The following is a 57,207-nucleotide window of genomic DNA, read 5'->3' on the forward strand; positions in this document are numbered from 1 at the left end:
CTGTATTTGTTTTTTTTTAAAGTTCTTTTAATGAATCTCCTTGAAGATGAAACTCATTTTGCAAATTACAAATGACTATAATGCACTTGACAAGAAAATTCAGTTACTTCTGTGACACAGAACACTTCAATAATCAGAATATCAAGTGATGACCTTATTATCAAATCATATTAAAACTTCCGGAAATATATATATATATATATATATATATATATATATATATATACACACATATATATACATATATATATATATACACACATATATATACATATATATATATGTGTATATATATATACACATATATATACATATATATATGTATGTATATATATATGTATGTATGTATATATATATTTATATATATATGTATATATATACATATATATGTATGTATGTACACATATATATACACATATATATACACATATATATATGTGTATATATATATATATATATAAACACAGCATTTGCCCAAGCAATACAACCTAAGGTTTATCATTATTTGTTTGAGAGTTCTTTCCAAGTAATTTAACATACCAAATAAAAAAGCCTAATTAGTCAAAAAGACTTTATTTACTATTCACATCTTGAGGAAGTTTGTTAAAACCCTCAGAGAGTTTTACGTTTATTTATTTTTGAGAGAGAGAGACAGAGCACAAGTGGGGAAGGGGAAGGAAGAGAAGGAGACAGAGAATCCAAAGCAGGCTCCAGGCTCTGAGCTGTCAGCACAGAGCCTGACGCAGAGCTCAAACTCACAAACCATGAGATCATGAACTAAGGTGAAGGTGGATGCTTAACCGACTGAGTCACCCAGGCACCCCAACCCTCAGAAAGTTTTAAAGTACATGTCTAAATAGGATTATGGATCATTATAAAACTTAAAACTTAATTATTTATTTAACCAAGGTGACAATAAGATTTTAAAGACAAATATGTAGGGTTATATAGCTGTCAGTAAAACTTAGCTCCTTAAATATTGAGAAGTTTTAACTTTTTTGAAGTAACCAAAGACCTAATAAAGACAAAACATAGAAATTTTGGTTATCTGGGGAGACAAAAGAGAAGAAAAAAAACAACTTTGTTTGCATTTTTTTTCATCAAGAGCCAACCAATAATCCAAGAAACCTTTGTCTTTTTTAACAGAGAGAAAAGCAGAATTTCAATCTTATACCAGTGTACTTGTTAAAATCCATTTATTTCGACCTTGTCCCAACAGCACATAAAATTCCTTTCCAAAGATTTCCCTTCATAAAACTTTTACAAACATTTATTTTATTTTATTTTTTATTTTTTTAACGTTTTATTTATTTTTGAGACAGGGAGAGACAGACCATGAACGGGGGAGGGTCAGAGAGAGAGGGAGACACAGAATTGGAAGCAGGCTCCGGGCTCTGAGCTGTCAGCACAGAGCCCGACGCGGGGCTCGAACTCATGGACCGTGAGATCGTGACCTGAGCCGAAGTCAGACGCTCAACCGACTGAGCCACCCGGGCGCCCCAATACAAACATTTTTTTAAATTCAGATTTGCTTTTCTTATTTCCATCAAACTTAATTACATTTAGCAGAAGAATTTTAACTCTTAGAAACCTTAGTCTCCAGTGAAAATTAAGTAGTGACCAATTGTGAACTGTTACATCAGAATTTTTCTAGATCTGAATTTTAAAACAGAGGTTTTTCCCTAGTACAATCTTTCAATAAAGCACACAGCATATTTACCAACAAACCCAAGTATCCTCAGGTTCTGTGCAATAAGAAGCTGAAAGCACAAAACTACGTTCAGTAAACACTGCTTTAGTATTTTATCTCATTTGGAAAATACTTAGATACCAATGAATTCAACCCAATTTATCATTTAACTTATCAAAAATTCAAAGTTTCAGGTTACCAAAGCTCTTGATAGCTATCTTAATAATTACTCATGAAAACTTTGAGACAGGCGAAATTAACCATCATTTCAAGTCATCCCTTTGCTAACAAATGGCCACAGAGATAACAGGAGCTTATTTGACCTTTAGCAAATGTTGGTAGAGTAAAGTTTCACATTTCATGCTGACAACTCCAAAGATATGTCTATCTTAATTAAACCAACAAACAAATTAGTTTAAATATTCAGTATGTTCCACCTGTGTCCACTTAAAAGTCAACCAATTTGTTCCGCATTGTCAATTTGTACCTGGGACACTGGTGAGGAATCTGAAGTGAACATTTAAAGTCCAAGGGGGTGCTCTTTGCTCTTTGACAGTGAAGGGATCGGGAGGAGCCAATGGTACCAGAGTCACCCAGGATGGTATAGGAACCAGTTATGCAGGCAGTACCCAAGGTGGTGCAGAAACAGGAGGAGGGGGAGGGGAAGGCAGGGATGGGAGACCATCTTCCTGCTTCCAGGAAGGCTGGAGGCAAGTCAAAGCCCAGAAGGCAGAGAAAGAGCTTTTCTGGTCCTAAAGCCTGTCATCTCAGACAGATGACCAGATGCAGATGTTTTCCCCCACCAACAAGGGGAAACAGGCAGTCCATATCTGTCCAGACAGGGAATTTTCCTGAAACAGAAGAGTTTTGGAAGCTGCTTGAGAATATTCCTTAAACTCCCTGTCCCAAGGTAGACTCACCAGAGACAATTGGGTCCAATTATAGCCATTAACCTGGGAAATGAATGAAGGAGATGCTCCCACTTACAGCTAGAGGAACCTAAGACTGTAAGGAGGAACAAAGAATGTCAGCATCCTCTTTGTTAGGGATGGCCTGTGTTTCCTCCAGCAAGCTGGGTTTATTCAGAGGAGGCCTGTTTAGACAATCATCAGCCTGCTTACTGTCCAAACACATTCTTCAAGAGGTACTTAGATCGGGGTCCTGATTTATGGCTATTCAGGCCTGGACATATGGTACCTCAGTCCATGTGCCCTGTTTCCTGCAGAAGAGATCTAAGGGAAAGATTATGCTGAAGCTTAATGTCCCATTAATGGGCCATTTTTGCTCACATTCTAAGGAATAATGAGGCCTTGCAGTGTTACAGAAGACCAGTCCTTTTTTAAACCTTGCAATCCTAACTGGCTCCAGTGGGCTGAAAGGCCAAAGGAGAGTCCTTGGGAACCAACGAAACAGCCTAGAGAAGGTCCATTACCAAAAATCCACACCATCCGTGCCCCTGCTCCTGCCACCCCCCTCCCCCCACAACTCCTGGGTGGAATCCCACAGAGGATATGTCTTTGACACTAGGAACCTATGTATGACATACCATAGTTTTCATTTGGGTTCACTCTTGGATTGTGCATTCTGTTGGATTGGACAATTTTTGATGACATGTATCCACCACTATAGTCTCATACCCACTAGTTTCACTTCCCTAAACATTCTCTGTGCTGCACCTATTCATCCCTCCCCCTTCCTCTGCACTAAGCCCTGACAGTCACTGAACTTTTTACTATCTCCATCATCATTCCTTTTCTAGAATGTCATATAGTTGGACTCATAGTGTATGTAGCCTTTTCAGATTGGCTTCTTCCGCCTAATAACATATGTTTAGGTTTTCCTCCATGCCTTTTCATAACTTGATACCTTATTTCTTTATAGCCCTAAATAATATTCCATTGTCTGGATGTACCACGTTTTTCTTTCTTTCTTTTTTTAAATTTTTTATGTTTATTTATTTTTGAGAGAGAGAGAGAGAGAGAGAGAGAGAGAGAGAGAGAGAGAGAGAGCGCATGAGAGAGGGAGACACAGAATCCGAAGCAGGCCTCAGGCTCCGAGCTGTCAGCACAGAGTCCGACACAGGGCTCAAACTCACAAACCATGAGATGACCACCTGAGCTGAAGTCAGATGCTTAACTGAATGAGCCTCCCAGGCACCCACTTTAAGGAAATTTTACATGACACGGTTCAAAGTGCACTTGCTACCTTGCAAACTCAGAGAGAGAGAAAGAAATGTGAAGAATCAGGAAGTGGTTAAGAGTTGGCTGCTGAGTTGTACCGAAATTTGGCTTTGGAGGGTTTTTGTTCATTGGGTGAAGTGAGCACAGCATATTTGCCTGCCATTTACCACAGTAGACAGTGGGCCTCTGGGAGCCAAAACTCTTTCTGACCAATGAGCTGGAATTTTACTAGGACTGCCAAGATGAGATTTGCTATTTCAAGGACTAGGAGTTATCTTTTATTTTCACAACTAGGTAATTATCACATCATTCAACTCTGCCCTCCAAGATATGTAGAAAATACCCAAATATAGTTGAGAGAGAAAGGGTGACAGCCAAAGTGTATAATCCTTTCCCTTTAAAAATTATGTTTAAATTATGCTTTATGATTTTTTTTTTTAATTTTAGTGAGGGGGCATGCAAGTGAGGGAGAGGGAAAGAGAGAGAATCTTAAGCAGGATTCACACTCAGTGTGGAGCCCAACACAGGTCTGGGTCACATGATCCTACAATCATGACCTGACCCAAAATCAAGAATCTGATGCTCAACTAACTGAGCCACCCAGGTGCTCAATAGTCTCCTTCTCTCTGAATGCTGAATAGTAAATTTTCAACGTGAATGGGGGATAAACAGGCATACATACATACATACATACATACATACACACACACACACCACTAAGAAAGCCATGAGTTGTTAGACATGAACTATTTTCCATCATCTTTGTCTTCTAGTTATATTCATGCCTCAAGGTGTTTGTTGATTGCAATGCACGATCTTGCTGTGTGAGGTACAAATTGTTGTGTGATCAGTTTTCCATGAAAGTCTTTCCTCATATCTGTCTTAACCACAAGATGCAAATGTTGAATTCAAGGATGTAGAGCTAACAGCCTTGAGGTCCAATAACTGTCAACTAGAAGTTATATTTTCTGTTGGGGAGAAATCCCCATATGATGGCAGTGACTTTGCATTGGTAAGGGAAAGAATACTTTCATGCTTTCATGGTTCTTGTGCTTTTTCTGCCTCACCAAAATCAAGACTCAGGTCATGTGCACGTTTATCAAGAAAACACCTTTTTTTTTTCCAGAAAATAAAAACGCCCTGGAAGATAAGTGTAATGCATTGAGGTCTGTGAAAGCCACAAAGGAAGCAAAAGTCAAACATCTGAAGGAGAAAGCACATAACCTGGAAGAATTCTATGAACAAAGAAAAGTGCCTACAAAAAAGTAAGATGGGGGCCCTTGGGTGGCTCAGTCGGTTGAACGTCCAAATTCGGCTCAGGTCATGATCTCATGGTCCATGAGTTCAAGCCCCATGTTGGGCTCTGTGTTGACAGTTCAGAGCCTGGAGCTTGCTTTGGATTCTATATCTTCCTCTGGCCCTACCCAATTCGCACTGTGTCTCTATCAAAAAATGAATAAATGTTTAAAAAAAATTAGAAAAGTAAGATGTTCATGTGAGAACTGTCACAAGGACCAGGTTGTATGGGAGAACATGGCAGCCAGTAGAGATAATTGTATTTCTTTTGGAACTGGGTCCAGAGTATTTTTGCCCAACGCATTCAGTAGAATTGGACCTACCCTTCCTACCTTGCTTTCTGTAACGTAGCCTGCATTTTTTCTTTCTCCTAAGTGCTTGCCACACATTATGTCATGTTTTGGGGGCGGAAGAGGGAAGGTACCATCATTAATAACTTTAATACCTGGATCCACCTACACTGTCCTATAGGTTTCAATCGCATCACACTGTTTTGTCACCCAGCAATTAGGTCATTTTTGTTCAGGACCAGACATGGGTCAAAAATGTGTGGGGAAAAAATGAATTATCTTGCTGCAGAAACAATGGAAGTTGCTTTCTGGAAAGTGGGTAGAGGTACCAGCAGTACTGGATCCCTGAATCCATTCTGCCAGTGAGATTTCTCACTGCAGGCCCAATCCCTAAGAAAGTCAAGTTGTTTCCTGTCCCCTGATTTTTTAAGTGTAACTCTTCTGAGTCTTGGCCAAAGCCCGCAGCTTCACTAGGGCTCATCTTTGCTGGCCGCCCCTGAACTACACTTGTTTACTTCTAAGTCTGTGCCCATAAAGTTGTTCAGCTTCTTTGCCATTCAAATGTATGCCCCCCACATCAATGATGAGTCCTAGGGAGTTTGGGTCCAACCGCCAGGCTGGCTTTGTCCTGGGCTTCCTTCTCCATCTTGGTCTTGTGTATCTTTGTGGGGTTGTCAGATACTTGGTGCATTCAGTCACATGTTTCCTCCTTTGTACAGTATTTCCTTTTGTTCTCAGGAGTAGATGGGGGACTTTATGGTCCCTCACTCATGTTGGAAAGTGAAGTCTTCTCTTCCCTGGAGACTCACCTTTATGTTCGTCCTTCCCACAGCTGGGGTTAGGGCTTGCTCTGTCTCACTGGCATCTTGTTTTTGTTAACTCGTAAGCTCTTTCTGTGAGTGGGCACAGCACCCTGACCACCTCTCTATCTTCAACCCCTTACAACAGAGCCACTACATTACAACCACTCCAGCAAGCATTTGCCGAAGTACTGCCTGAGGCCAGAAGGAAATGCATGTGCCTTTCTCTGTCTAGTGCTTTTATGTCATTTTCTAAGAGATTTTCAATTTTGCGTGTGATTCTTGAGTACATCAGGTGTCAAGTTGAAACCATCTCAATCAACACCACAAAGAAAATAGTCTGAGGGAAACACAGCAACCCAGCCTTGCCAAGCATTGCCTTTTGCTGCCTTCACTATCAATGTAATGAGTCTTGTTAAAGTACATTTGGCTCCATGAAGTTGAGAGTTTTCCACCTGAAATCTCTTTCCTGGAAGTAAACCCAGACTGTGTGACAGTTCATATCAGGTTGTACGTCAGGAGATGATGTTGTTCTAAGATTGGCCTTTTGAAGGTGGAGGCAGGGGTTGCAGTCCTGAACTCTAGCAATATCTGGGAGTGAGCTGCAATGTTAGTGAAACCATATTCTGGAAGGTCGCCTTTCAGGTGATTGCCTGCGTCATGGTACAACTTTTGGACTGAGAATCAGGGCTCCCCATGGAGGTGTAAGACTAGTGATGATCCCGATTCATCCTAATGGGTACAGTTGGTCAGATATGGTTTTTCACTCACTGATGAAATGAGTCTTCACCATATCAAACAAAAGACCAACTCTGGGAAGGCACAAAGTACAATGTTATTTGATGACTTTATGATAAAGGAGAGGAAACAAGAGAACTAGAAAGACAGTTCCAATAGTAGAGACGTGGCAGGAGACAGAAGTTGAATTTTCTTGCACTTAAATGGGGTGTTCACTTCATTTCTCTGATTGGGGTGTCAGTCTGTGCATTTATGGGAGAAGTGGGGGAAGGGATATTTGCATAGGCCTTCAAGAGTGCTGGGAGGTAAAAAGGGAGAACTTCTGGACCTTGTTCCTGACTGTGACACTGAAAATGACACTGTGAACTGGAGGCAAAGAAGAATCAGCTGGCAGCTGCAGGTAAAATTTGAAAATAGCTACATAAGGGGCGCCTGGGTGGCGCAGTCGGTTAAGCGTCCGACTTCAGCCAGGTCACGATCTCGCGGTCCGGGAGTTCGAGCCCCGCGTCAGGCTCTGGGCTGATGGCTCAGAGCCTGGAGCCTGTTTCTGATTCTGTGTCTCCCTCTCTCTCTGCCCCTCCCCCGTTCATGCTCTGTCTCTCTCTGTCCCAAAAATAAATAAACGTTGAAAAAAAAATAAAAAAAAAATAGCTACATAAGGGGCAACTGGGTGGCTCAGTCGTTTAAGCGTCTGACTTCAGCTCAGGTCATAATTTCACAGTCTGGGAGTTCAAGCCCCGTGTCAGACTCTGTGCTGACAGGTCAGAGCCTGGAGCCTGTTTCAGATTCTGTTACATCTCTCTCTGTCCCTCCCCCGCTCATGCATGTGCTCACTCTCTCTCTGTCTCAAAAATAAATAAACATTAGGGAAAAAAAAGAAAATAGCTACAGAAGAAATAAACAAGTACAAGTGAGTTCAGCTAGTAATTACCAGCAGCTCATGAAACCACTGTTCATTTTTTGGTTTTTAATCTTTTTGTAATGTTTAAAGTCAACATATGCATAGAGTATTAGATAAAAAAAAAGGTAAGTTTAGAAAGAATAAAACAATTAAGTTTCTAAACATTTGCAGATCTCAAGTAGTGGCCAGACTGTGTGGAAACTTTGTCCATGTAACATTCCTCGGGGGTGGTGTCAATTGTCATCATCTGTAGGAAAGCAGTGTGTCATACAATGACTAATACCCATCAATGTGGTAGTGCCATTTCATGGCCCTCGTCTTTGCAACCCTGGGAAACATGGTGAGGATATAAGTTATAGAAGAATAGATCTTTATGATAAAAGACACTTGTCACATGATGAGTTAGAGAAAGATTGAAAATGGGAAGGAATTCTATGAACTCTGAACCCTACAGGCATGGAATAATGAGTAAGGAAAGGATGTAACAATAGCTTTGATCCTACTGTACATTGATAATCATGGGCAAAGTGTTTCATGTGTAAGAATAAATTGTATCAGGGGACAGATATGAGGTTCTTGGGAACGTGGGCAGCTTATTTAAAATCATACCCAATATTGGGCCTTACCTGACAAGAGCAATTGTAACTCACAGGCAACAAATTGAACAAACATGGGAACGGCTGCAGCAGGCAGAGTTCACCTTTAGATACCAGGTAACCTGAGTTCTGCCTGACATACTGAACCCTTAGCACCTCACGCGGGTGAGTGTAGTGGCCCTTGGAATCCCTAACCATGGGATTTTCATTGTTGGCTTTTTCAGCTTGCAGTTCATGAGAAGAATGCTCAGGACAACTAGGTAAGTGTCTTCTTGTTTCCTCCTCTTTGTTTGGTGCACAGTCTGGCACCACCTTCTGACTGAAAGTGGATGTGTTTTTTCTCGCCCAGATCAAGACTCAGATTTGGGACAGGGAGATGGTGGAGCAGGGCAGGGAGGTCGCTTACTTGAAATACAGGTGTGGTCATTTGACTTGCGTTTTTATGGGTGTTTCCAGGGATGACGCCTGCCCTGTTTGTTGTCTAGTAGACGACGTGGTGTTGCAACTCTTATAGAAGTCCATTATTTTTCTGTATCCAAGACTGGATGGGATGGAAGCAAAGAGGCTGCCTGAGGGATACACGAGGCAGAAACCAATCACTGCAAGAACCCTCCAAGGAGAGGTAAGGAGCACGTTGTGATGTGCTGCAGTCTAATTTCTGCTGTGCAGCCTGTTCCTGTGTGTGATCATCGTGTGGTCTGGAAAGAATCACAAGCACTAAGGACGGCAGGTGGTCCAAAGGGGTGACAGAAGGGTGTTCTCCTCTGGTGCCACAGACAGTGAGGCACTTGTCCCTGTGACTGGTGGAGCTCATGCCCCTCCTCTGACGGTGACCCTCCCACCTTCTCTAGCATCCCCCTGTCTGAAGAGCCTGGAAACCTTCTTCCCACCCGGACACAATGTGAAGACTTTAGTTTATTTGAGGAGAAGATCATTTATTCACTAGTTTTAACAGTCTTTCTTTTTGTTTGTTTTGGGAACTGTAGCCATACATCCCTCAATTTAAGTTCCATAAAGCTTAGCTTAGTACTCTGTTGGTATCAGTGCAACTCTGCAGCAGCTTCACTGATAACTTCTGACAGTTTTCCTTTTCTCGATAGTGTCAAATTAGTCTTTCCTTATATACTAACTGCTCTCATGCGGAAGGCAGCTTGTAGATAAGCTGGGAGATTGAACAATTTGCCTGAAGCCTGAAGAAATGCACCCTTCTTGAGGACTCATTGAGGATATACACCAAACCAGTATTCTCAATGTTATTCTTTTTTTGTTAAGTTTATTCATTTTGAGAGACGCATAGACAGAATGCCAAGCAGGTGCCACACTGTCAGTGAGGAACCCAACGCTGGGCTTGAATTCACAAGCTGTGAGATCGTGACCTGAGCCAAAATTAAGAGTCGGATGCTGAATCCAAGCATCCTCAGATTAATTCTTGATCTGTAATGGAATCCGTGATTTCCCATGATGTATACTGAGAAAACTGTTTTACTGGTGAATTCTAAATTGCTAGTTGTGCCTGAGCTGTCCACAGTTATGTGATTATGAAACAACATGAACTAGGGCACCATGAGGTCTTTATCAAGGTGAGGGGACGGTTCTCCCCCTTATCCTTGGGGGTCACCTGAGGCATTTGGGATACCCTCTGCCTCTGGTCAGGGACCTGACTGTAGGGAAAAGTTTAAGATATTTGAGGAATGAGTTGAGGGATTGTTTTCATTCCACACAGTCCTCTAAAAGCAGAATAAACCTCTGTCCCTTCTAGGGTCTTTAGTAGATCGAGAAACTGCTGAAACCTCTGTGGGTTACAGCAGTTCTGACTGTACCAAGAATGCAGACAAGGACAAGGTAAATGCCAGGGCAATTCTCAGTTGTAACTCTGTTGGGAAACCCTCATCTTTATGTACAGCACGCTCTCCCGGACTTGTCTCGTTTTGCGTGTTGTGTGATATATCTGTTTGTTCTTTGTTTTCTAAATGCACACTCATAACCCAGGAGCCCACAGGCTTCTCAATTTTTAGTCTGTCAGCTTTCTGTGGTAAGTTTAGAAGCCAAAAGCGCTTATAGACTGAGTACCTTAAGGTTTTTCCGTGAGTTTCAGGAAATAATGAGAGGAGGATGACTGCACACTCCAAACAGAGGTCTCCCTGCCTGGGTGATCCCTTCCAGACCTCACCTCTGTGGGAACAGTGTGGCTGCTGTGTCTTCCTTTCTTGATTCTGGCTAGGAGATGAACCTGTTAGAAACGACATCATGACTCCAACTTTTTATTATGTGCCCTGTGCCATTTAGAGTGGTCATAGAGAAAGCCAATGTCATCACTCATCACCTTTCTGTCTTTGTTGGTAAATGACTTGTCTGGAATCCTCCAGCTATACCTTAGGTAAAAACAATTTGAACACTGTGTCCTTCAATTGTGTTTCTATGAGCAGTTTCTGGTTGTGTCCCCAGTCACTGTTAGAGCTGATATAGTCTCATGACACATACCAGTTTTATACCAAAACACTTGCATGAAATCTGTTATGTGAATTTCTCCCTCTTTTTTTCCATTGCACATAATGACTCTGTGTCCTGTAGTATGCTTAAAGTCAGAATTCCCTATGAATTAAGATGAACACATCTGAGCTTTGTAGACATTCACCACAAGTAACTCATTCTTCACAGAAGACTCTCCTTCCCCTGCAAGATTCCAGGCATCCTCCACTGCCCAGAGGTCTCCGAGGCCTTTGACAACACTTCAAGAGGGAAGACTCCTTTCTCAGGGAGAAGAGCAGAGGAGGCACAGTGAGGGTCTGGCTGCAGAATATTTTGCCAGGAGTGGCTGTGATTCCATGAGCAGAATATGAGCCGTGTATTCCCACTCATTTTTTTGTGTTCTTAATATAGCAAAAGCAGAGCATCTGGAGTCGCTGTAGAGGAGGGATGCAGGGTGAACCTGGACATCGATGGCTGCCTGTCTGGAGAATGCTACTTCATTAATCTGTAATTACTTCTGTTAACCCTCTAGGACAGGACCCTTGCCATTTTCTTCCACAGACGTGGGCAGTGATGTGTGGTGGCAGTAGGTTAACCTCTTGTATCTACTACCCCAAGCTGTAGGTGGTATCCAGTGGCACGGACAGAGTTTTCAGGTACTGATGCTATTCTCTTGGATCCTGGTGGCAGAGAAGGTGGCAGGTGCTGACACCTTCTTCTCTGGGTTACAGCTGCTTTTGGTATTGGTTCTCTTGTCTGGCATATGGATGTAGCTGTCACTTCTGTTCTGCAGGGCAGTCTGGATCCTGGGGACCTCCTCCGTTAACTGGACGATTCTGCATGCCTTACCCTGGAGACACCCCGCCCCCATGGACTATTAGGCACGTCCACCTCCTGAACCTTAGTGGCCCTGAGGCCACCCGGAACCCCTCCACCTGCAACACTTGGTAAGATGATCCGAGCACTAGGAGTTGACTTGTAAAACACACTCACCTTATTTTGTGGCTGTTAGGTCTTGGGCCAAGGTGCAGAGGCGGTACCACAGACCATTGTGATGCAAGGGGAATGTGTCTGCTGCCATTACCATATTCCTCAAGTTGCTCAGGATCTCATCTTTGTCCTTTCCCCCACCATGGGTTGGTACAGGCATCTCTTGTGGAAAAGGAATGGGGCCGTATGCAGAAAATCAGACATAGCGCTTCAGCAGAAATGCCCTGTACACAGTCCACGTGCTGGGATCTGTGAGGCATGAGGCACAATGTAACGTACGTCCATCTAGTTGTGCCCCCAGCCATCCATAGTTGTTCAATGAGTGATGAATACATCTGAATCAGGGCTTTTAGGAGTCTTCATCAAGTTATAAGGGATGGTTCTTCAAGTTCTTCTTGGGTATCACCAGAGGCATGTGGGACACCCTGTGCATGTAATTTGGGATCTCACTGGGGCAAAGAGTTTAAGTTGTCAGAAGTATGAGGGGAGGGTTTTTTGTTTTGTTTTTGACCTCCAAACAGTCTACTCAAGTCAGAATAAACCTCCATCCCTTCTAGGGCTTTTTGCAGGACCAGAAGTAGGTGTCACAACCAAGAGTGACATCGACACTGGCTCTGCCAAAACTGCCAAGAAGCACAAAGTAAATGCTGTGGCCGTTTTCAGTTCTAAGTCTTTATGGACAGCCACATCTTTCTGTACAGGACACTCTCCTGCCATTGTCTCTGGTTTGTGTGTCGTATGGTATGTTTGCTGTTTTTGGTTTTTTTCCCCAGATGCAAAACCTTTACTGCCGAGTCTACGGGCTTCCCTGTTTCCCAGATGGCATCTGTTTGTGGTAACTTGAGCAGCTAAGCGTGCCTAAAGGTGGGGACCATAGGGCTTTTCTAATGTGTTCCTGGAATAAATCAAGGAGGATGACACCACACTCCACTTGGAAGTCTCCTACCTTGCCTCATTCTTTGTGGATCTCCTCAATGTGGAATCATTGCTCTTGCTGTTTCTTCCTCTCCTGTTTCCTTCTATTGAGGGTTTTAATGTGCTCAGAAAAATCTGTGGGTATCCTTACAATTTGAAAATGCGAACTGCCTTCACTCCAACTTATATTTTTGTATGTGTCCTTTAGAATGGTCTTAGACAAAGTAAATAAATTTCATACCCATCAGCATTTTGGTAAACATGCTGTCCAGAGTCCCTTCAGGTGTGCCCTAGGCACAAACACTCTGAACTATAAGAAGTGGCATGTTTGTGATAGAAAACATGCACTGAAACTTAAGTTGTGAAGAGAAAAAATCCAAAATTACCTGTGTGGCAATTGCCCACGGTGTCCTTCACTTGTGTTCACATGAGCACGTTCTCTCGTGTCCTGTGTCACAGGTACAGCTAAAACATGGAAACTTACACCAGAAATCAAAGTGCATTTGTGTTAATTGTGTCTTTTAGAATTTCAGCTCATTTTTCCATAGGACACAATTACCCTGCAAAGTGTACTGCACTTAAGCTGAGAAGTACCTCCGAAGTAAAATAAATTAGCTGAACCCAACTAACATGTATAGGCTGTTTCTCTAAGAGCATGCTTTCCCAGGTCCTCTACAGGCCCTCAGGGTCCCCATCTCCCCATATGTCTCTGTGCCCATGGATAGCACTTCCAGAGAGGAGGAGACCCCATTGTCGGGACAGTAGTTTGGACACAGGCAGGGGCTTAGAGGCAGAACTTTGAGCCACGAGGGCTCTGATTCCATGTGTGGACACTGGCTTTGTCATTCCTTCTCATTCTGTAGTTCTTCACATACACAATAAACAGCCTCTGTGGTGGAGGGGATGAAGGGTGGAGTGTGATCCTGGACATAGTTGCCTTCCTATCTGGAATATGCTACTTTGTTAATTTAGTATTCAGCCTATGAATCTTCTAGGAAAGGGGCCCTTGCTGTTTCTACGTTTCCAGACACGTGGAGACACTAGTTTATCCCAATCACATCCATTCCTCACCTCAAAGCTGTAAGTGGAACCCAAAGTATGGGTAGAGATTTTGGCGCTGATGCTGCCCTCTTGAAACCTGGTGGTGGGGAAGCTAGTAGGATATGAGAACAGCTTCTTTGGATTTCTGCTTTTTGCTGGTGTTGGTGCTCTGTTCTGTCCTATGAACATACCTCTCATTTCTTTTCTCCAGGCTATTTTGTATGCAAGAGTCCTGGTCCTTTCCCAGGATTGCCTTGCAGGCTGTACCCCATGGACCACCCTTCACCACCAGTCATGGGCTATAGGCCACATCCCCCTCCTCCACCTACTCTATTTGTTAAGATGACCTGAACTGGACGAGTGGCTGGTAAAGTATATTCATCTTCTTCATGATTGACTTTGTGGCAATGATGTAGAGACAGTTGTGAGTCTTGGCAATCCAACTACAAACTGCCTGAGGACACTGTAGCATGTCTCAAGTTTCTCAGGACATACATACAATGGGCAGTGTCATGTCCCTGTAATACAGTGAGCTATACGTTTCTCTTGTCAAATGAAAGAGGATTTTTTACACAAAAGCAGATGTATCAGCGGTACTGGTGCGTATGTTGGAGACACAATGTTTTGGGTTCTGTGATGAATTAGGTGCACCCCTAACTTTTAGAGCATCAGGTGTCCTGTGTGAAAGAGGGACATTCATTAAACGATGCAGACCTTGTGATCACCAACATGGAAACACCAGTGAGGATTCAGGGCAAAACCGGGGGAGCCTTGAATCATACAGGAATAGAAGGGAAGTTGAGCACAATAAGCAGAGTTTGAGGAGGTGCAGAGGGGAGGGTGTTGGGGTCAGTGAGATGCAGTTGGAGGTCATTCCTGGTCACAGCCTGAGCAGGGAGTGTGAGGTCCATACGGAGCTGCTATGTGGGATCGCTCTCAGTGCACAATGCAGCATTCATCTCCAAAATGTCAGTGTGTTGCCAAAGTGCACGCAGGTAATCACCTAAAAAGATTCTTGTCTCCCTGGATTTTCCTGAAGGTTCTGGATATTTGTGGGGGGAAAAGAGCCCTGGAGATATGGGACATTTAACTTGGTCTTATGAAAATGCTGTATGCCCAAGTTCATATCCCTCCGTGAGGGTAAAAGTGGAGACAGGGTCTAGATCAGCTGAGTCATCCTACAATTCAGGGCTGGCCAGATGCCACCACTGCTGAACCCCTGTCATCACCCTGACTACAGCTTTGCATCTCCTCAAACCTCTCTCACAATATTATGATGCTTTGCCTGTGTTCCTGCTGTCTCAGCCCTAATACCAGTTCTCAGTGGGACCTACACAGAGCCTCAGCTGTGTTATCTGGGAAAACAGGGGTAATATTTGTTTCTAAGAACAAGAGAAAAAGAAGACATTCAGTGCATAAAGCGTCTGCAAAATCTCTGAGAAGTGTCCCCTCACGCTTCTCACAGTTTCAATTAAGATATCTCCACACAATGATCCTCCAAAAAAGATGGTCATGGGAGTTCATTAAACTAAGACTGTTAACAACTCAGCCCAGGGTGGGAATCACTGTTTTAAAAAATAAGACAATGTCCCTCGTTTTTCTATTAGAATTCGGGCCCTGCCACACAATGAAAGAAAAGATAATTATGAGAATGTATACATTCAGAGACCTAGATCTGAAGACAATCATTTTCTATTACACCTAATCTCACAGATGCAGCCACACACTAAAGTGTTCATCTGAGGCCACAGCCACAGATAAACTACAGAAGACAGAATGCATGTAGAAAAACATAAGATCACAGGGGAATAAACCAAAATCTCTTTGCCTTATAGGACAACTCTTGAAATTTGAACAGGACTGTGCACGGTGACAGACTATGGTGATTATATATACATTTTAAGAAGGTGTCAGATCTACCTAAATGCTTTCCCTGCCCATCCTGTCCCCTCCACTTTGTCCTTCCCACTGTCCCCTAATCTACCTTTCATCGTTTTGTCTCTGTGTCAGCGTCTGCTTCTAGGGCCATCTACTCTCACTCCCCATCGAGTGCACACAGTGGGATTCCTGTACACACAGGTAACAAAGTGCCAGAAATGGTGGTGATGGAGGATAGAAGCAAGATCACCCTTTCTGCAGGGGAGCCTGAGGGAGTTTTCCGGGGTGATGGGAACTTCCTGTATCTACATTGATGGGGTGCTTATGCTCAATTATTTTGGAAATATTCCCTGAGTCCATGGTGCCTTGGGGTCAGACAGACAGGTATCTGTCCTTAGGAAATGGCTAAGTTCTAATGGTGGAGAAGGATGAGGGACCAGCAGTGACTGTAGAGAGGAGTGAGGGTCAGACCCTAACCCAGGATGCCAGGTCTCCACAGAGAGCACCACGTGTAGGAGGACTCTGAAGAGCAGAGATTTCTTGATCAGACCCATGAACTACATAATCCTCCTGTAGTTTCCTCACTGAGCGATGGCCAGAGCAGAGGCCAGCAGCTGGAGGACACCCTGATCATGGCTGGAGTGGAGCAGTGGGCCTGGGGGATTGAGTCAGGGAAAGGGACAGGCAGAAGGTAGTGTGACAGGGTGTTTGAGAGACAAACGGAAGAGAAGGGACCCTTCTCTGCTGACTTCACCTACATTTCTGTGTGACCAAAATGAGACACTTGTCTCCCAGGGAAGGGAAGATGGCTGGCAAAAAGACAGAGTGATATACTCAGCTCAAGTGCCCAGGGTATCTGCCTTGCTCTTGAGTACCTAACACAGGAAGCACGTGCTTTCTGTCATGATTGGAACTGCAGCTCATACCATTTAGTGAAAATCAATCCAATTATGCATCCCTCAGCATTAAAGTACTCCAACAAAATTAAGTGAACAGACTGAAAGATACAACACAGGATAAAGTCCAAAGGTAGAATGACTGCAACCTTTCAGGAATAAAGTCTATCAGAAAAGAAGGTAGGTACCCTAGTGCAGGCCTTCAGACACCTGGGCAATATCTGAAAACGTAAAAAAAAAAGTCCTTACTTCAAAAGCAACATTAGCGCTAGACACAAAGGGATCATGATTTAAGGTTTAGAGAGCAACCATATGACTTCATGGTGCTGTATCCATGAGATCAAGTCTCATCAAATTATACCCTTTAATTTGAGGTTCTTTGTTATATGTAAATTATACCTCATTAAAGAAAGTTTCAAAGCACAAAATACTAGAAGCAAATGTGGGAACATTCCTTTCAAATCCTGAAGTGCATGGGTGAGATGAGTCTGTCTGCCCATGTCTCAAAAATCCAAAATAATAAGGCATTTAAAAATTAATAGCAGACTAAGCAGACCCTGAGCCCACCCTGTACCATGTTTTCAACTACATAACTTCCACATCCAAGTCCATGAACCAGAGAGGGATCCAAGAATGGCACAACAAACTCCACACCTAAATAGAAGCTGCATCAGGAAGGTTAGGAAGGTCAGAAAGTTGGAGGCTGGCTGCCTGCAGAAGGAGCAGAGAAAGTGAGCCCTCGCACCAAGGGGCCGACACAGGGAAGACTAATCTCCATAACATTTGGCATTAAAACCCAAGGGGGCTGAATTCCCTTGAGTTTAGATCCTGGCGCTTTGGAGGTCAGCTGACCCAGCACTGGGTGATCCAGGAGGATGAGTGATAGCCAGGTCCCTGCCTGTGTAGAGAGGCAATGTAAACATGGCATTTTACACAATGCCCAGGCCACAGGAGACACATGTATTCATTCTGATTCTTGATTCTTGACTCAGCTGGCCTGCCTGGGTCCCACTGACACCACTGAGAACAAGCACAGCCCACAACAGGCACGCAATCAGTGCGGACCCCTGCACTGAAAGGAAAAGTAACCCAGACACAACAGCAGGGAGTGAGCAATACCCATACGATAGCCTCCTGAAGGTCCAGGTCCTATAAATGGAGACATGCCCTGCTGAGGACTCCAGGACCTCTTCTTCATAACGGCATTAATTTCAAGATCAGAAGGCACAGCTGACTTTCTTAACACAGAGAAATAGAGCCAGAGAGACAAACAAAATGGACACACAGAGATGTTTATCTACAATGAAAGACCTACTCAAAGCCACAGCCAGAGATCTAAGCCAAAGAGATATAAGTAACATACCTGATACAGAATTTCAAGCAATGATCATAAGGATACTCATTGGAGTTGAGAAATGAGTAGAAGAGTGAGACCCCTGACATAGATAAGATACAACACAGACACTGAGGACACAATAAAGGAGAAACATGCTTGCTGGAATGAACAGAGTGATGGAAGAAGCAGCGGAACAAACTAGTGACCTCGAAGACTGAGTGACAGAAATTAATCACACTAAACCAAAGAGAGAGAACAGAATTCTGCAACGTGAGATGAGACGAAGGGAACTCAGTGACTACAGGAAAGATAATAGGATTCATGTTGTAGGAGTCCCAGAAGGAAGAGAGAATGGGGAAGAAAATTTGAGGAAATAATAGCTGAAAACATCCCTAATTGGGGGAGGGAAACAAACATCCACATCCGGGAGACTAGAGAATTCCCATCAAAATCAACAAATAAGGCCAACACACAAACCTACTGTAAACAAACTTACAAATTAGGGTGAGAATAAAGAAAAACTCGTAAAAGCAGCAAAACAGTCCTTAACTTAGAAGGGAAGACCCATGAGGCTAGCTACATATTTCTGAACAGAAACTTGGCAAGCCAGAAGTGAGTGACATCACATATTCAAAGTGCTGAATGGAAAAATCAGCGGCCAAGAATATTCTATTCAGCAAGGCTATCTTTCAGGATGAAGGAGACACAGACTTTCCCAAACAAAAACTAAAGGAGTTTGTACCACTAAACCAGTCCTGCAAGAAATATTAAGAGGGATTCTTTGAATGGAAAGGAGAGACCAACAGTGACAGTATAGAGGTAGAAGACACAATTCAAGTAAAAAATGAACATTTCTGGAAAAAAAATCTATTAAAGAAATCAGAGAAATGGATTTGAACTATAATAACATCTACCAAAAACCTAGGGAGGAGAAAGTAATGGGTTCAAAGGTAAATGACCATCAACTTAATACAAACTGCTAAATGCAGAAGAGGTTATATAAACACCTAACAGTAGCCATATACTAAAACCAGTCATAAATATGCTAAGAATAGAGATAAAGAAATCAAAATATATCACTAAAGAAAATAAGCAATACATGAAAGAAAGGCAAGAAAGGATCAGAGAAAATCATTAGAAACTACAACAAAACAGGCAATAAAATGGCAATACATATCAATCAATTTTGAGGGAAATGGAGTGAATGCTCCAATCTAGAGATGTAGGGAGTAAGAATGGATGAAAAAACAAAGCAGATTCAGCATCCTACAAGTGACCCACTTTACACCTCAAGAATAATAGTGAGGATAGAGAAACATCACACAAATGAATGTCAAAAGAAAGCTGGAGTAACCATACTTGTATCAGAAAAAATACACTTAAAAAAAGTACATAACAAGAGACAGGGGAGGACAGTATATAACAGCAAATGGTACAATCCAAAAAGAAGATATAACAACTGTAAATATATCCCACAATTAAGTGGGATTTATTCCCAAGCTACAAAGGTGGTTCAACATTCACAAATCAATGTGATACAATACATCAACAGGAGAAAGGATAAGAACCAGATGATCGGGGCATCTGGGTGGCTCATCCTTTAACAGTCTGACATCAGCTCAGGTCATGACTTCATGATTCCTGAGTTCAAGTCCCACGTCGGACTCTGTGCTGAAAGCTCAGATCCAAGAGCCTCCTTCGAATTCTATGTCTCCCTCTCTCTCTGCCCCTCCCCTGCTCACACTCTGTCTCTCTCAAAATTAATAAACATTAAAAGAAAAGAAGCATACAGTCATTTCAATGCATGCAGAAAGGAACATTTGACAAAGTACAACATCCGTTCATGCATGTAACCCCCTAAAGTAGGTTTACTGGAAACATACATTAATGTAATATAGGTTATCTATGAAAACCCTGCAGTTATAATCAACCTTAATGGGGAAAATCTGAGAGTTTTTCCTGTAAGGTCATGAAGAAGACAAGGATGTTTACTCTTACCACTTTTAGTAAACAAATTACTGGAAGTCCTAGCCATAGCCAGCAGACAAACGAAACGAAACGATTTGCAGATTACATGACACTATATATAGAAAACCCTAAAGAGTCCACCCAATAACTGCTAGAACTGATAAATGAATTCAGCAATGTCACAGGATACAACATAATTGTACAGAAATCTGTTGCATTTGTAGACAATACAGAAGCAGTAGAAAGATAAATTAAGAAAACAGTCCCATTTACAGTCGTACACCAAAAATAAGATATCTATGAATAAATCTAACCAAAGTGGTGAGCGACCTATGCTCTGAAAAGTATAAAACAGTGATGAAAGAAATTCAAGATGACACAAAGAAATGGAAGGACATTCCGTACTCACAGATCAGAAGTACAAATATAGTGAAAATGTTTATACTTCCCAAAGCAATTGACAGAATTAATGCAATTTCCATCAAAATACCAACAGCAGTTTTCACAGAACGAGAACAGTCCTAAAATTTGTATGGAACCAAAAAAGACCCCAATCTTCAGAGTAAACAATCTTTATGTGAAGTAATAATTATGGAGGGCGCTATGCCTCTGGATCTTCTGCTCCAAAACACAATAACTCTGGCTTAAGCATTTGAACAAAGGTTAGACATATCCCAACCAAGGATCATTCTACAAAATACATTCCACAAACGTACCCTCAAAACTTTGCAGACTATGAAAAATATGGAAAAATCTAAAAATTGTCATGGACAAGTGGAGCCTAAGGAGACAGGATGACTGTAATTTGCCAGGTGGGATGAGTCTGGGCTAGGAGAGGTTAAAACCGAAACAATCTGAATACAAATATAAACTTTACTTCATACTACCATATCTCTTTTGATACAATGATTATGATCATGTACCAACCATTATGACATCAATAGTGACAAAACAGTCTGATGTATGTGGATACTCAGTATTATGTTCCCAATTTTTTTTGGTAACTAGAAACCCATCATGAAAGAAAAGATTATTAGTAATCATGGTTTTTCAACGCATAAGATTATATAACTAGTTCCATTATTAGTTACTAGCGATGGACATGTACCTATTCTTGTTGTTCTTACTATTGTTTAATTTAATTAATAGCATTCATGGTACAGAAAACTGAATGCATGATAAACACTTCATAGAAACATCTACTTTACATATTTTAAGATAATGTACCACTCTATTATGTGGTATGTAAATTAAGTGTTTTTCTGATCTTGAACGAGCATGTCATTGAATGGTTTTCCATAAAGGTGGTTATGCTAGATAATGAATGATACTCAGATTTTACAGGATGTACGTCACATCATGCCTGAACCTTGTCAAAAATAAAAACATACACGCGCCCAGATGAAGCATTGTGACTGGCTCCCTTAGTATAAAGAACCCTTGCTTTAATATTTTCATGCATATTTTTAGCAGGAATACAAGAGAATCAAATATTTCCAAATAAAAGAGATATTCAAAGACTGGAAGAACAATAGGAATTTCAAAGGGTTTCAGAAGGATAAGATGTGACCATGAAGGGGGAGTCACAGGCAAGCAGCTTTCTCTGGGCCCATTTGACATGTTTGCATGAGGATATGTGACTTGCCAAAGGGTAAGTCCCAGAAGTACAAGAGGAAACGACAATACTTTAGGGCGGGGTGACTTGGAAAGGGTGTTTCTGTGCCTAAGTGATGGCTCAGCAACCTGGCTGGGGGTCCCTGCGTCAAAGGCTTCAAAAGGCCAGCAGTAACCTATACTCACAAAGATCTTAGTAACATAGATCAAAGTAACTTAGAGCCACAAAGATCTTAGAGCCACAGAGTCGATCTTCACCTATGATTAGGAGATGGTCACAGTTTCACAGGATATGATCTTTGGGCCGGAAATAGATGGCTAAAATATTATTTAGGGCTATACATTGAATGAAAAAATGTAGGTGTAAAAATTTGGGTTTGCAATGTTAAGAAAAGTCACAGGCCCATCATGGAGTTACTTACATTAAGGCCACATGTCACTAAACCTAATTTCATTCCTGCAGGAATGTAACCTTTAACCAGTCAGCAAAGAATTTCCTAGTCAGCCCTGGAAATTTAACTGATAGATCCCTGCCATTCCCCTCAAAGGCAGTCTTGCCTAAATAAGGTATTCCATGTCACTATTTTTTTTTTAAGTTTATTCAAGTTAGAGACAAAGAGAGCACATGCAAGGGAGGGGCAAGACAACAGGGAAAGAGAGAATCCCACAACCAAGAGGTCATGATCTGAGCCAGGATCAAGAGTCTGACACTTACCCAAGCCATCCAGGCACCCCGAGAATGTGGTGTTTCAAAGGTTAGCAGTCTTGGCTGGGATACAGCCATGATGGCACTGGCCTACTCCTGAAGAGAAGGCAGCCAACAATTTGCAGGCAGATAGCATTGAAACAGTGATCTGTACAATGCCTGGTGCACACACTGGGGAGATTATACACTCATCGTGGAGAACATCCCTGAGAAGCAGTGTTCACAATGAGGGGACAAAGAGCTAGGAAAGAGGAGCTGCGTGGCGCCATTTGCCTGCTCTGCACACACACACACACACACACACACACACACACACACACACACACACCAGCAAAAAAACACAGAGCCATTTGCTGGAAACAAGGCAATCCCCACACTGGGTGCCTAAGCTGCTTACACCAACCCCAACTTCCTGTGTTCTGGCGAGACTGGCCTAGGTCATTGAAGCTTGCCTCAGTCCCAATGGAGCTGGCCCATTCCCCAGAACACCAGTGGAATCCCATGACCAGACCACCTCTCTTAACCAGACAATTCTGCTTCACTTCTAGTGGCAATCGTTTCAAGTCTCATTTAACAAGCAGATCAGAGCAGACCTAGATAAGTCTCACCACATTCTGGCCAAGGACAATACATTGCTCATACAACTGGCTTGAAGGATAGTGCAGCCAGAACACAAAACAGTGTATGCAACACACACCAAAGACAATCCCTGATGTGCCAGGCCTTGGACACTAGATGATCTCCTCTTCATAAAGCCATTCATCTCAGAGGAGGGAACATAATGAGCTTTGGTAACAGAGAAGGCAAATACTCAACCAAAATGCCAAGACAAGAGGAATGCATCCCAAATGAAAGAACAAGATAAGGTCATGGTCAGAGAAATGGAAGGAACACTTCCAAACTCATTCTATGAGGCCAGCATGGCCTTGAGTCCAAATTGGACAAAGACACCACCAGAAAGGAAAACTATAGGCCAATTTCCCTGATGACCCTGGATGCAAAAATTCTCAACAAAAAGTAGCAAACCGGATCCAACAATACATAAAAAGGATTGTTCAGCACAACGAGGTGGATTTTATTCCTGGGATGCACAATAGATTCAATATCTGCAAACCAACTTATGTGATACATCACATTGATAAAAGAGAGGATAACAGCCACATGATCCCCTCAATAGATGCAGAATAAACATTTGACAAAATGCAGCAGCATCCTTTCTTGCTGAAGAAAAAAAAAAAAACCTCATGAAAGGAGGGATAGAAGTATCGTGCCTCAACATGAGAATATCCAGATACGAAAGTCCCACAGCTAATATCATCTTCAATGGCGAAAAACTGACAATTTTCCCCCTAGCGTCAGGAACACAACAGGGATGTCCACTCTCAGCACTGTTATTCACCATACTGTTGGAAGTCCTAGCCTTAGCAATCAGACCTCAAAAAGAATACAAGGTGTCCAAGTTGGCAAGGAGGAGTCAATCTTTCCCTGCTCACAGACACAATACTCTCCGTGGAAAATCCAAACAACTCCACCAAAAAAACTTCTAGGATTGATACAGGAATTCAGGAAAGTCTCAGAATATAAAATCAATATACAGAAGTTGATTGCATTTCTATACACCAATAATGAATCAACAGAAAGAGAAATCAAGGAATTAATGTCATTTATAACTGCACTGAAAACCATAAAATACCCAGGGATAAACCCAACCAAAGAGGGAAAAGATCAATACAGTTAAAACAATAGAGGGTCTCCTGGGTGTCTCAGTCAGTTAAGTGCCGACTTCGGTTCTGGACATCCTGCATTTATGGGATTGAGTCCCTCAACGGGCTCTGTGCTGACAGCTCAGAGTCTGGAGCCTGCCTCAGAGTCTGTGTCTCCCTCTCTCTCTCTGCCCCTCCCCTGGTCGTGCACTCTCATTTGTTCCCTCACTCTCTCTCAAAAATAAATAAACATTAAAAAAAAAAAATAAAAGAACCATACAACGTCTATAAAAGAAGTTGAAGAAGACACAAAGAAATGAAAAAAAAATCCCATGCACATGGATTAGAAGAACAAATATTGTTAAAATGTCAATACTACCCAAAGCAATCGACAAATTCAATGCAATTCCTATTAAAATAATACCAGCATTTTTCCCAGAGCTAGAAACAACAATCCTAAAATTGTATGGAACCAGAAAAGACCCCAAAGAGCCAAAGTAATGTTGAAAAGAAAAACAAAGATGGAGACATTACAATTCTGGACTTTATGGTGCATTAGAAAGCCACAATCATCAAGACAGTATGGTACGGGCACAAAAACGGACACATAGATCAAAGGACCAGAATAGGGAACCCAGAAATGGAGCCTCAAACATATGGCTGAATAATCTTTCACAAAGCAAGAAAGAATATTCAAAGGAAAAAGAAGAGTCTCTTCAGCAAATGGTACTGGGAAAACTGGACAGTGAGAAGTATGAACCTGGACTATGTTCTTAAACTACTCTCTCTCTCTCTCTCTCTCTCTCTCTCTCTCTCTCTCTCTCTCTCACACACACACACACACACACACACACACACACACACACACCTCAAAATGGATGAAAGATCTAAATGTAAGACAGGAAACCATCAAAATCCTAGAGGAGAAAACAGGAAACCTACCTCTTTGATCCTGACTGCAACAACTTCTTCCTTGTCATGTCTCCAGAAGCAAGGGCAATAAAAACCAAAATAAACTATTGGGACCTCAAGATAAAAAGCTTCTTCACAGCACAGGACACAATCAGGAAAACTAAAAGGCAACTGAATGGAATGGGAGAAGATATTTATAGGTGACGTATCAGATAAAGGGTTAGTATCCAAAATCAGTCAAGAACTTATCACACTCAACACCCGAAAACCAAATAATCCAGTGAAGAAATGGGCAAAAGACATGAAGAGACACTTTAACAAACATGACATCCAGATTGGTCACACGTGAAAAGATGCTCAACCTCATTCCTCATAAGTGAAATACAAATCAAAACCACAATGAGATATCCCCTCACGCCTATCAGAATTGCTAAAATTAACATCTCAGGGAACGACAGATGTTGACAAAGATGCAAAGGCAAAGCTTTGCAATGCTGGTGGGAATGCAAAATGGTGTAGTCACTCTGGAAAATAGTATGGAGATTCGTTACAAAAACCAAAAATAGAACTGAACTAGGACCCAGCAATTGCACTACTAGGTATTTACACAAAGGATACACTAATGCTGACTCGAAGTGGCACATGCACTCCAATGTTTGTAGCAGCATTATCAACAATAGCTACATTATGCAAAGAGGCCAAATGACCATTGACAGATGAATGGATAAAGAAGATGTGGTATATTCATACAACAGAATATTACTCGGCGATCAAAAGGAGTGAAATCTTGCTATTTGCAACAACATGGAGTGAACTGGACTTTATTATGATAAGCAAAATATGTCAGAGAAAGACACACATCATATTAAATTCCACAGATGAGAGAATTTCTAACACTGAAGAATGTAGTGAAAGGAAAGCAAAAATAAGATACAAACAGAGATGGAGTCAAAGGATAAGACACCGTTAAATAGAGGGAAGAAGGTCAGAGTTCCTGGAGGGTTACTGAATAGGCATATGGGCTAAATGGGTGATGGGCAATAGGGACAGCACTTGAGATGAGTACTGGATATATTTTGTAATTGATGGATCACTAAATTCTAATCCTTAAACTGTATTCCACTATAAGGTAACTAGGGCTTAAATTTTTAAAAAGAAGAAATATTAAAAATAAGTAAACAAATGTACTGCCAGTCAAAAGAAAAGAATATTTAAATCAGACTCTTTGAGTGGAAATGAAAGACCAAAATTGTTACAGACAAGAAAGGATCAGAGAAAACATCAAGATACAATGGCAAAACAACTAGTAGGGCACTAAATATATACCTATCAATAATTACTCTGAATGTAAATCGACTAAATGCTCCAATCAAAAGACATTGGATAGGGGGTCAGAATGGACAAAAAAAAAAAAAAAAAAAAGAAAAGAAAAGTAAAGAAAAGAAAAAAGAAAAGAAAAACAAGAAACAAACAAACAAAACAAGGCCTATCTAGGTGCTGCCTACAAAGCCTTATTTGGACTTAAGTCACCTGCAGATTTAAATTGAGGGAATGAAAAAAACATTTATCATGCCAATAATATCAAAAGAAACCCAGTAGCAATACTTATATCGGGCCAAAAAAACTTTAAAACCGAGACTGCAGTTTGGTACCCTTTAGGCCAATACCTACTAGTAAAATTGCATGCACGCAATATTTATAGCAGCTTTATCAACAGTAGCCAAATTATGGAGAAAGCCAAAGTATCCATCAACTGATGAAGGTATAAAGAAGTTGTGGGGCCTGTGTATGTGTGTGTCGGTGTATTCATGTATATGCATGTGTGTATATATATATGTATGTGTATATATATGTATGTGTGTATATATATATGTTCATACATACATACATACATACATATGTATATACAATCAAATATGTCTCAGCTTCAAAAAGAATGAAATCCTGCCATTTGCAACAATGTGGATGGACCTAGAATGTGTTATGCTAAGTGAAATGTGTCAATCAGAGAAAGACAAATATATGATTTCACTCATGTGGAATTTAAGAAACAAAACAGATGAAAACATGGGAAGGGGGAAGGCAAAGAGAAGAGTGGTAACAAACCACATGTGTCTCTTAATGATAGAGAAAAAAAAGTGAAGGTTCATGGAGGGAGATGGGTCGGCTCTGGGCTAGATGGGGGACCTGTATTAAGAAGAGCACTTGTTGTGATGAGCACTGGATGTTGTATGTAAGGGATGAATCACTGAATTCTACTCCCGAATCCGAGAATGCACTGTATGTCAACTAAGACTTAAATTTAAAAAATAAATAAAGCTGTAACAAGAGATAAAGATGAACACTATCTCATATTAAGGGGACAACCAAACAAGAAGATCCAATGATTATAAATTTTGATGCCCCCAACATGCAACCACCAAGTATATAAAACATTTAACAACAACCATAAGGGAACTCATTTACAATAATATAACGATAGTAGAGGACTTTAACACATCACTCACATCAATGGACAGAACCTGTAAACAGAAAATCAACAAGTAAACAATGGCTTTGAATGACACACTGGACCAGATGGGTTTAACAGATATATTCAGAACACTCCATACTAAAATGACAGAGTACACATTCTTTTTAAGTGCAAATGGGGCATTCTCCAGAATTGATCACATTCTAGGTCACAAATCAGGCCTCAATAGGTACCCAAAGACAGAGATCAGACCAAGCATTTTTTCTGACCACAAAGCTAGGAAACTTGAAGTTAACCACACACACACACACACACACACACACACACACACACACACACACAGGGGGAAAGGCCACAAATAAAGGGAGGTTAAATAACATGCTACCAAATGAATGGGTCAAACAGGAAATCAATGAGAAAATACACTGAAACAAATGAAAATGAAAATACACTGGTAAAAATATTTGGAATGCGGCAAAAGCAGTCTATGATGGAAGTATATAGCAGTACAAGCCTACCATAAAGAGCAAGAAAAATCCCAAACAATCCTAATTTATAACTAAAGGAATGAGAAGAAGCGCTGAAGGAAGCAAATAATAGAGATTAAGGCAGAAATAAGAAATATAGAAACCAAAAAGACACTAGACCAAATCAATGAAACCAGGGGCTGGTTCTTTGAGAACAGTAATCAACATGAAAACCTCCTACCATACTTTTCACAAAGAAGAAGGAAAGGACTCAAGTAAATAAAATCACAAATAAGAAAGGAGAAATAATAGTCCATACCACAAAAATACAGTTAGAAGATAATATTATGAACAACTATATGCAACAAATTGGACACTCTGAGAAAAATGGACAAATTCCTATAAACACACAAACTACCAAAACTGAAATGGGAAGATACATGAAATCTGAAAACAAAAAGAAATCAAATCAGTAATAAAAAAATTTCCCCCAACACAAGAGTTCAGGGCCAGATGGCTTCACTAATGAATTCTACCATCCATTTAAGGAAGAGATAATATGTATTCTTCTTGAATTGTTACAAAAAATAAAAAAAGAAGGAAAACTTACAAATTCATCTTGAGGCCATCATTACCCTGATACCAAAACCAGATAAAGCCTCCACTAAAAAGGAAAACTGCCGAGGCGCCTGTGTGGCTCAGTCGGTTTAGTGTCCAACTCTTAATTTCGGATTAGGACATTATCTTACAGCTCATGGGTTCGAGTCCCACGTTGGACCCTCTGCTGACAGTGTGGAGCATGGCCAGGATTCTCTCTCTCCCTGTCTCTGTGCCCCTCCCTCACTTTTATGTACTCTATTTTAAATATGTTAAAATTTTTTAAATATGTTAAATATTTTAAATAAATATTTTAAATATGTTAAAATTTTTTAAATATGTTAAATATTTTAAATAAATATTTTAAATATGTTAAAAATTTTTTAAATAAAACTACAGACCAATACCCCGATGAGTATGTATGCATAAATTCACATCAAAATACCTTCAAATTAAAGTCAACAATACATTAATTGAATCATTTACCATAATCAAATGGGATATATTCCTGGGCTGCTAGCGTGGTTCCACATTCACAGACCAATCAACATGATGCACCACAGTAATAGAAGAAAGCATAAGAACAATATGATGCTTTCAAGACATGCAGGAAGGGGCGCCTGGGTGGCTCAGTCGGTTAAGCGTCCAACTTCGGCCTAGGTCACGATCTCACGGTATGTGAGTTCGAGCCCCGCGTCGGGCTCTGTGCTGACTGCTCGGAGCCTGGAGCCTGTTTCAGATTCTGTGTCTCCCTCTCTCTCTGACCCTCCCCCATTCATGCTCTGTCTCTCTCTGTCTCAAAAATAAATAAATGTTAAAAAAAAAAAAAAAAGACATGCAGGAAAACGATTTGACAAAATGTCACATCCATTCACGACAAAACCCCCTAGCAAGTAGATTGGGACTCAACCTACCTGCACATAATAAAGGTCATCTATGAAAAACCCACAGCTCATCTCATCCTCAATGGGGAAAAATTGAAAGTTTTTCCTCCAAGGTCAGGGACAAGACAGAGATGATCCCTCTCACCACTGTTATTCCACATAGTACTAGAAGTCCTAGCCACAGCAATCAGACAACAAAAAGAAATAAGAGGCATCCAAATCGGCAAGGAAGAAATAGAACTTTCACTATTTGGAACTGACATGATGCTTTCTATAAAAAACATGAAAGACTCCCCCAAAAATTGTTAGAATTGATATATGAATTCGACAAATCAAAATATACAGAAATCAATGTACATAAATCTATTGCATTTCTGTAGACGAATAATAAATTAACAGAAAGAGAAAGTAAGGGATCAATCCCATTGACAGGTGCACCAAATACCCCAAGATATCTGGAATAAACCTAACCAAAGAGATAAAATATCTGTACTCTAAAGGCTATGAAACACTGATGAAAGAAATGGAAGAGGACACAAAGAAAAGGAAATACATTTCATGTTCACGGATAGGAAGAACAAAATGCTGTTAAAAGGTCTACACTCCACAAAACAATCTACACATGTAATGAAATCCCTATCACACAAACAAAACATTTGTCACAGAACTAGAACAAATAATCCCAAAATTTGTATGGAATGACAAAGACCCCAAACAGCCAAAAGAAATTGAAGACCAAAACTAAAGCTGGAGACATCACGCTTCTAGACTTTAGGTTATATTACAAAGCTGTACTGAACAGAACAGTATGGTACTGGCAACCACCACCACCACCAACAACAACAACAACACAGACACAGAGATCAATAGAATGGAAACCCAGACATGAACTCACACATATATGGTCAATTAATTCTCAACAAAGCAGGAAAGGATATCCAATGGGGAAAAAAAGATACTCTTGGGACACATGTGTGGCTCCAAAGTGTGTGATTGTGGATTCAGCTCAGATCATGATCTCAGGGCAGTGCAGAGCATGCATGGGATTCTCTCTCTCCATTTCTCTCTGCCCCTCTTCTGCGTGTTCTCTCTCTCTCTCTCAAAAGTAAATACATAAACTTAAAAAAAGTCTCTTCAACACATGGTTTTGGAAAAAGTAGACAGCAAGCTGCAAAGCAAAACAAAAACACAAACGAACCACTTTCTTACAACATACACAAAACTAAATCCAACATGAATAAAGAACTATGTGTGAAACCTGAAACCATAAAAATCCCAGAGGATACCTAACACAGGCAGTATCTTATTTGGCATTGGCTGTACAAACATCTTTGTAGATATATCTCCTGAGGTAAGGGAAACACAAGCAAAAATAATGGGACTTCATAAAAATAGCTTCTGTCACAAAGGAAATAATCAACAAAACTAAAACACCTACAGAATAATGTTTGTAAATGACATCTGATAAAGGGTTACTGTCCAAAATATATAAAGTTATACAGCACCCAAAAAATGAGAAATCCAATTAAAAATGGGCAGATGACACAAATGGACATTTTCCCAAGGAAGACATAAACATAGCCAAGAGACACATGAAAAGATGCTCAGCATTACTCATCTTCAGGGAAATACAATTCATAGTATAATGAGATAACACATCATATCTGTGAGAATGACTAAAATCAATGAATGATGAAACAGCAGGTGTTGACAAGGATGTGGGGAAAGAGAAACCCTCTTGCATTGTGGGAAGGAATGCAAACTGGTGCAGCCACTCTGCAAAACATCATGGAGATTCGTCAAAAAAAAAAATGGAAATAGAACTATGTTACGATCCAGCAATTTCACTACGAGATATTTACACAAAGAATACAAAAATAATTCTTCAAAGGGATACATGCACCTAGATGTTTACAGCAGCATTTTCTACAATAGCCAAATTAAGGAAACTGACCAAGCATCCATCAACTGATGAATAAACGGAGATGTAGTATATGGAATGTAATATTATTTAGCCGTAAAAACATGAAATATTGTCATTTTCCACGAGGTAGATGGAGTGAGAGAATGTTATGCTGGGTGAAATAAGCCTGTCAGAGAAACGCAAATACCAGATGATTTCACTAACACATGGAAATGAAACAAAGCAAAGGGTGGGGGGTGGGGGGGAGGAGAGAGTGACAAACAAACAGACTCTTAACCAGAAAACAAACTGAGGGGTTCCACAGTGAGTTGGGGGAATGGGTGAAACAGCAGCTGGGGATTAAGAAGTGCACCTGGGATGAGCACCAGGTGACGCGTGGAAGTGTTGCTCTGTATTGTACACCTGAAACTAATATTACACTGTATGTTTACTAAGTGCAATTTGAAGTAAAAGATAACATAAGGTTAAGACACCTACCTACCAGGTTTTCTGTAGTTTTCAATCACTTCATTAGGTTGGAAAAATAACCATAATTAAAAAAAAAAAAAAAAAAGCATGTATGATGTGGGGGAAAGTTTGTGCCCTTACCTCGGTCTCTGGTTCCAGCAGGACTCGGAAAGTGAGTCCCAGCTCATTCTTCTAGAAGGTCCTGAGACGAACGTTTCGTGTATTCACATCCTAATGGAATGCAGCTCCCGTTCTTCTGAATTTCTGTCAGGGTTTCTTCCCGGAAACAAGTCTGAATCTGGAACAAACCATCGACTGCATCGATGAGGTGATGTCTGGGACCCCGCAATCCATGAGACCTTTAGTAAAATACGTCTTGTTCAAATACTGTCCGGGAAGGGGAGGAATGAAACACCGGAACAGCCCAGAAAATGCAAGGGCCTGTGCTGCTTAGCAACCAGCTTGCCCAGGGAAGCCAACCAGCGTCCCCTCCTCAGCACTCAGTACAACAAGGCAGCTTCTCTCTGGCGACTCAGGAGATGCCAAGTTGATTCAAAGCGCCCAAGGTCTCCCCTGGGGCGGGCGGAGGAACCCGCTGGAAACGCAGCTCTGCTCTCTGTCCTGAGACAGCGGTAGAGGCCCTGAGTCCTCTGGGAGCAATCAAAGCCCTTCCTGCTCTGAAGTGCCCTGGGTCAGAAAAGCCGATGGTGCGCCCTCTGCTGGCCATCACTGCCTAGGCAGAGGAACCCGCCCCTCCGGGTCTGTGGTGCTTGAGCTCTCTCTGCTGACTACCATGAGAATTCCTGCAATGTTGAAGGCCCTGGTTGCTCAGCTGAGGGACTGAAGGTGCTCTGGGCAACTCCGCCTGTTCTCCACATTGGGAAGGGTCTTAGTGACAGGGCCTAGGGCACAAAGAAATCTTTTCCTTCTCCTTTCTTTTGAGTGAAGAATGAAACCGAATTTATTAACATAATGACATCATTTGTAATGTTTTAAGCAATGTCCACAGAAAAATAGACCGCCAATTTACACATGCTGAACAAAAGGTAATTGTGTTTACCACCAGAGTATTTAGGTTAGATAAAGAATTGACACCTTTGAGAGAGAGATAACTGCTTCCAGCTATGGAATGAATGAGTCCTAGGGATACAAGAGACAGCCAATGGAATAGAGTCAATCCTGTAATAATATTGTTGCATGCTTTCACAGGATAGCTACACTTGTGCTGAAGTACAACATAATTTATAGACATATGGAATGACTACAATGTATGCCTAAAACTAATACAACAAATGTGTGAAGAATGTTTCAATTAAAGGTTGACATCCTTTATGCTATCTTTAATTTATCTTTTTTTTTTTTTTTTTTTTTTTTTTTTTTTTGCCAATAAACTATCATTCCTGGGGCGCTTGGGTGGCTTAGTCAGTTAAGTGTCCAACTTCCCCTCAGGTCACGATTTTGAAGTCCATGAGATTGAGCCCTGCATCAGGTTCTGTCCTGACAGCTCAGCCTGGAGCTTGCCCCAGATTCGGTGTCTCCTGCTCTCTCCCCCCTCCCTCCCTCAGGCTTTCTCCAAAAAAGAAAAACAGAATCATTATAAATTTTAAAAAATCATTCCTAATTTAGAATCTGTGAAATTCCATTTATACTAGATTCTCTAACATCACCATCTTGATGTTGACAGCTTATCTGAATAGTCACCAATAATATCTTTGATGACACATATGTGACAGGGTCAGAATGCAACTTACAGGGAGCTACACATCCGTTATGAATTTACAGTATATATCCTTCGCTAATATTTCCAATGAAATGTGCTTTAGGGATACAGATATATGAAGTAATGTCCATCAGTCATATAGGTCAAATTCCTATAGGACCATTATGCCTTCAATTACTAATTGCCATCTCTTCAAATTTAAAAGAAAGCTGGGACAAGTAAATGTCTTTGAATTTGATGTAAGAGAAGACTATGGTGTTTTAAAGGGTTCACCTACCATCTGGCATCCTCAGTTTGGCAGTGGACAGGAGGATAGAAACCCATGATCTTGATGCACACCGCTAGTTCCAGAGGGAGAACATGGACCTTATTGTCAAATACTTTTTATCAATATCAGCAGTTCAACTCTGCCAGGTCCAGACTGCCGGACCTGGGGACAACACAATGCCTGATGCCTGGGTTCAGAACATGAGGAATACCAGCTGGTAGGGAGCAGCGGGGAAATCCAATAGGGCCTGGCGCAGTGAGGGAGATGGGTCCGGGTCCCCTCCCCACAGGGCAGGCTCTGGTGTTTACCTGCCAAAGCACAGCACACTCTCCCTCAAGACATCTCTCTCCATGACAGAACATGAGGCTGTGCCCCCCACAATTCCAGGAGAAATGAGGGATACCCATCTTTTCAAATGCAATAGCCTCTGCAAAGCTTGGCCCCAGGGATGTTGGAGTCTTGGAGTCACACAACACTGATGCCCATGATACCTGCCATTTCTACCCCAGCACTCAGAGACACTTCATACATCCCCTCTCCCCTGGCCCATCTCACCCCATCCACATTCCTGGACCAGGTCTCTACTTTCTCCTTGTACTTCTTCTTTGTTTCTCTCTAACCACATCTCTCTCTATTTCTTCCTTTCACTCTCTAGGACTTGCCCAATTCCCCTATCACAAATTCAATGTCTCTCTCCCTGCCTGTCTCTTTCTCCACCTCTCCCCAGGCTTCAGGATATCTGCTCTGTGCATGCAGTCCTGTCCAGTAGCACAGGGCACTCCTGTCTCTCCCTCTCTCATGTCTTGTTTTGTCCCAGGCCCTGATCACAATGGAGGAGAATCCCCTGTACAGCAGCTGCTCATGTTGACATTTGCTAGAGCAATGCTGGCAGCATGTAGACACCCAGACATTTACCCTTGGTGGCCCAGCCGTGACCCAAAAGCTTCTGGAGGGCTGGCTGCTTCCCTAAGCTGGGAGGGAAAAGGGGCTCACAGTGTTCAGGGTCCCTGGGGCAAAGTGGATTGGTTTGGCCAATGTAGAAGGAGCCATATGCTTACACACAACTCTCCTGGGTGGTGTCAAAGGAACCTATCTCAGACCATGGAGCTCTGCCCTCCCCATCCCTCAATAAGGCAATAGGGGAAGCTTTGTGGGACACCATGTGACTCACCACAAAAGCTGCGCCATTTGCCCCCTTGGAGGCGACTTGGATTGGTGCTATTGGGGGCAGCTGGTAAGATGCACAAGGGCACAAGAGCTGAGTTAATGCAGGGCCTCCTTACTGGTCTCCTGAATCCATTCCTCACCATCAGAAGAGACCCTTTCCTGGAGACAGATACCTGCCCTCCTCATCAGCACAAACCCCATCAACTAGCACGCACGCCGTGTGCTCATGAGTATCTATCTACAGATATAACAACCACCACCAGATCTCCCTAAAGGATGTATCCAACTCCTCAGATGGAACTATAGGTCCCTTCCAGGCATTACAACTCCAAAGAATGATCTGTCTTCTTCCACCAATCCTGTACATACTATGCGTTGGCTAACTGGTATACAGGAACCTCAAAGTGTACACTTGATGGGGAATGAGTGTTGATTTTCCTGGAAGCAGATGCTGACACAGAAACACAACTGTGACAAGTGTATTAAGGGACATTAGGAAGGACAAAGTGGAGTGGACAGGGTGGGCAGGGAAAGCATTCAGACCAAGGGGCAGATTAGACACCATCTCTAAATATATAATAACCATATCTGGTTTGTAATGGTTCATTGTCCTCTTCAAATTTCAAACGGATTGCCCTCTACGTCAAAGTGATTTTGAATTATTGCAAAGGGATCTTCTGTTCTCCTCTATGCATTTTGTCTTCTACAATACATCTGTGGCCTTGGATGAGCACATATTTGTGTGGCTGCATTTGTGTGTCTACCTCAGATCTTAGATGTAGATGCCTGAATATACACATTATCATATTTATCTTTTCCTTCTTTGTAAAGTAGGACCTGAATTTTAATAGAAAAAACACAGGGGTCTTTGTTGTATCTTTTGAAACAGGAATTGCCAATCTCCCAACCTCAGGCATTCCACCCTTGGTTTCATGAAACTGAATGAACATCTGTTGATGATCTTCTGTGTGCAGATACATTCATTTCCACCCTGAGAAGGGTGAATGCCCCCTCATCCCATACATTTTACAAATTCCTTGTGTGCTTAACCACCTCTTCATCGCACTGACCTCAGAGACCAACATTGTTCCTGCTTCTCAGATTACAATGCTGAGGCTCTGGGATGGCCTCACTGAGAGCTGGCATTAGGGCTGAGACAGCCAGATCACAGGCAGTGCCTCTGGAAGTTGTGAGGGAAGTTTCAGAGATGCAAACCTTCATGCAGGGTCATGACAGTAGGTTCAGGGATGCGGTGACAAGATTCCAAGAGGGGCGTTTCCTGGTCAACCCTGAATTCCCTGCTGAGAGTCTGATTCAGGCTGAAGGCCAAGGAAGCCACACAGCTAATCTACAACCTTTCGTCACATTTAGTCTCACAGAGGCACACAAACTTAGGCAGACAAGCATCCCATAAGAACCAAGGTAAACTACAAATCTCCAGGGCATTCTTTCACAAGGATCCAGAACCTTCAGGAGAACCTCCAAGGGAAACAACAGTCTTTATTTAGATAATGAACTAGGTTCACTTTGGCCACAATGACATTTCAGAGATGATACCTGCATGAACTATCCTTGAACCCATACAGCAGCTCTGTGTGGATGTCACTCTGCGCTCACTCTCCCTGCCCAGGTTGTGGGCCCTGCCACAAATGGCCTCCAACTCTATCTCACTGAGTCCAACACCCTCCCCTCTGCACCATCTCAGATCTCCCTTCTCATGCACAGTCTCCAATTCATTCCCATGAGATTCATGTCTCCGTCTCTTGTACTTGAGGACCCATTACTGGAGCTGCCATTATTGTAGACCAGAAGCTCCATGTAATTTAATGCACGTGACTCTCTCCCCATTAGGACAGTTGAAGCCCCTGATGGTAAGGGTTTGCCTCATCTTTCACAGAGCCAGGGACATGGACTGTGTACTGGTCACATCTGCAGAACTGATATGCCTGCTTTTCTATTAAAAGACTCTTTCCTTCTCCACAAAGGATATATGCAGCCCATCTCAGTAATGGAAATGACACAGCCCAACATATGTATGTCCTGAGAAACGAGGAATCTTAACAGTGTCCTCATCCAGCAGCACCCTTGCATTACAAAGCATGTGAGGCAATCTCTACATCTTCTCAAAGACTCAACAACATAGAAGATGAACATGCTGAACATGTCAACTCATACAGTTCAGTTCATCTCACAAATAGTCGAGGTGGAGGTGGTGGGTCCTGTCCCACCATCAAGGAGCTGGAGATATCCCACAGAGCCCATGAACAGTGATAAAGGGTATCTGTGGGGGGTGGACCTGGGAAAGAAGGAGGTCCTCTTGCATCCGTAGGGACCTACAGAAGTGACAGGTGTGTTGGTATGACAGACAGAAGCAGAACGCCCACAGGAGCTGAAACACAATGAAGCAGGTGTCAGCACCTGGCCCCTTGTTCATTCATGGGTTCTAGTAGAACAGAGCATCAGTGTCAGAAAACTCTACCCTTCCATGAGGTCCCACCTATAACCTGAAAGTACCAGATGCCACAAAAAAAACTACTGTCACCACACGTCACTGCCCATGTTTACAAATGCAGAAAGCCAAGGAGTCCTATTCTAGAAGATTGATGGCAGTAATGCCAGCCTAATAAAGAAGCGTATTCCAGACAGGCAGGCATCTGTGACCAGGACCCCTCTGGTGTCCTCTTCCACCAGATCTGCAGACTTTTTATTTGCACATTGAAAACAGACAGAACATGAAGGAATGAAAGAAATGACCAGAACCACACAGAGATCCAGGGCCACCCCAAGGTCAAAGCTCTACCTGCCATCCCATGCCTGTCCTCACTCTGCTTCCCTCCCTGACAAAGACATTTTCTGTGCAAGGCCACAGAGACCTCTGAGGAGATGGGGATTCCTGGAGTCCTGCAGGGGGCCTGGAAATGTGTTTTCTGAGGGAAACACATTACCTGTGCATATTCATTGGTCTCAAGTATGTTTATCTTAATTCACAGGTAATTCAGCTTTTAAATACAATATGAGTTGCAGAGCTATTTTGTCCCATTGTAAAAGAGAGGTAGAAATTCTACATAAAAGAATGAACAGAAACATGTCTCAATTTCAGGTGCAAAACTCCCATAAGGTATCATGAGACAAAGTACCAATTACAACTGCTCCCAGGACACAAGAGAACCTGCTCATATAAACACAACTGAAGAACTCTGTGAAGTATTGGCCCTGCAGGTAATGACTGATTCTCTCCCTTCACGACTGCAGCTCCACATGCATTTTTTATTACACGTGCCACTTCTGAAAATTCAGAGTATTTCCACCTAGGGGACAACTGGAGAAATTCTCTCTTGTACATTTACCAACACAGAAGGACCAGTAATGAATTCTGAAATTTTTCTAAGAACCCTCAGCACTGCCCAAAGCACACAATATAATGTTGGAAAGAGTTTTTATCTATTCCAGTCACGAGGCTCATAGAAGACATTCTGAACAAATGCATGGCCTACACTGAAATAGGAAAAAATGAAAATAATCAGGATAATCCCGTGTAAAGAAGGTGTGGAAGGAATCAGACGCTCCAGAAGACTTGAGGGTGCAGTGAAGTGTCATCCTCCTCAAGTTATTTCCACGAACACTAAGTGAGAGCCACGTGGTCCTCAGCCTCCATGCACCTGTGGCGTCCAGAGGCACTAGCTAACATGATGATGTTACATCGGAGAAGCCTGGAGGCTTGTGAGGACGTAAATCAAACAGTAAAGACACCAGAGGACAAAGAAAACCAGACAATGCCAGATAAAAGTTTCCAGAAAGCATTGCAACTGAAAAGGGCAACAGAATTTACCTTGTCTTTCTCTGCATCCTGGGTAGAGACACACCTGATATTTCCCATGGGAGCTGCATCACGTCTTAGGTCTCATAAAGGATGGACGTGGATGGAGGTTGATTCTGACTTGCATAGGCTGTGTGGAAGAAAAACAAACCATCCACCACATGTTTCATTATATTTAACTCATTCACACTCTCGGGTCCCTTACCAGGGACAGAGCGTTTTTCATGTACCTCGGGTGACCCTTGAGGACAAGAGGGAGATCTGATCCTGTCTCTTGAGGAAGGTTTACAGGGCCCTGGTTCAGGTGTTTTTGTAACTAATCAAGCAGCTGTGAACAGCTCAGGTCTCAACTCACTAGAAAGTATGTTAAGGGTGTGTTTCATCCCTCAGAGAGCCCAGCACATGGTCTCTGTACAAGCTACATCCTAGGGAGTGCTATGTCTGTCAGCATGTATAAGACCTCTTTCCTTCTCTATCAGAGACACGTGTTGCCCAGCTCACTATGTGGAAATGACTACCCATTTCATGCATGTCCTGAGAAACGTGAAGAACATTACAACGTCCTCACTCAGGCAGACCTGAAAGCCCTGTGGTGCCATCACTGCATCTTCTCCAAACACATAACAAGTAAAAGACAAAACGTGCTTTATAAGTCAACTCATACTGGTCATATCATCTTTCCACATGGTGGAGGAGGAAGGTGAGGTCCCAGAGGACCCCAGTTTAGAGAAGGTGGGGGTGTCCCAAAGCCCATGGGTGGTGATAAAGGTCACCCCACGGGGTATGACATAGAGGGCACTTCCGGGAAAGGAGGAAATATCCTGGAAACCACGTGGACCGGCAGGACAGAAATTAAACTTTTGAGATTTGGTAGGGTAAAAGGTGAAAAATCCAACACCAACACCAACACTAACATACCTGAACCACAATGAAGCCAGAATGGTACCTGTCTCCTTCCTCTCCACCTGGTTTCAACAGGGCAGCATCAGTGCCACTAAACTCCACCCTTCCCACTGGGTCCCACCTAGAATTTCTAGGAGTTGGAGGAGACAAAGCAGTGCATTGCTGGCAGCATGGTACTAGCTGTGTCTGCAAATGTAGGGAAGGAAGTAGCTAGTCTTAAAGGATCAGAGGGATAATTCCAGACTACTAAAGAAAGTCTGTTCCACACACACAGTCTTCTATGTCCAGGACTACTCTCCACTCAGCCCTTCACCACCTCAACAGCTCCGTCTTGGCATAGTAAGAGCTGAAACGATGAGGAAGAATTTTGTCTCCGTACCATTCATTTAAATCTTTAATCCACTTCAAGTTAATTCTTGGAGTGGTATAACATAAGGTGTTAAGCTTTATTCTTATTCACGTGAATATCCAATTTTTCCAGCCCCAATTATTCAAGAGACTACCCTTCTCCACTGTGTATTCTTGACTCCCTTGTCAAATACTAGTTGACTGTGCATGCAAGGGTTTAGTTTGGGCTCTCAATTTCTGTTCCATTGTCTTGTGTGTGTGCTTATGCCAGTGACATAACTGATTTCTTTGTGTTAGAATGCAGCTTGCAATCAAGAAGTGTGATGCCTCCTGTTTTGTTCTTTCTTGCGTTGGCTACTTGGGGTCTTTTTGTGGTTCCAAATACATTTTAGGATATGTTTTTCTACTTGCATAAAAATTGCATTGGAGTCTTGATAAAGATTGCACTGAATCTCTAGATGGCTTTGGGTAATATGGACATCGTATCTATATTAATTCCTCTGAAACACAGACGTGGGATGGCTTTTCACTGACTTGTGTGTTCTCCTGTTTCTTTCATCCAAATTGAATTTCTTCTATTTCAGTACACGGGTGTTATAGTTTTCTGTAGAGAGATCTATCACTTCCTTGGCTAAATTTATTCCTATACAGTTTATTGTTTTTGATGCTATTGTAAATGGATTGTTTTCTTTTCTTCTTAGATAATTTGGTTAGTGTATAGGAAAGCTACAGAATTTGATATGGTGACTTTCTAGTTTGGAACTTTAATGCATTTCCTGATTAGATATTAACAAATTCTTTTACACTGAACTTTATTTGATTCTTTTACCTTATTAAAAAAAATCGTGTTATTTGGGAATAGCTAATACAGTATGTTACATTAGTTTCAAATGAACAACATAGTGATTGGACAAGTGTATACATTCTGATACGCTAACACAGGTGTAGCTACAATCTGTCACCATACATCACTATTCCAGTACCATTCTCAATGTTCTCTATGCTATATCTTCTATCTGTAATTTATTATTCCATAACCAGAAGCCTGCATCACCCAATCCCCTTCACATATCTAGGGCATCCTTGTCTTGTTCCTGATCTTAGAGGAAAATCTTTCACAATTTCACTATTGAATATGATGTTAGATATGTGCTTCACACACATGGCCTTTCTTATGTTGAGATATGTTCCCTCTACAGGGAATTTTTAAAGAGTTTTTTAGCACAAATGGATACCAAATTTTCTCAGAACTTTTTTTCTGTGTCTATTGACATCGTCACAGGAGTTTTCTTTTTAATTTTCAAAATGTATGGGGCGCCTGGGTGGCTCAGTTGGTTGAGCGTCCGACTTTGATTCACGTCATGATCTCACAGTCTATGGGTTCGAGCCCCGTATCAGGCTCTACACTGACAGCTCAGAGCCTGGAGCCTGCTTCAGATTCTGTGTCTCACTCTCTCTCTGCCCCTCCCCTGATCATGCCCTGTCTCTCTCTCTCTCCCTCTCTCTCTCTCTCTCTCTGTCAAAAATAAACATTAAGAATATTTTTTAAATGTATTTAGTTTAGTTTAAATTTATTTATGTATTTCTTTAGTATTTATTTTTTCAGGTTTTTATTTACATTCCAGTTGGTTAACATGCAGTGTAATGTTAGTTCAGGTATACAATGTAGTCACCCATCACTTACATACAACACCTAGTGTTCCTCACTACTAGCGCCCTCCTTAGCCCATCACCCATTAACCCATCCCCCTGCCCACCTCCCTTCTAGTAATCCTCTGTTTGCTATTTATAGTTAAGAGTCTGGTTTCTGGTTGGTTTTTCTTTCATTCAATTATGTGAGGGGTCATATTTATTGATTTGCATTTCTGAAACATCCTTTACAGGGAAAAAAACCTATATCATGATCAATGATCCTCTTAATGCGATGCTGAATTTGGTTTGCCTGTATATCACTGGGAATTATTCATCTATATTCATCACGGGAATACTGGCCTATAGTTTTCTGTTCAGGTAGTATCCTTTTCTGGCTTCCTACCAGGGTAATTCCAGTCTCATGAAATGAGTTTATGGTGTTCATTCCTTTTGAATCAGTGAGAGGACTGCTGTTATTTCTTCTACAAACGTTTGGTCACATTCACCAGTGAATCTACCTGGTCCTGGGCTTTTCTTCCCTGAGAGAATTTCGATTACTGATTCAATTTACTTACTTTGGTTATCTTCTTGTATTGATGCAGTCTTCCTTTAATGGGTCTGTGCAAACCTTCTATTTCTTCCTGATACAGTCTTGGTAGGTTGTGTGTTTCTAAGAACCTATCCATTGCTTCTAGGTAGGCTGTTTGCTGGCATCTAATTTAGCCATGGTCGCCTCTTTGTCTCCTTTTTTTTTTTTTTCAACGTTTTTTATTTATTTTTGGGACAGAGAGAGACAGAGCATGAACGGGGGAGGGGCAGAGAGAGAGGGAAACACAGAATCGGAAACAGGCTCCAGGCTCCGAGCCATCAGCCCAGAGCCTGACGCGGGGCTCGAACTCACGGACCGCGAGATCGTGACCTGGCTGAAGTCGGATGCTCAACCGACTGCGCCACCCAGGCGCCCCCGTCTTTGTCTCCTTTATGTTTCTTTGGTATCAGGTGTAATGTCTATGCTTTTACTTATAATTATTTTGAGTTGGGTCCTCTCTCTGTCTTAGCATAGTCTATGTATAATCTTGAAAATTTTGTTTCACTCTTCAGAAAACCCACTGTTGGCCTTCTTCATATTTCTATTCATTTCATGGTCTCAGTTTCATTGGTTTCCACTCTCATATGCATTACTTCCTCCCTTTTGAGAACATTGGGCATTGGTAGATTGTTGTCTTTTTCTAGTTCTTTTAAGTTAAAGGTAGGTTGTTCATTTGAGTCCCAAATCTATTCTCCATGCATGCAAAACCAGTGACTCATCAGAGAACCTTCAATAGGTCTCTCCTGCCCTATTTCTCATTCTCAGAATTCTGAGAAATGGAATCAGAAAATTTATTTGAAGACACAATGGATGAAAACTTCCTTAATGCGGGGAATGAAACAGTAGCAGAAGCAGGAGGCACAAAGAACCCCCAAAATATTCAACAGAAGCAGATCCACATCAAGTCATCTAGTAATTAAAACACATAATGTTGTGATAAAGAAAAATTTAACAGCAGGAAAACAAAAGATGACAATTACCTACAAGAGAAACCCCATAAGGTTATCACTGGATGTTTTTCAGAAGAAACTTAGAAACCGTAAGTGAGCAGCACAGTATGGTAAAGGTGCTGAATGGATAACATCTGCAGCCAAAGAGAGTCTATCCACACTATCATTCAGATGGAAGGAGAGATCAAGAGGTTCCCGAATAAACACTCAGCGAGTTCACAACCAACAAACCACCCTGCAAGAAATGTTAAACCAGACTCTTTAAGTGAAAAAGAAACACCTAAAGTGGCAGTATTAAAGTGCGAAATGCAAAAGCAATAAAAAGAGTATATCTGTAAAACATCAGCCAAAGTATTCACGATATGAAAGGTTTTGAAATATGACACTACATATCTACAACACAGGGAGGAGAGGAATAAAAAACTGGTTCAAACTTAAACAACTATCAACTTAATATAGACTTCTATATGCACAAGTGGTTAGGTACAAACCTAATAATAACCACAAATCAAACACCATCAATACACATGCAGACTATAAAGACAAGTAATTTCAACTGTGGTACTAAAGAAACCCAGCAAACCATAAAAAAGAGAAAGAGAAGAAAGGATCAGAAAGATTCAGAAACAACAATCATCAAGTAATAAAAGGACAAGTACATGTCTATCAATTACTTTGAAAGGAAACAGAATAAATGCTCAAATCAAAGGCACAGGGTGACAGGTAAGGGCACCTGGATGGCTCAATCACTTGAGATTTCGACTCTTGATTTTGGATCAGGCTATGATGCCAGGATCATCGGATTGAACCCCAACTGGGCTCTGCATTGAGCATGGAACTTGCTTAAGATACATCCTCACTCTCATTCTTTCTCTTTCTATCTCCCACCATTCCCCACACCCCGCCCACCCATCCCCTTGCTCTCTCTCCTCATAATAAAAGGCAATGGGTGATAGAATGAATGAAATATAGGACCTATCTGTCCTCTAACTACAAAAGAGTAATTATAGAAGTAAAGTATCAAAAGAAAACAGCAGTAGCCATACCTATATCAGACAAATAGATTTAAAAATAAAGCTCTAACAAGAGAGAAAGGACACTATAATCATAAAAGGTATAATCCAACGAAAGATACAACAATTGTAAACATATATGTGCTCAACCTGAGAGCATCCAAAACACAACACAGTCAAAACCTAAAGTAAAGAATTGATACTCATACAATTATAGTAGGGCACGTTAACACCACAAAGACATCAAGGGAGATATCATTCCATCAGAAAATATATATTTGTATATTTTCTAACAACAGCAGGTACATGGGTTCCAAAATCAGTGAAGAAATACTCGACATGGAATGTTGAATATCACCATGTCATTTCCAAAGCATGACTGCAGCTGTACGAAAGGGTTCCTGAACCCTACCCTAAGGGTGACACATACATTTGTCTAGACTTGGAACCACACAATAATCCTGACCAGCACACACCCTTGTGTACTCCACACAGCCCTTTGGGGAGACACCTGCTCTGCGCTGGGGTAATAACCTGGAGCCTCCAGGGACCTAACCAAATATTTAATAGTAACCCTAACCAGAATTCTAACCCTACACCTAACCCTAAATGTCACACTAACTACACCAGATCCACATCGGAGCATATGCCCTCATTTCAGCCTTCCATGGAATTGAAAACACTGATGTCTCTTCGACCCTGGCGCCTTCCCTGAAACGAACCATAAACCTCTGACAACACAATGTGCCAGGGGCCAAAAGCGGTACAGGGTCACTCGGCATGGAACCTGAAAGAGCACCGTGTCGTTTCCCAGGACCGGCTGCAGCTGCCCGAGAGGATTCCGGAGGCCTCCCTGACCAAGGGCCCATCGACTTGCGTGGCCTTGGCAGCCAAAGATTGATCCTGACCAGCAACCTCCCTTGTGCCCTCAACTTAGCCCTTAGGGGAGACAACTGCCCTGCTATGGGTTCAGCGCCTGGAGTCTCCCGGCAACTAACCCTAACCCTAACTCTACCTCTAAACGAAACCAGCAACCGAAGTCTAAGTCGACCTCGAACCCTAACCTTATACTTGAGACCAAAAGTTGCATAGGCCCTCACTTCAGACACCGAGGAAGATCTCCAGTCAGGGGTCACATTGGCCTAGGCTGCATTCGTGGATCGAACCCTAACCCTAGCTAAGGCTCTTTCCACATGGGGACCCAACACCACAGTAGGAACACACCACGGGCAAGGGGTACAGAAAAAGTGCAGGCTAACTCGGAATGGAACGTGGAATATCACCATGTCGTTTCCCAGACGTAGCTACAGCTGCCTGAGAGGATTCCCGAGTATTCCCCAAACAGGGGCCCCTCGACTTGTGTGGCCTTGGAAGCCAGAGACTGATGCTGAACAGCACCCTCCATTGTGCCCTCAACTCAGCCTTGTGGGGAGACCACTGCACTGCTGTGGGTTCAGCGCCTGGAGCCTCCTGGGCTGTAACCCTAACCATAACCGTAACTCTAACACTGACCCTAACCCTAACCCTAACCCTAACCCTAACCCTGGACCAAACCCTAACCCAGGCTAAGTGTCTCTCCCAACGGGGCCCAATTTCAAAGTCTGACAACACCACGGTCCGGGGGTCGAGAAGCAGTGAAAGGTCACTCGGCATGGAACCAGGAAGCTCACCATGTCATTACCCAGGCATGGCTGCAGCTGCCCGAGAGGATTCCTGAGGCCTCCCCGATCAGGGACCCATAGAGTTGTGTGGCCTTAGAAACCAAAGACAGATCCTGACCGGTACCCTCCCTTGTGCTGTCAAGTCAGCCCTTCGGGGAGACAACTGCACTGATGTGCTTTAGGCAGCTGGAGCCTCCTGGAACCTAACCCTAACCATAACCCTATCCCAAACCAGACCCTCCACCGAAACATAAGCCGGCCTCGACCCTAACCCTACACTTGAGCCGCCCCGTCGCATGGGCCCTCACTTCAGCCCTCAAGGGAGATCATGAGCTTTGGCTCTGGCGACGTCCCTGGACTGAAACAGAACCAGACCTAAGGCTCTCTCCCCATGGGGACACAATATCAAAGTCTGAACACACCACGCGCCTGAGGTCAAAAAGCAGTACATGCTCACCTGTCATGGAACCTGAAAACTCACCATGTGGTTTCTCAGGCCCGGCGGCCACTGCCTAGAGGATTTCTGAGGCCTCCCAGAACAGGGGCCCATCGACTGGTGTGGCATTGGCAGCCAAAGACTGATCCTGACCGGCACCCTCCCTTGTGCCCTCAACTCAGCATATGGGTAGACCACTGCCCTACCGGGGGTTTGGCTCCTAGAGCCTCCTGGGACCTTACCCTAACCCTAACCCTACCCGGAACCAGAACCCTCCACCGAAACCTAAGCTGGCCTTGAACCCTTACCCTACACTTGAGCCCCCCCGTCGCATGGGCCCTCACTTCAGCCCTCGAAAGAGATCATGAGACCAGAGTCGCTTCGGCCCTGTCGATGTCCCTGGACTGAACCCGAACCAGAGCTAAGGCTCTCTCCCCATGGGGACCCAATATCAAAGTCAGACAACACCACGCGCCTGGGGTCCAGAAGCCATGCAGCCTCACTCGGAATGGAACCTGGAAGCTCACCATGTCGTTTCCCAGGCCCAGCTGCAGCTGCCCGAGAGGATTCCTGATGCCTCCCCAACCAGGGGTCCATCAACTTGTGTGGCTTTGGCAGCCAAAGACTGAACCTGACTGGCACCCTCCCTTGTGCCCTCAACTCAGCCCTTCGGGGAGACCACTGTCCTGCTGTGGGTTCAGCGCCTGGAGCCTCCTGGGACCTAACCCTAACCCTAACCTACCCCGAACCAGAACCCTCCACTGAAACCTAAGCCGGCCTCGAACCCTAACCCTACACTTGAGCCGCCCCATCGTATAGGCCCTCACTTCAGCCCTCGAGGGAGATCACGATACAGGTGAGGCTTCAGCTCTAGGGACGTCCCTGGACCGAACACTAACCCTAGCTAATGCTCTCTCCCCATGGGGACTCAATACCAAAGTCTGATAACACCCCGCACCAGGGGTCAAGAAGCAGTGCAGGCTCACTCGGCATGGAACCTGGAAGGGCACCATGTCATTTGTCAGGCCCAGCTGCAGCTGCCCGAGAGGATTCCTGAGGCCTCCCCGACCAGCAGCCCATTGACTTGTCTGCCCCTGTGGTCTCAGCTCAGAAACTCCCGGGATAGGTCCGAGGGATGCGAGACACAGAATCCCAAGCAGCCCCTGTGAGCCCCAGGCCTCCAGGTCCTGAGTCACTTACCATGGCTGACGGCACTTCACGTCAGGGAGTTGAAGCTGCTCCCTGTACCCAAGAGAAAGGAGTCACAGAATCCCAAACAGCCTCCAGACCCTGTGGTCTCAGCTCCACAGACTGGCGGGAGGGAGTCAGGGCAGAGGGGCAGCCCGCCAGCCAAGCAGAGCCCCCGAGGCTGGCTGGCAAAAGTGGAGGGGCAGGACGGAGTGTGTTCCAACAGCAAGCGGGACTTAGCATCTGGGAGGTCATAAGTTAACAGCTCTGCTCAGAAAGCGGGAAGGCTGGAGGACAAAGGGAGGGAGAGTTGCTGAGCCCCGGGATGACAGAGCTCAGTTTGGCAGGGAACAAAGGCTCTCACCAGCGCCATCTCCCTCACCCATCCCCCAGCCAAAATCCCAAAGGGAACCAGTTCCTGCCAGGGAACTTGCTGGCTCCCCGCAAACACCCAACGCTGTGCTTCTGCGGAGCCACCCCTCCAGCAATGGGTCTGACTCCCTCCCGCTGCCACAGGGCCCCTCCTGAAGTGGATCACCTAAGGAGAAGTGAGCTAAGCCTGCCCCTCCTGCCCCCGTGCACCTTGCCTACCCACCCAGCTAATACGCCAGATCCCCAGAACCACAAGCCTGGCAGTGTGCAAGTAGCCCAGACTGGCCACACCACCCCACAGTGAATCCCGCCCCTAGGAGATGGGAAGAGAAGGCACACACCAGTCTGACTGTGGCCCCAGCAGTGGGCTGGGGGCAGACATCAGGTCTGACTGCGGCCCCGCCCACCAACTCCAGTTATACACCACAGCACAGGGGAAGTGCCCTACAGGTCCGCACCACTCCAGGGACTATCCAAAATGACCAAACGGAAGAATTCCCCTCAAAAGAATCTCCAGGAAATAACAACAGCTAATGAACTGATCAAAAAGGATTTAAATGATATAACAGAAAGTAAGTTTAGAATAATAGTCATAAAATTAATTGCTGGGCTTGAAAACAGTATAGAGGACAGCAGAGAATCTCTTGCTACAGAGATCAAGGGACTAAGGAACAGTCAGGAGGAGCTGAAAACCACTTTAAATGAGATGCAAAATAAAATGGAAACGTCCACGGCTTGGATTGAAGAGGCAGAGGAGAGAATAGGTGAACTAGAAGATAAAATTATAGAAAAAGAGGAAGCTGAGAAACAAAGAGATAAAAAAAAATCCAGGAGTATGAGGGGAAAATTAGAGAACTAAGTGATACACTAAAAAGAAATAATATACGCATAATTGGTATCCCAGAGGAGGAAGAGAGAGGGAAAGGTGCTGAAGGGGTACTTGAAGAAATAATAGCTGAGAACTTCGCTGAACTGGGGAAGGAAAAAGGCATTGAAATCCAAGAGGCACAGAGAACTCCCTTCAGACATAACTTGAATAGATCTTCTGCACGACATATCATAGTGAAACTGGCAAAATACAAGGATAAAGAGAAAATTCTGAAGGCAGCGAGGGATAAACGTGCCTGAACATATAAAGGGGGACCTATAAGACTCGTGACTGATCTCTCTTTTGAAACTTGGCAGGCCAGAAAGAATTGGCACGAGATCTTCAGTGTGCTAAACAAAAAATATGCAGCCAAGAATCCTTTATCCAGCAAGTCTGTCATTTAGAATAGAAGGAGATAAAGGTCTTCCCAAACAAACAAAAACTGAAGGAATTCATCACCACTAAACCAGCCCTACAAGAGATCCTAAGGGGGATCCTGTGAGACAAAGTACCAGAGACATCGCTACAAGCATAAAATATACAGACATCACAATGACTCTAAACCCATATCTTTCTATAATAACACTGAATGTAAATGGACTAAATGCGCCAACGAAAAGACATAGGGTATCAGAATGGATAAAAAAACAAGACCCATCTATTTGCTGTCTACAAGAGACTCATTTTAGACCTGAGGACACCTTTAGATTGAGAGTGAGGGGATGGAGAACTATTTATCACGCTACTGGAAGCCAAAAGAAAGCCATACTTATATCAGACAAACTAGACTTTAAATTAAAGGCTGTAACAAGAGATGAAGAAGGGCATTATATAATAATTACAGGGTCTATCCATCAGGAAGAGCTACCAGTTATAAATGTCTATGTGCCAAATACAGGAGCCCCCAAATATATAAAACAATTACTCATAAATATAAGCAACCTTATTGATAAGAATGTGGTAATTGCAGGGGACTTTAACACTCCACTTACAGAAATGGATAGATCATCTAGACACACAGTCAATAAAGAAACAAGGGCCCTGAATGATACATTGGGTCAGATGGACTTGACAGATATATTTAGAACTCTGCATCCCAAAGCAACAGAATATACTTTCTTCTCGAGTGCACATGGAACATTCTCCAAGATAGATCATATACTGGGTCACAAAACAGCCCTTCATAAGTTCACAAGAATTGAAATTATATCATGCATACTTTCAGACCACAATGCTATGAAGCTTGAAATCAACCACAGGAAAAAGTCTGGAAAACCTCCAAAAGCATGGAGGTTAAAGAACACCCCACTAAAGAATGAGTGGGTCAACCAGGCAATTAGAGAAGAAAATAAAAAATATATGGAAGCAAACGGAAATGAAAATACAACAATCCAAACGCTTTGGGACGCAGCGAAGGCAGTCCTGAGAGGAAAATACATTGCAATCCAGGCCTATCTCAAGAAACAAGAAAAATCCCAAATACAAAATCTAACAGCACACCTAAAGGAAACAGAAGCAGAACAGCAAAGGCAGCCTAAACCCAGCAGAAGAAGAGAAATAATAAAGATCAGAGCAGAAATAAACAATATAGAATCTAAAAAAACTGTAGAGCAGATCAACGAAACCAAGAGTTGGTTTTTTGAAAAAATAAACAAAATTGACAAACCTCTAGCCAGGCTTCTCAAAAAGAAAAGGGAGATGACCCAAATAGATAAAATCATGAATGAAAATGGAATTATTACAACCAATCCCTCAGAGACACAAACAATTCTCAGGGAATAATTAATGATAATTAATAATGAAAAATTATATGCCAACAAATTGGACAACCTGGAAGAAATGGACAAATTCCTAAATACCCACACTCTTCCAAAACTCAATCAGGGGGAAATAGAAACCTTGAACAGACCCATAACCAGCGAAGAAATTGAATCGGTTTTCAAAAATCTCCCAACAAATAAGAGTCCAGGACCAGATGGCTTCCCAGGGGAGTTCTACCAGACATTTAAAGCAGAGATAATACCTATCCTTCTCAAGCTATTCCAAGAAATAGAAAGGGAAGGAAAACTTCCAGACTCATTCTATGAAGCCAGTATTACTTTGATTCCCAAACCAGACAGAGACCCAATAAAAAAAGAGAACTACAGGCCAATATCCCTGATGGGTATGGATGCAAAAATTCTCAATAAGATACTAGCAAATCGAATTCAACAGCATATAAAAAGAATTATTCACCATGATCAAGTGGGATTCATTCCTGGGCTGCAGGGCTGGTTCAACATTTGCAAATCAATCAACGTGATACATCACATTAATAAAAGAAAAGATAAGAACCATATGATCCTGTCAATCGATGCAGAAAAGGCCTTTGACAAAATTCAGCACCCTTTCTTAATAAAAGCCCTCAAGAAAGTTGGGATAAAGGGGACATACTTAAACATCATCTAAGCCATTTATGAAAAGCCCACAGCTAACATCATCCTCAATGGGGAAAAACTGAGAGCTTTTTCCCTGAGATCAGGAACACGACAGGGATGCCCACTATCACCGCTGTTGTTTAACATCGTGTTGGAAGTTCTAGCATCAGCAATCAGACAACAAAAGGAAATCAAAGGCATCAAAATTGGCAAAGATGAAGTCAAGCTTTCACTTTTTGCAGATGACATGATACTATACATGGAAAATCTGATAGACCCCACCAAAAGTCTGCTAGAACTGATACGTGAATTCAGCAAAGTTGCAGGATACAAAATCAATGTACAGAAATCATTTGCATTCTTATACACTAACAATGAAGCAACAGAAAGACAAATAAAGAAACTGATCCCATTCACAATTGCACCAAGCAGCATAAAATACCTAGGAATAAATCTAACCAAAGATGTAAAAGATCTGTATGCTGAAAACTATAGAAAGCTTATGAAGGTAATTGAAGAAGATATAAAGAAATGGAAAGACATTCCCTGCTCATGGATTGGAAGAATAAATATTGTCAAAATGTCAATACTACCCAAAGCTATCTACACATTCAATGCAATCCCAATCAAAATTGCACCAGCATTCTTCTCGAAACTAGAACAAGCAATCCTAAAATTCATATGGAACCACAAAAGGCCCTGAATAGCCAAAGTAATTTTGAAGAAGAAGACCAAAGCAGGAGGCATCACAATCCCAGACTTTAGCCTCTACTCCAAAGCTGTAATCGTCAAGACAGCATGGTATTGGCACAAAAACAGACACATAGACCAGTGGAATAGAATAGAAACCCCAGAACTAGACCCACAAACGTATGGCCAACTCATCTTTGACAAAGCAGGAAAGAACATCCATTGGAAAAAAGACAGTCTCTTTAACAAATGGTGCTGGGAGAACTGGACAGCAACATGCAGAAGGTTGAAACTAGACCACTTTCTCACACCATTCACAAAATTAAAATCAAAATGGATAAAGGACCTGAATGTGAGACAGGAAACCATCAAAACCCTAGAGGAGAAAGCAGGAAAAGACCTCTCTGACCTCAGCCGTAGCAATCTCTTACTTGACACATCCCCAAAGGCAAGGGTATTAAAAGCAAAAATGAACTACTGGGACCTTACGAAGATAAAAAGCTTCTGCACAGCAAAGGAAACAACCAACAAAACTAAAAGGCAACCAACGGAATGGGAAAAGATATTTGCAAATGACATATCGGACAAAGGGCTAGTATCCAAAATCTATAAAGAGCTCACCAAACTCCACACCCGAAAAACAAATAACCCAGTGAAGAAATGGGCAGAAAACATGAATAGACACTTCTCTAAAGAAGACATCCGGATGGCCAACAGGCACATGAAAAGATGCTCAACGTCGCTCCTTATCGGGGAAATACAAATCAAAACCACACTCAGATATCACCTCACGCCAGTCAGAGTGGCCAAAATGAACAAATCAGGAGACTATAGATGCTGGCGAGGATGTGGAGAAACAGGAACCCCCTTGCACTGTTGGTGGGAATGCAAATTGGTGCAGCCACTCTGGAAAACAGTGTGGAGGTTCCTCAGAAAATTAAAAATAGACCTACCCTATGACCCAGCAATAGCACTGCTAGGAATTTACCCAAGGGATACAGGAGTACTGATGCATAGGGCCACTTGTACCCCAATGTTTATAGCAGCACTCTCAACAATAGCCAAATTATGGAAAGAGCCTAAATGTCCATCAACTGATGAATGGATAAAGAAATTGTGGTTTATATACACAATGGAGTACTACAGGGCAATGAGAAAGAATGAAATATGGCCCTTTGTAGCAACGTGCATGGAACTGGAGAGTGTGATGCTAAGCGAAATAAGCCATACAGAGAAAGACAGATACCATATGTTTCCACTCTTATGTGGATCCTGAGAAACTTAACAGAAACCCATGGGGGAGGGGAAGGAAAAAAAAAAAACAGGTTAAAGTGGGAGAGAGCCAAAGCATAAGAGACTCTTAAAAACTGAGAACAAACTGAGGGTTGATGGGGGTGGGAGGGAGGGGAGGGTGGATGATGGGTATTGAGGAGGGCACCTTTTGGGATGAGCACTGGGTGTAGTATGGAAGCCATTTTGACAATAACTTTCATATATTGAAAAAAAAAAAAGATATACATACAGATCAGTGGGATTTAATTGACAACCCAGAAATACACCCTTTCATCCATGGCCAACTGAATTTTGACAAGGGTGGACAACATGCCATTGTGGAAACAATGGTCTTTTCAACAAATGGTACTGGACAACTGGCTATCACATGTGCAGAGGAATGAAACTGGACCCTTACCGTCACACCAGATACAAACATTAACTCAAAGTGGATCAAAAGCTTAAATGTAAGAGGTAAACTTATAAACTCTAGAAGAAATAAATGGAGATAAATCTTCATGAGCATTGAGTTTAACAATGCTCTTAGAGCTGATACCGAAGCACAAGCAAGGAAAAAAAAAAATAGATAAATTTAGCTTCCTCAACATTAAAAACCTTTGTAGATCAAAAGGTGCTATCCCAAAAGTGAAAAGGCAATGCCTAGAATAGAAGAAAATATCTGCACATTATTTCTCTTGTAAGAGTCTGTTACACAGAATATATAAAGAGCTTATACAACTCATCACCGTCATCAACAACAACAAACAAGTTTTAAAATGGAGAAAGGACTCAGATATACCTTTCCTCAGGGAGATCATACCAATGGTGAATAGACATGTAAAGATGTTAAACATCATTAGTCATTATGGAAATAAAGATGTAAACCACAGTTAGATACCCTTTTACACACACTAAAATTGCTATCATCAAGAAAACTACAAAATAACAATGTTGGCAAAGATGTTCACAAATTGGAACCCTTAAACGTGCTTGTGGAAACGTAAAGTGGTGCAGCCTGTGTGTAAAACAGTTTGGCATTTCCTCAAAAAGATAAAAACACAGAATTACCATATGGCTCAACAACTCTACTCCGAGATGGGTATCCGGATGAATTGAAAACAGTAGTTGAAAAAAAGAGCACGTGCACAAACATACACAGCAGCACTCTTCATGATAGCAGAAAGGTAGAAACTATGCAAATGCTCCTGGGTGGGGGGATGAATGGAGAAACAAACTGGGGCAGACCCATGAAAGGCAATATCATTCTGTCCTATAAAGGAATGAAGTAACATGGCGCGGCCGCAGAGAACAGTACGTGGCTCCTCAGGAAGCTAACACAGACTCCACCTCTGCACACACACCCAGAAATTGAAAGCGAAGCCTTGAGCAGACGTTCCTGTTCCCGTGTTCATAGCAGCCTCTTCACAGGAGCCCAAACACGGAAGCAACCCGAGTGACCGCGGACAGATGAATAAATAAACAAGATGTGGTCTCTACATGACGGAATAGGCTCAGCCTCACAAAGGGCGGGAATTCTGACACCTGCTACGACATGGACTGAACTTTGCAGTCGTCGTGCGGAGGGAAATACGCCAGTCACAGGAGGACGAATACTCTCTTCTTCCCAAATAAACCCATTTTTGCTGGTAAAAACTGGCGGCGTTATTTTTAAAGTAAACAGAACTAATAAATAAGCACACCCTCAGGATACGAGATCAACACACAAACACCATGTGCACATCTACACACTCCTGACCCTAACCCATCAGAAAGAGAAATGAACAGACGGTCCCATTTACAACCGCATCAGAAGGAAAGAAGGACCCAGGGAGGGGATGGGGGGGGGGGGGGGGGAATCTAAGCAAGGAGGTGACAGGCCTGCTCTCTGAGGACAGGACACTGGGGGCAGAAACGGAGGAAGACGCACAGGGACAGAAAGCTACTCCTTGGAGGAATCGTTCCTGTGACCACAGCCGTCCTGCCCGGAGCGATCAGCAGATGCGGGGCCGTCGCAACGAACTCCCCACGACGCCGTCGCAGACACAGGACTGACACCCCGACCCGCACGCGGAGGCGGGACGGACCCCACGCGGCCAGAGCGGCGGGAGCGCATCGCCCAGCCACCTGCTCCTGGACCGCGAACGGGACGCGGCGGGAACCGAGTCAGAGCGGAGCAGGTACACGGACCCGCGGCCCCGCGGTCCCTCGGCCCCGGAGCCCGGAGCGTGAAGACCCGACAGCCGCGCGCACAGCCCCGCGGGGGACACAGTGTCACCGCGCACGAAGCCGCGCCGGGCCCTTCCCCGCGGGGTCCCCTGAACACCGCCCCCCTCAGCGTCCCAGCTCCAGAAGCCCCTCCTCCCCCAGCCTCGCTTTCTCCCCGCCTGCTCCTTCCGCGGCAGGTCCTGAGGCGACTGGGCTCTTGTCGGCGTGGACACGGCCCCACGTCCTCCAGAATCCTCCACAGTGGGTCCTAAAGAGACCGGTTCTTGTCCCTGTGGACTCGGCCCACGTCCTCCAGAATCCTCCACAGTGGGTCCTAAAGAGACCGGTTCTTGTCCCTGTGGACTCGGCCCACGTCCTCCCGAAGCCTCCGCAGCGGGTCCTGAGGAAGACCGGGTTCTTGGTATGGACGCGGGCCCACGTCCTCCCGAATCCTCCGCAGCGGGTCCTGAGGAGACCGGGTTCTTGTCCCTGTGGAGACCGGGTTCTTGTCCCTGTGGACGCGGGCCCACGTCTGCCGGAATCCCCCACAGTGGGTCCTAAGGAAGCAGGTTTCCTGTCAGTGTGGACGCAGCACCACGTCCTCCCGAAGCCTCAACAGTGGGTCCTGAGGAGACCCAGTTCCTGTCCCTGTGGCCGCGGCCCCGCGTCCCCACGTCCCCCCGAATCCCCCTTAGTGGGTCCTGAGGAAGCGGAGCTCCTGCCACGCAGGAGGCGGGCTGAACGAGCGTGCGCGTGCGCGCGCCGGCGTCAGGAAGCAGGGCTCGGGCGCCCCCTGCAGGCGGTGGAGGTAGTGCAGGACTCGCTGGGCTCACAGGTCCGTGGAGGCAGCGCCCCCTCCTGGCCGCCCGCTGAATCCATGACATTTTGGAAATTGAAGTGGAGCCCACTATCCCCCAACTTAGCCAAAAATAGTTAAGGAAAAATTAATGAGAAACTATATGAAATGAAGTGTACACAAAAACTTTACAACCTACACCAAAATTCACTGGAAACTGTAGATAAATTTAAAATGCAAACACAAGGGGTAGCTCTTCCTGCCTACGGGTCCTGTCCCTGTGCTTTAATAAAATCACCTTTTTGCACCAAAGATGTTTTCAAGAATTCTTTCTTGGCGTCGGCTCCGGACCCCATGAACCCCACTACCACCCCCAAAAACCTCATCATTTGTATGGCACCCATCGTGTGGGGTGATGAGTCTTTTCATCTGGACTCTGAGCCGGTGCAAACTTGATGAGTACTCTTTCCTTCCTTTACCCTCACTTCATGGCCTTTTGAGAAGTATGGTCTTATTGGAACACTTTCATGTCAATCACTCAGGCTGCAATCCTCTCAACCGTAGTTACTGTGCGGGGAGGAGAAAGCCTGCCTTATGGCTGGAAGTTAGTACCCTGGCCAGAATAGTAACATCTTTAAGGAACTAAGATTGACTATGAAGCATGATGCCAATAAAGGACCTTGGAAATGTTGGCCTGATACCTTGCTTACAGAGTTCCCAGCAGCCTTACCAGGTGAGTAAAGAATGTCACTTCCTGTTAGGTGCAGGAACCTCAGGATACTGTGGGGATCTCATGAAGAGGAATCTGCCCAAATCTGAAGGTTTCGCAGGCAAGTCTGATGGCAAGTATTTGGCTTGGCTTCTGGACTAGAGAGGCTACTAAACTTTCAATCTAGAGGCTCCTTATGAACGGTTCCAGCAAAGCAAACTTTCAAAGATCTATAGGATCAATCACTAGTCTTGCTGAGCTTATGTAAATAATTAGGCCAAGTTTGTTAAAACTGGACTTGTTTTATAAATGAATTAGTCTTGATTTGGCTTCCTCTGGAAATGAGGGTTTTTACAGAGAAAAACGATGTTTCACTAATGCACCTTCATGGATGTAAAATTCTAGCTCTGATAGTCTATAAATATCGTTTGCCTAAGCTGGACAACTTGAGATAAACTTGAAAAAAATTGTCACA

At 43.0% G+C, this 57,207-nt stretch overlaps 2 long non-coding RNA genes across 13 annotated transcripts; one reads left to right on the forward strand and one right to left on the reverse strand.

Annotated features, from left to right (window-relative positions):
- Nucleotides 1-4,997: 4,997 nt before the first annotated feature.
- On the forward strand, nucleotides 4,998-19,565 carry LOC123382260. Of its 3 annotated transcripts, XR_006590375.1 has the most exons (7): nucleotides 4,998-5,135; nucleotides 8,548-8,608; nucleotides 8,716-8,751; nucleotides 8,948-9,113; nucleotides 11,754-11,907; nucleotides 12,724-12,814; nucleotides 14,118-19,565. It is a non-coding gene; the product is annotated as an uncharacterized LOC123382260 (long non-coding RNA). The 3 variants fall into 3 exon arrangements; XR_006590373.1 differs by lacking the exon at nucleotides 14,118-19,565 and having other exon boundaries at nucleotides 12,724-12,860; XR_006590374.1 differs by lacking the exons at nucleotides 8,548-8,608; nucleotides 14,118-19,565 and having other exon boundaries at nucleotides 12,724-12,860.
- LOC109494696 lies at nucleotides 8,212-56,700 on the reverse strand. 10 transcript variants are annotated; one of them, XR_006590366.1, is made up of 5 exons: nucleotides 54,384-56,700; nucleotides 38,696-38,813; nucleotides 31,853-32,070; nucleotides 10,562-13,344; nucleotides 8,212-9,060 (listed from the first exon to the last, which is right to left on the reverse strand). It is a non-coding gene; the product is annotated as an uncharacterized LOC109494696 (long non-coding RNA). The 10 variants fall into 10 exon arrangements; XR_006590368.1 differs by having other exon boundaries at nucleotides 8,212-10,721; nucleotides 11,954-13,344; nucleotides 54,384-56,697; XR_006590371.1 differs by having other exon boundaries at nucleotides 8,212-10,721; nucleotides 13,252-13,344; nucleotides 54,384-55,973.
- Nucleotides 56,701-57,207: the final 507 nt, after the last annotated feature.

Source organism: Felis catus, chromosome E2, assembly GCF_018350175.1.
Source record: "Felis catus isolate Fca126 chromosome E2, F.catus_Fca126_mat1.0, whole genome shotgun sequence".
Classification (NCBI taxonomy): Eukaryota; Metazoa; Chordata; class Mammalia; order Carnivora; family Felidae; genus Felis; species Felis catus.